Source organism: Bidens hawaiensis, unplaced genomic scaffold (genome assembly GCF_021521415.1).
Source record: "Bidens hawaiensis isolate Kalapana, Puna unplaced genomic scaffold, B.hawaiensis_p1.1 tig00007800_1, whole genome shotgun sequence".
In the NCBI taxonomy this organism is placed as follows: Eukaryota; Viridiplantae; Streptophyta; class Magnoliopsida; order Asterales; family Asteraceae; genus Bidens; species Bidens hawaiensis.
In genome coordinates this window covers 84,861-156,949 of record NW_027491541.1, presented here as the reverse complement: position 1 = coordinate 156,949, position 72,089 = coordinate 84,861, and the positions used below count along the sequence as shown (strand labels likewise).

General features: G+C 37.0%; 1 protein-coding gene across 1 annotated transcript; it reads right to left on the bottom strand.

Moving 5' to 3' along the window:
* Nucleotides 1–54,682: 54,682 nt before the first annotated feature.
* On the bottom strand, nucleotides 54,683–59,825 carry LOC143636120 (solute carrier family 40 member 3, chloroplastic-like). Its single transcript, XM_077103794.1, has 13 exons — nucleotides 59,667–59,825; nucleotides 59,349–59,541; nucleotides 59,208–59,271; nucleotides 59,014–59,138; nucleotides 58,819–58,908; nucleotides 57,871–58,047; nucleotides 57,685–57,759; nucleotides 56,955–57,056; nucleotides 56,769–56,874; nucleotides 56,545–56,691; nucleotides 55,987–56,093; nucleotides 55,769–55,882; nucleotides 54,683–55,287 (listed from the first exon to the last, which is right to left on the bottom strand). Exons 1-13 carry the CDS (start codon nucleotides 59,822–59,824, stop codon nucleotides 55,006–55,008), a joined length of 1,740 nt encoding a protein of 579 aa, XP_076959909.1. The 5' UTR covers nucleotide 59,825; the 3' UTR covers nucleotides 54,683–55,005.
* Nucleotides 59,826–72,089: the final 12,264 nt, after the last annotated feature.

Here is a 72,089-nt window from a genome sequence, read left to right as displayed (position 1 = left end):
TCTTAGTTTATTGTGTCGGCCCAGTTAACGATTAAGTGGGTTTAAGAATCGTTACCCTCGGTGTAACTCATATCGGGTCATATTCGGGTCGGTCCACGTTGACTTGACCCGAACCGACCATATATTCCAACAATTTTAAGGTTTGATCACTTCATCTCTAATGGGGTGATCAACAAAGTGTGTGATGCTAAAATAACCAACTTTGATTTCCTCTTTTCAAGGGATGTATCCGTAGCCTTTGAATCCCCAGCTTTTTACATTACAATTGCATATTATCCATTAATCTCGACCCTTTTCGTAGTCCCAAACCCGTCGGCCGTTACACAATGGTTCAGTTTGTCTATCTCCGATTAATATTCGAAAAAAAAACCCTACAGAAATGTTATTTAGTAAATATAACAACCATTTTCGAAACGAAAAATGCAAACAACACCCAACCCACAACATAAGGACCCTCAATTTGTGTAAATTCGGGTTGGTTAACGGGTCAAAACATGTCTTTTTTTAAATATTAATTAATTTCGGGTCACAAAAATGTAGACAGACTTACCGTAGTATATTTGGAAAATTCTTTGCGGGCTTGGATAGCAACAGACGCTGGAACATGTGCTACAACTCATTCTAGAGCCAACTCGTCATCGGTGATCAATTAGTCCTTAATTCATTGCCAAAACATTTTTTTCGTTGATCAAGGCTCAAAAGGGAGTGTTGGACAAACTAGAGTGATTAAGGAGGGTACTTTTTGGGGTAGTTTGTAGGAGGCAAAAGTTAACTGGGTTGCTTGGATAGCGTCTAGGCTCCTGTTAGACGCGGGGGTCTCGGTTTTGGTTAATTGCTGGATTTGAATTTACCTTTATGTCTGATATGTGATGAAGTTTAGGTTTCAGTGGATGTCACACCCTGTCAAGGCAGAAACGCGAGCACACGACTTTCATGGATAATTACAAATACTGATTAACGTGGTGGTCCTACATGTGATGTGATACCTGTAAAAGCCCAAAAAAAAAATTCTTTGTTTTAATACCATGATAAACATACTTAAAAAGTTAAGATAATGTTAGTGAGTTTATATGTTTTTAATGACATGATAAACCAGTTCTGTTGAAAATGTTGAGACTCCAATATTTAATTGTATAAGTCATGAAGTGATTTCTCAAATAAATGTTTTCATAAATAAAACGTTTACCAAAACTTGTTGATGTTTTCATGATCAAAACGTAATTTAAAACTTGTTTATGTTTTCATAAGTAAAATGTACTTTAAAACTTGTTTAAGTTTTCACAAACAAGACGAACTTAAAACTTATTTATGTTTCATGATTAGAACGCACCATACTATATTATTTTGTAAATTCGGAAAACTTTGTATATCATGTTGTCACCCCACGCCAAGGCGGAAACACAGGATGCGACGTTTGTGGTTTAAGAGCGCTTGGACTAGAAATCTAACTCGATCACAACAAGAACTTCGATTTCTATGATCCTGTCCAAATCAGTTGACTTATTACAACCATGTTGCTAACATATAGTACCTAAAAAACATACTTTAAAAGTCAACATAATGTTGGTGAGTTAATTAGTTTTGTAGTCACAATGTAAATCCTATTTCCCATGAAAACATTGAAAGTACACACGTGTTCATATTTTGAAATCACTTTGTTTGAAAACATAATGTAAACGTGGCCATGATGTATGTAATCGTGTATATCAAATATAATGTAAATTTGGCCATAATGTATGAAAACGTATCCTTGAAACATAATTCAAAAGTGGACATAACATACGAAAACGTATCTTTGAAACATAGTAATGACCTTATCGTCCAAAGGAGAAAGTGTTTTCATGATGAAAATCTTTTTTAATGAGTTTATATTTGTGCTTAGCACTCTTTAATGAAAATGAAAATGAAAATGAAAATGAAAATGAAAATGATAACAATAAGCACGATAACCAAAACAAGTAGCGATGATCCTTGGTAGACTAGCAAAATTTACGAATTATTATGCTGTAAAATGAGCCTATAACCAAGCCTAAACCTGTCCAATGATATGCCCAACACCGTGTCATCACATTAAAACGTTAGATCACATTGCACTCAGACGACCATGTGGATCGTTCTGTTCGCGCGACTAACCCAAAGTGGGGAGGTCAGTCCCGGTAGTACTATTCACATAATCTTTGGCTAAGCCCATAGTTAATGGTTATAGTTTGTGTGTGGTCCAAGACCACCTGAGAGTTGTGTCCACTCATGCTCATATAAAGATCGAATGTCTTGTTATCTAGTTATCTTGTTAAATGAGTTTAGGCAATTTAACAAATATGTTCATATATATTTTCAAATAAGTTTAAGTATGTTTCCCTCCAAGTTTGTAAAACAGTAAAAAGAAAAGGGGTCGTGAAACTCACCTCTGTCCTTATACATGTATATTACATGTAGAAAAATTTGAGCTCGTTATTGTACATGCGTAGGCGTCAACAATATCCTAACAAGCAACTTAACATAAGTGGTATGTATGATTCGTGCCATAACTAAGTGTTACGAATATTTGAGTCGAATTATAATAAAGTTGCGGCAGTGAACCACGAGTTCCAACGGACGAGTCAAGCTTTATGGTGATGCTTCACGTGATTATTTTAAATTATTTAACTCGTATGATTTTAGTAAAAAGTTCATATTATTTTTCGACCTTGACTAAGTATTAAATATATGTAATATCGTTTTTTTATTTTATCGTGCTAATATATCACGTATGTTGACGAAGACTGTCCAGAACGATGTCACATTTGCACCAAGTATGCTTGTTTTGTTTTTGTTTTTTTAACTTAAATATTGTTAATTAAAAAATAATTATTACTCAACAAAATTGGCATGCTTAGCGGTTATCAATTAAGTTCGATTACTTGGTCTTTTTAATATCACGATATAATTAAGGACTTGAAGAGTAGGGGTTGTTACACATGTTAAGAATGTGTTTTCCTCGATGAAAACGTTATCCCAAAGGTTTACGCTTAAAAGCCCTTTTAGATATCTAAGTGATTATATGAAATGTTAAATTATATATACGATAATCTAAACAAGATTGATAATCCTCCATAGACTAGCCAATAATACGAGTTGATATATGACAATGAGCCAATAATCAACCCTAGATCCGTTGTTGCTTTGCCCAATCCCGTGCCATAACGGAAATAAAATGGATACGATTATATGCACCAATTAACATGTTGATTAGAGCGACTAACCATGAGCAGGGGATCAATCCCGATAGTACTGCCCACATGTTCCTCGGCTAAACCCATAATTAATTATTATATAAAGTATTTATCTAAAGATCTTAAGGACCTCGTGTAACTAATGCTCACATAAAGATTCTATATATTGCATAATTATCCTATTAACTAAGTTTATGCAATGCTATCAAATAAGTTTGTGCAAAGTTACAAACTTAGTTTATGCAAAGTTACCGAATAAGTTTATGCAAAGTTAGTAAATAAGTTTTTATAAAGTTACTAACTAAGTTCATGTAAAGTAATCGAATAAATTTTATATGTTTTCACCTAATTTGTAAAATAGTAAAGAGACAAGGGGTCGTGAAACTCACATTTGGTTCTTTTGATTCAAAATATTCCTCAACACTAAATAGGTTTGCATCTTACTCCGATCAACTACTAAGGTTGGAAAGGATTATTAGCCACAAACTTTGGTCGACACCTCCTAGCCTTCATATTGCTTCCTCTTGCTTGATCGTTCCCCAAATAAAGAGGCTAAGTTTATGCAGAAAGGTATGTGAAGTCAGTTTGGGGGTGTAAACGGGATCCAATGGCTAAGAATATTTGATTTGATAAACTTCATTGGAACCCAAAAGGATAGGAAAAAGAATCAAGCGATCGTTTGATGGTTCAAGGATATATATGAATAGAAGAAAGACGTGTAACTCCGACTTTGCGCAGTTCAACAATGAAGGTGATTTGTAGGTCGAATCCTTGTTCAAACCGAACGAGACCAGTTGGAGAATTCAAATAAGACATAGGAGTTTAATCTCCAAGTGGAAAACTGTTTGTTGTTGTATAGAGGGATATACAATCATTTTTTATGGACTAATTTTCTAAACAGAAGCTGGAATAGTTTTAGTGTGGTTTGGTGCAAGAATGATGTGGTATGTGAATGTGTCAAGGGTGGGTTGGTCTTTATAGAGGACTTTAATCCTTGTAGTAGCATCCTATTGGTGGATCTAGTGGTGATCCAAGGGCTCTAATTCACTGCTAGAAATTGGTGTTTGTTGGCCCTCACAAACCATATGCTTCGAGTGTGTTTTGTGTTTGTTTTGCTCCTTAGATGAAGATAGGGACTTGTCAAGGACGTAAGTGGTATTATGCAGGTTTTTAGGTGTCAAACTGGAGTACATAAGGGTCCATTTCCAGCTTAAACTCCTGTGTACACCTGCTCATGTCACACATTTCGGTTTCTTCTGCCTTCTCTCTCTCTTTTAATAGTGACGGATGAGAAGTAGCTAGACCCAAACAAGAAGTGTTGCAGCCATATTTCGGTCTTGGGTGGGTGTGTAGCTTCATTATATAGCTAGTACTTTTATGATATTATAAGATTTGTGGTGTTCCACTTAATTCATGCATGCTAAAACCAAATTATCATGCATAAGATGCCTTGAATGTGTAGTAAACTAGTAAAGATCGATATCCTTGTTCTTGCCTAAGATATACTTACATAGATCTTTCAATTATAACTGCTTTTTAGGGGTTGGATATCCATGACGAAGTGTTCCAAGTGTTTCTTGATTAATATTAAACGTTAGCCTTGTTTAATTATATAGGAACTGAATTTGTAAAATTTATAGTAATCCTTCATATTTACGGTTCCTCTATGTTGAATAATAGTTTCACTGGCATTCATGTATGTCGGGTCATTATGCGTGTGATGTACGTGAACACAATTTGTTAGACTTTTGATGATTCAATGTGAATGCATCTAAATGTTGTTTAAGAATTGTACGGATATTGTGGGTTGTCACAGTGGAACCTGTGTTCGTTTCGTGTGGTCTTGCTCAAACGATGTGGAGTTTAATTTCATAATGGTGTAAGGTACCCACCTTTTTCATTTTTTGTCTTCGGAATTTGGTGGGTTTGCATAACTTTACCTCGTTCCCAAAAGAAAAGGCCAAAGTTTTCCAAGCCAGTTGTCTTCTTGCGGTTTAGTGTTTACTGAAGAAAAGGAATGTGTTGGTGCATAGAGGGGTCCGAATTCAAGTCACGAGTTTGGTAGAGGAGATAGAAGTGTTGGGATTTCAATGGGTTAAGAATAGGCCTTGGAGGTGCGGGTTGTCTTGGGGGGATTGGCGAGATTTCCGGGTGTAACGGTGACGGTTGAGTGGTGATCAGAGCAGCTTATATATTTTCATCCTTGTTTTCTTTTCTTAGTTCGGTAATCGGTTTTCTACTATGTTATTTGTGGAGGTTGTTGGGAACACCAACTTTCCCGGTGACACCTTCGCGCTTAAGGCAATTACAACATTTTTCTAGGCTTTAATATCCAAACCTACACCTTCGAGCTCCCAACATGTGCTATGTTTTTCTACCGTATACTTCGATTTTATAATAAAACAGCTAGTGACGGCGGATCTAGAAAAGAATTTTAGGGGTAACCTAATTTTTTTTACCGTGCATTCACTTGATGCACGAACACAAATAAAGTTGAACAAATACCTAATAAATTTTCCTTTTCGGCTTTGTAAAGTTTGAAGTCAAGTCATCGTCATCTATTACTTTATCAAATGTTTTTCTTTCAACTACACTAACTAGACCATTGTTCGTTTAATCATCACTCATTTAATTGCATAAATCTGTCTATTCACTTTTAAAAAAACAACTCCAACATCGTAACATATCAAACCTTTTTTTGTCTTAATTCATTCAATCTCGTTTTGTTATGTTTAATAACTTAGTCGTTTCTAATAATTCTTGACTTTTTTAAGATGTTTTGAGAGAACATTTGTCTGATCTAAAATATCTTCTGTCAAGTGTATATAAAAAAACAGATTCAAGTTATTAAACTAGAAAGAATAGCTCACATAAACCATAATTTCATAACATTAAAGAATTAATTAGAGCTCTATATTGTATTTTTAAACATCTAAAAGTTAAATTACTTAATTACTTATTTATATTTTCTAACATATTAATAAACATTCATACATAATTAGATTCACATATTTCAATACTAAAAAGTAATACTTAACAATAAAAAATCAATATCAAAACAAGTAAAAAAAATTGATAATCTTTGAAGAATATCAAAAGGATTTTTGTCTTTTTTTTTTGAATTGTATAGTGAATTCGAGATTTAATGATTTATGATATATAATAAAATAATGAAAAAATAGGTTTGCTTTTCGTAGTTAAGTTATAGGTGGGCCAACCTTTATGTTTTAAAAGCCCACTTTAACCCATTTTTATACTATAGTGTATGCGTCTTCTTCAATGTTTCAATAACAGTTCACCGGGCACCGCTTTATGGCCGAAAAATTTTTAAACAACTCTTTTTCTCTTTTAACTTCAAGGCTAAGGCTTTTGAGGGATATTCTAATGTTTGTTTAGGGGTAACATATCCTTAAATTGGAGGGAAAAAATAAAAAGTCTAACACATCATCAAGAAAGTTGAGTTGAGGGGTAATTCGGATTACCCCTGCTTCCATATAAATCCGCCCCTGGCTAGTGTTATATAATAATCTCTAAAATGAGATGTGGTTTTCAATTGTTAAAGGTAACTGGTTCTCTATCCATTCATATGTTTCAAATTTAGTGAGATGCGTATGGACATCGCTTTACAACTATATATATATATATATATATATATATATATATATATATATATATTAAGATTCTGAATTTATTTTTGTCACTTACGTATTAGTAGTAAGACCTTAGAAGTAACAAGATTAGCTAAAAATGGGTCATGGGGTCATTTATAGTCCAACACAAGAACATGTATGGATGGGCAAACGTTACCAGGTACCATTACCAAGTTTTTAGGAATATCAGGATCGGGAATTTCAGGATTTGTACGGTTTTACCAAATGTTTGCTTGTGGTATCGCTACACTTAGGTAGAGCATGGATAATAGGACTTAAGTGTATGCTAATTTGTTGAGATTATCCGTAGTGAAGCTTGGACATGAACGTCGGGGGGCCCGTGCTCAAACTGTATAAAAAATTTCATAAACGAGGGGGCCGAGCTTAAATTTTTGGTCGAAAACGGGTAAACTTACGCAACGTATAAAATATTTCAGACGAAAAACGGCTAAACTTACACTAGCGCGCGAAAAACAGGGGGCTGGGGCCACCCCTGGCCCTCAATGTCCTTCGCCTCTGGAGATTATGTCTATCTAATGTGATTTATGGAATTAGGTTTTCACGTACGTATATGATACCTTCGTGTGATTACACCCCAATTCCGAGAAATTGGGTCTCGGATCATGAACGGTTATTGTTGGATCATATAAAGTTGCAGGATCTGAAGTTTTTTTGTGAGCTGCAAAGATCAGTGAAAGAAGGGGTTGTGTTTGCCTCAAGATATGTTAGGCGAGATTGTGTGGGTGTATAAAACTATTACATTGTGTTTCTGAGTCTCATTTAAAGAGGGGTGGGGAAGGAAGGGGAATTAGAACAGAAAAGAAAGCTAGGGGAAGGAAAATGTGTGATTTTATTTCATGTTCCCGAGTTTAATGAAAAGAAAAGGAAAAGAAAGAAAAATAAGCATTTTGTGTTTTAGAGCATTCACAATCCGTCTATCAAATTTAGTGATTGGGGTTTTTATAATGTAGGGAGTGGTTTAAGGTGTTATGAGTGGAGGAATAAAAAATGCAGTGATTTTTTTGTATATTTGAAAAGTTTCTGTAACACCTTATAAATATTTTAATATATTTTGAAAGTGGCTGTGAGTGAATGAGAAAAAATGTAATGATAAAAACATAAAAAATTATTATTTAATTAAAAATGAAAGTAAAAATATAGTGTGTTTAAGTGTAATTTTAGATTTGTAGATAGAGGAAGAGATTAGAACGCTCTTGGAGGTTACTCTAAGATTTCCCATTATCATTTCTCTTTTAGTTCTTAAAGTTTAAGAAAAAATCATGTCTCAAACATGAACATAACATCAAATGATAATATATACTCAATTTTAAAAACTCTTAACACATGTCTACTATATACAAACTTAACACCACGACTCGAAAGGAACTTGTTTTCCTTTTTGACACTCCCGGGTCTCATTTAATAAAGGGAGAGGAAATAAAAGAGAGGAAAAGAGAAAAAAAAACATGTTCCTCAGTTTTTTAATAAGAGGAGGGGAGGGGAAATGAGGGAAAATGAGAGCATATATTCATCCTCTCAAATTGGAGAGATTAGGAGGCAATATATTTGTATAATTTTAACTTCTATCAATAACTAAATTACCCTCATATATAACTTTCTATTATAGTTTACTTAAGGGTATAATTGAAAATTTGTATTTTACTTTGGTAGGCATGACGGTTTTGTCTTGGTGGTGGTACAAGTGTAAACCCAACATTGACTTGTGTTTTGGTTCCGAGGAAAAAAAACAGTCGCGATTGAGTTCGAGTTTAAATCTTTAGTGGATCTATCGTCTCTATATATTGAGAATGTGAAGTTAGTATCTCAATCCCATCCCTATTCTAGAGAATGGGTTGTAGTGAAGAAATAGATGAAAATTATCCATTTTTTCTCAAATTTAAGAGATTGGATTAATACGGAGATTCCATCTATGTAATGATCCTTGTGACTTGCTACTTGTACAAATTTTGACTTTGGTGAAAAATTTAGACGTCAAATCCCCTCATATCTTCTCCATCTATTTTATCCTTTTCTTTTGTATAAATTCACTCATGTGTGAATATAAAATTCCCTCGATTTGGATCATAGGGTGATTATGAACAAAATCCACTTGATTATGAAAACATACATTCGTGTTGAGCAAAATCAAAGGTAAATTTTACATGAGCAAGTTGCTCCTATCAACGAAAATGAAAGTTAAAAATTGTTTATATCAATAGTATTGTTATAATTTAACAAGAATTAACACAAGATTAGTGCTAAGACTTAAGAACTTTAGAGAATTTAGCAAAGAGAGAAAGTAGTGAAATGTATCAATTATGAATGTGTATGTAAGAGGTGCATTTTCTCCTTTACATTGAGCTAGGATTTATACTATAAAAGATTAACTTTTTCTCTAGACAATATTTACTATTTGATGGTCATAGAGTATGGTACATTATCAATAAGTTTGACAAATAGCTCATCCACTTGCTTGGTAGATATAGATGGTAAATCTTGATCTTGTAAAATAGATATTCATAACACTCCTACTTGGATGACACTTTGCAAACTTTGGGGTCTTCAAGTACTGTCTTGTTAAAAACCTTACTAAAGAAAAACCCAATGGGAAAAAAAAACTTTAGTGAAGGGAAAAAGAGTGCAATTTGTAGTTCCCCCTCAAGTTGAAATATATAAGGTGTTACATTCTCTGTACATTGCGCATGCCAATGTCATGAACGTGTTTCCTGAATGTTGTTGTAGTAAGTGCTTTTGTGAAAAGATCAGCTGAGTTGTTGCTGGATTGGACATATCGCATCTCGACCTTATTGTCTTTAATAAGGTTCCGAGTATACTCAAAGTATATTGGTGGTATGTGCTTTGTTATGTCACTTTTGATATACCATTCCTTCATCTGAGAGACACAAGCTGCATTATCTTCATAGAGAAGAGTTGGATTTTGATCTTTCTCTAGTCCACAAGAAGTCAATATGTGTCGTGACATAGATCTTAGCCATACGCATTTTCTTGAAGCTTCATGTAGTGCAATGACTTTGGCGTGATTTGAAGATGTTGCAACGAGTGTTTGTTTCTAAGAATGCCATGAAATCGCAGTTCCTTCATTTTTAAATACGTATCCAGTTTTATATATTGCTTTATGGGGATCAGATAAATAACCTGCATCTGCATAACCAACCAACCCTTCTTTTGAATCGTTAGGATAAAACAAGCCTAGATCAATAGTACCTCAAAGGTATCGAAAAATGTGTTTAATCCTGTTCAAATGCCTTTTAGTAGGGGTTGAACTAAATCTTGCTAACAAATTAACTGCAAAAGAAATGCCTGGCCTTGTACAGTTAGTAAGATACATAAGAGCTCGAATTGCACTAAGGTATGGTATCTCAGGACCAATAATCTCTTTATTATCTTTGCAAGGGCGAAATGGCTCATTGTCAACATTGAGTGATCTAACAACCATTAGGGTGCTTAAAGGATTCGCTTTATCCATATTGACACTTTTTTAGAGTTTCTCGGTATAAGTTGACTGATGCTCAAGTATTCCTTTATGCATATGCTCAATCTGCAAACCAAGACAATATTTGGTTTTTCCAATGTTATTCATTTAAAATTCTTTCTTTAAAAGAGCAATAGCGTCACTAATTTCTTTTTGCGTCCCAGTTATATTTAAATCATCAACATACACGGCTATGATCACATAGCCAGATGTTGTATTCTTGATGAAGACGCATGGACAAATATGATTATTTGTGTATCTTTTGCTTATCAAATAATAACTCAAACGATTGTATCACATCCTTCCATATTGTTTCAGTCCATACAAGGATCTTTGTAACTTGATGGAATACATTACCTTAGGCCTTGAGCTAAATGTTTCGGGGAGTTTAAATCCTTAAGGAACTTTCATATAGATGTCACTGTCTAGTGATCCATACAAGTAAGCCATGACAATGTCCATAAGACGCATCTCTAAATTTTTAGAGACTGCTAAACTGATTAAATATCTAAAGGTTATTGCATCCAAAACAGGGGAATACGTTTCCTCATAGTCAATCTCCGGCCTTTGTGAAATGTGACATTCGTCATTTTCAAACCTCGAAGACCCGACTTGTTTTAAACTTTGTTATACTTTGGGTCCTTTAAAAGAATGTTCTTTATGTTTAAATCATGTCCCATACTTGTTATATTGTTTTAACATTTTTAAGGTTGTTTAATTCGTTTATTTTATGCTTGAAACCAACACAAACCAAAGTACAAGGACCATTTTTGCCAAAAACCAAACTTTTCCCCAACATCTAAATTAGATTAATTTAACTAATTACTTTATTTAATTTATTTTAAAGACCAACCAACCACATTGAATGCAAAAGTGGTTGTAAGATGGTTTAATGTCTTAGAGCATTCTCATTCGGATCTTCATCCCCATCTTTATAATTACACTACAAAACACTAAATTTCTCTTTCCTGTTCAATTAAATAATATTACTTTATATCTTTATCATTACAGTTTTCTCTCTCCTCTACACACCACCAATCCAACAAATATTAAAAAATAAATAGGGACAAACAAAGTTTCCCCAAATTTACAAAAAATCACTACATTTTATCTCTCCACCCTATAATTTACATTCGCAACAACTGAAAACCTCATCCTATAATTTACAAATTCTCCTCACAATAATATAGGGAATGGGTTGGGAATGCTCTTACCCGCACTTCTTGACATTTTTCCAATTGCTCATCTCTATATTTCTCTCTACTTTTTTGGATTTGTGGAAGCAAATTAAAGTGTTCTTGCCTAAGTTGACTTTAAAAGTCAAACAGAACCACTGCTTGTTTTTCAATCCAATTTGAGTAATGTTTTGGGATGTTTTTAGTTTGTATTAGTCTTATATATATGTTTCATTGTTTCCCTTCTTTAAACTTGGTTGATTAAGGTGTTTATGTTATCCTAAAGCAAGCCTTTGCTTATTAAAGGCTAGTTTGGCCCAACTTGGGATTTTTACTCATTTAAAGTTTCTGTTTTTTTTAATTTGTTTGTTGGTTATTTGACTATGAGGATTTGTGTAATAAGATGGTAAACATGTACTAACATCATACAATGGGTGGCATAATTGTTTTTCATCAAAAACCATATCAAAACATCAAGAACATAGGTTCTAATGGTGTTTCAATTCTAGATAGAATTTGATCGTCAAATATTGGGCCATATCTTAGTCATAAAGAAATGGAATTGTGCAAGACCAAATCCTATGATGAAATTCATTGGATTGTGGTTCAATAATTATATAACTACATTTTAGTTCATTCGTATGGCTTTACAATTATTATTTTAGTTTTAGTGCGCAGATCTGTACTAATTAAGAAAACCGGTTGTTTCAGCCTATCTCGAGTCATAATTTGGGAAACGTTTCTAAATGAAAGATGTTCATAGCACCCTAATTAAGTAGACTGGAGATTTTTATAATTTTAGGAAATTTATTTATATTTTTAAGTATTATTAATATCAAGGACAGATTCTGTCCAAAACTAATCAAAATCTTTTGGTTGTTTTCACACCTTAGATGTGATATATTTTTGCTTGATCATTCTTGGCTAATGTTTTGTAGTTATTATTCATGTTAAAGGGAGATTGGTACTGGACTTGGTCTCAAACCAAGCCCCGGATTAAATAAACCAAACAACCTGCCTTAATCCGAATCACTCGTTTAAAAACACAAGTTGTGTTCCAAGCGACCGATTCTTGTGTTTTCTTTCAAGTTTCTGTTTAATTTTAGTTTGTTGTTAGTTCTCATGTTTTGGATATGTGGAAATCAACCTCAGTTTCATAACTTTAGTTTATTTTACTTTTATTTAATATTTACTTTTGGGCACATCCCCAATCCTAAACTCACTCATTTCTCGGACTCACTTGTTAAAAACCAAACCTTCTGGTCCGCCCGCTTAAAGACCGACTCACCTATTTCATCACTTGCTAAAATTCCAAGTGAGTAATCACACTCCCCCTTTTTACGCTTTTATACTTTTGGAGGTGACATGATTACGATATTCAAACTTACATCTTTTGTGACCACACTACTAAATCCATAATTCAACATTATGTGTCCATATGAATATTTGCTCGATCTTTATTTATGTCTCAAACTGATACATGCACGAGTGTTTATTTTTATATTGTTGTTGAGCCTCAATAAGTATGATCATACGCACCCCTAACTATTCTAGCTTTGTGCTAATAGAATAGGGCCTCATTATTTCTCCGAGTATTTTGGTTGTTACCAAATAGAAAGGAGTCACAGTTATTTACTTTACATCTACAATGGTTGTTGCGATGTTCTATTTACACATATGAATTGTGATTTTGCTTCATTATATATATATATATATATATATATATATATATATATATATATATATATATATATATACAAAAACAAGTGTATTGCTCACCAATATTCGTGTTGATCAAATATATTTTTATGCATGCTACAGGTTTACTTTTAAGTTGCTTATGAATATTGGAGAATCATCACTTAGAATATACATTTAGGATATTTTAATGAATTATGTATTTTTGTAATCGTTTGTATTTAATCTTTGAACAAGTTGTATTTGAGTTATTAGATGAAATAAATGAGTTGACTAAATATTGTCACTTTAATAGTATCATTCAAAAATAAGTCCAAAAATCTTTGGACATGTATACCCTATTGGCTTTACAACCTTTGGTGTAATAACAATAAGTCCAAAAACCTTTCGTTTGTTAAGTGAATCTTATTCAGCTTGAATAGCGTCTTTCCATTTATCACAGTCATGTCTATTGTGACAATAATTAATAGATTTAGGTTCAGGATCATCATCTCCATTCATGATGTCACTTGCTACAGAATAAGAAAGTATTTCATCAATATTTACCGTTTCATCTTGATTCCATAATATATGTGTGTGACCATAGTTGATTGACAATTCTTTGTTATTATCATCAACATCCTCTTCATGAGAGGTTTTAGTATTTAATGTTTCATTTAGATCATTATCTTTGTGATTAACTTCCTTTTCAAGAATTTTTCTTTTCCGAGGATTTTTATCCTAGATTGGTCTTCCATGTTTCAGACGTTTCTGAGATTCATGAGCCATTTTGTTATCTACTTGATTGTTTGGAATCTCAATTCGAGCTGGCATTAGCAGTTGGTATGTGAGATTTAGTAACTCTGTTTGTATCAGTAAATGCATCAGGCAATTGATTTGCAATTTCTTGTAAGTGTATTATTTTTAGAACCTCTGTCTCATATTGTTTAGTCATTGGATCAAGATGTAACAATGAAGGTACACACCATGAGACATCATTTTCTTGTTTTTTTTATTTTCTTCCCCTAATGACGGGAAAAACGCCTCGTTAAAGCGGCAATCAGCAAAAGGTGTTGTAAACACATCACCCGTTAAAGGTTCAAGATATCTTATGACGGAAGCGGATTCGTATGCAACATATATTCCCAATCTTCTTTGAGGACCCATTTTTGTGTGTTGCGGTGGTGCAATAGGAACATACACTGCACATCCAAAAATTCTAATATGGGATGTATCTAGTTGTTGGCCAGAGACAAGTTGTAGGGGAGAGAATTTTTTATTTGCACTTGGTATCCCACGAATTAATGATCCAGCATGCATAATTTCATGACCCCAAATAGAAACAGGGAGTTTTGTCCTCATTATTAATGGTCTAGCTATTAGTTGTAGGCATTTGATCAACGACTCGTCTAAATCATTTTGTATGTGTACATGATCAACGGGGTGTTCAACAACAATCCCCACAGACATGCAATAATAATCAAAAGCATGCGTTGTAAATTCCCCCGCATTATTAAGCCTTACTATTTTAATGGTATAATCGATAAAATGTGCACGTAATTTGATAATTTGAGCAAATAATTTTGCAAAAGAGACATTACGAGTCGATAATAAGGAGACTTAAGACCATCTACATGATACGTCTATTAAGACCATGAAGTATCCAAATGGTCCACATGGTGAATAAATTGGTCCACTATGTCACCTTGAATTCTTTCAAGAAACATTAGTGAGTCGTTATCAACTTTTAATGGCGAAGGCCTTGTAATTAATGTGCCAAGAGAACAAGATGTATATTGAGGCATTTTATCTATTAGGTTGATATTCTGATCTTTCAATGGATGCCCATATGTATTTACAATGATTCTTTCATCATTTTGGATCTTGGATGACCTAATCTGCCATACCATAAGTTTACGATACCAGAATCGCAACAATTTTCTTTGACTGCCATATGTGCTTGAGACACATTTATATATGTATAATGTAAACCAGAATGGAGTATTGGCAGTTTTTCCATTATCTCATTTTTGCTTATGATATGCAAATATTTTTCATTACTAACAGTCCTTGACTAAGTATCGTATCCATTATGATATATGTTTTTGAAACTCAACAAATTTCTTGTTGATTTTGGGGAAAATAAAGCATTTTCTACTTTGAGCTTTATACCATTTGGTAATGCTAAATTAGCTTTTCCCATTCCTTCTATCAAGTTTGTAGGACCTGAAATGGTATTAATGATCCCTTTTGTTGGTTTCAGTTCATAAAAATATCTTTTAGATCTAAGTATAGTATGCGTGGCTCCACTATCCGCTATACATATATCTTCTTCATTTGCTTGATCTTGTGCTCTGGTGATTTTCATTTTCAATCTTAAAAATATTTAAGAAAAATAATAAATGTATAACGAAGACATTACGATATATTTTAATAAGAACTTTCTTTAATTGAAAAACAAACAGTACATGAAGGAAAACACATAATTAAAGATAATAAGAAACACACTTAATTGTTGCATATAATAATTGCCGTCAAGCGACATTTGTTTCAGAGTTCCACATGAAAGTCTGCAATGTTCAGCTCAACATTGAGATCATCAAAGTTATCCACATGGTTCAATTTTTTCTATTTTGGAGAGAGGCTTGATGTCACACCCCGGCCAAAGGCGGCGGAACATGCCGGGGTGTAACCGATTGCCCAAATACACAAGACACTATTAAAGTGATAATATTTAATCAACTCATTTAATTTCACAAAATCATAAGAAGTCACATAACATGTTCATACAATAACCGAATTCGAGACGTAGCAAATAATATATTGTTAATTTTTCTAATAACCTAATAGTCTTGATTTTGTTTTTCTTCAAGCCTCGATTCAACCTAAAGTCAAACCTGTAACATTGCATAAAATAGAATTTGTCAACACAAAGGTTGGTGAGCAATTTCATAGTTTTGAAACAGTATGTATATAATAGAAAATTCCACAACTTGCATACAAAACAATAAATAATAGCAACAATTTAGATAATGAAATCGTTATTAAGAATACATTAACGACACCTTGCTATAAGGGGATGCCAAATAGTCTAGGATTTATATGAAATCGTTAATAAGAATACATTAACGACACCTTTCTATAAGGGGATGCCAAATATACTCGGATTTATGAATCAACCAACCAAAAGAGGTAAACACATTTGAATATAAGCATGTAAGCATATAACACCAAGTCGAGCATTTATTTAAGTAAAGTATACAATAAAGTTTGTGGTTTAAGATTCAAGTATAAAACATTTAGTTTGAATAAGTATAAAATGTCACCCCCAAAATGAAAGATGGAAAACGGGGAATGAAAGTACTCACGTTCAAGTAATAAACTTGATTGGTAAAATGACGAGTAACCGGAAGGATGGGGTTTAACGAGAAAAGCCTAGATGAAAGGATATCTTGTATTAGAAAGGTTGTCTAGAAAATCTTTAAATTAAATAAATGATAAGAAATGTAAACAATTTAAAGTCTAAGGTTTAAAATGTAAATATTTAAGAAATTATAATAATAGTCCTTTAAAAATATAAGTTTGCTCGAAACCGAGTTAAAGTATCTAGCCCTTAATTTTACTCAACCTATGTTAAGTAATAAAGTGGGTAAAAATACAAGAATGCAAGTCCCTTTGTAATATAGATACTAAAATGGGTTTTAACGAGTGTTTAGGTTGTTGGTTTGGTTCTTGATAATTGGTCAAACCCAAAGTCAACTTTCCAAAATAATGAATGTTATGAGATAACTCAATAAAATTTAAGAGGACTTAACCAAGTATGCAGTTCTATTGTTTTAGAACTAACAACGTCCGTTAAGCGAGTGTTTGGTTTCGTCGGTCCAAACCTTGTTATAAGATCAAGTTAGAAACACACTTGTGTGTCTCAAGCAAGGGGCACCGGTTTAGTTCGGTTTGGTTCGATTTTTATCGTGGAATAAAACCAAGATTGGTGACCACTTGCCTAAACATCAAGGAACTTGTATAATAATTTATAAATGATTTTACTTAAGTTTTACAACTAAAAATTAACAACAAAATCTTTAAACGAAAGTTTGGTTTTTGGTTCAGATATTGTTTCGGGTCAAGACCGAGGTTAGATTATACAAACCCATAACCATGGAACTTATAAAAATGATTTAAGAAATTTAAATCTAACATAAAGCATGTTTATACAATTATCTAACAAAACTAGTAAACAAAGTTCGGTTTACGGTTTGGAACTATTTACGGTTAAACCGAGGCTGGTCTCCACAAACCTTTAACCATAGAACCTAATAAATATGATATACAAACTAAAATGAGCAGAATTTAAGCATGGTTAATAAGTATAAACAAGTTATATAATTATATATATATATATATATATATCAAGGACTACTTAAGTCCTCCATGAAGCCTTGCCTTACAAGGCCCGACACTCCACCGACCGAGACCGGGGAAGTGTCCACCAAAGGTAAAAAGGGGTGTATATTATATATATGTTGTATAACCATCTTCAAGTATTAATAAGAATTAATAAGTTGATTAAAATGAAAGACTATGATCAGTTTGACTTTTGAAAGTCAAACTTCCAAGAACAATGAAAAACAACCTTGTAGAACTTAAATTTTGAGAGAGGAAATGAAATATAAGAAGGGATTAATGGAGAAGAGGGTCTTGTATATGTAGGATAATATTAAAGGGGTTATGCAAGAGGTTTAATGTGTAAAAATCGGCTTTGGATAATAGGGTGTAATGCATAAACAACAAACAAACATGTAGCATACCTGCCTAGGCGCTGCGTGACCGCAAAGAGGAGGTTGGTAGCGCGGCGCGGCGCCCGGGGGGGGGGGGTGATTTGGTTCCAGCTTTTGATAATTGACGACTTAGGCTCCTTAAGTTCGGTTTAAGTCATTTTAAAGGCATTTTAAGGACCAAAAAGGGTGTTTTTGAGGCCCACGAGTATAAAACGAATATGTAACATGAAATCCATCATTTTGATTGTATCGAAGAGTTCGGGTTACAAAACGGGTTGGGTTTACATAATAAAACAAATACAAAAGTGACCCGAAATTGACGAATGTCACAGTATCCCCTACTTTAGGAAATTTCGTCCCGAAATTAAGATGAAGATGATGATGCAAACAAGTGTGGATACTTCTCCTTCATTGTGTCTACTCGTTCCCAAGTGAACTCTACGCCGTGCCGTGATTCCCATCGAACTTTGACTAACCGAATACAACTATGCTTGGTTTTCTTCTCCTTGCAATCCATGATCTCAACGAGTCGTTCAACCATTATCATAGACTCATCAACATGTACTTCGTCGAGAGGTATATGGAGATTACCTTCGGCTAAGCACTTTTTAAGATTTGAAACATGAAAATTCGGATGAACACCGGTAAGATCCGCCGGTAGTTCGAGTCGATAAGCGTCACACCCCCATATAAGGCTTAGGAGTGTGACCAACAGTTGGTACCACATTTGTAAATAAATCAGAGTTACGGGTTAATGCGGAAGACTTTATAAAACATGTGGATTTAAAGTTATAAATATTTACAATACAAAAGATGAGACAAAAGTCTCATTCAAGTTTTACTTGTTTATACTTTACAAAACCACCATTCATTAATATTTAAGTTAACAAAATATTCGATCCATCGGAATCTTGAGCACTTCGTTCTTCAAACCCTATTCTTGATTACCTGCAAAATATTAAGAAAATACGTCTGCAACGAATGCTGGTGAATATGCTGACGCTAAAATATTTTCTTTTACTTAATCACCCCTCGAGACCACATAAGTTTCGGCCCATCTTGGCTTAGGAATAATTAAGTTAAAACAACATCATTATAAACTTGAGTCTCTACACCAGGTCACCCCAGCAAAACACCGCAGCGTTTCGACGTACTTAGGTACCATAAATATACACATGGTCAGTCTCACTCGAACATACTTAGGTCCGGCCCATCGTGGCTGGAGGTCATGACCAAGCGTGGTGCGATGTGCCCACCGCATTTTACCACATAGGTAAGGATCCAGACAAACGTATACTACAGCCTGAGGGCTAGGCTTTTACTCTTATTCAAAATGTTTTTAGAGACACTTAGTCTCATGTAAAGTTTTTCATATAACAAGTTGACTAGTTTGAAAACAAGTTTGTAAAAGTTGGGGTGTATTCACCTTTTGATTGGGATCGGCTTCCAACACCCTCCGTGAGTCTTTCCCTTGCTATCTCGCACCTATAATACGAGTATAACTTTTTGTTAGTCGGATATACAATCCGACTTAAGACCTTTAGTCTTAGTTTTATAATCTCCACATCGATTTACTTTAAAACCTTTAGTTTATAAAGTAATCTCTTTCTTTTCTTTTTAAACCTTTAGTTTAAAATATCTTTCTTTATAACAAAACATATAGATATATTATTTATAAAACCCTACGTTTCTTCTTCTCTAAGAAACGTATATCTTTTTTCTTTATTATTTAGGAATACTCATTATACTTAAATAATATTTATAACAAAGATTTATATATATCCACACATGTATTTGAATATACATTTATATTTATTTCTTTTCTTTTCTTTGTTATTTATTCTTTTATTTATCAAGGTATCGAGTATTTACTCGACCTTAGGTTTTAAGCCTTTTCAATATTTTATTATTATTTTATTCGGGCATTATGCCTACCTTTTCTTGGCTTATCAAACCCTACACAATTGAGCAGCACTTCGACGCCGCTTCATGTTCCTTATCACCTTGTTCAACTTCTATACCCTTTTCTTTTCACGCAAAACGAGACACCTATGCTTCTCTTTATCTTGACACGTACTTCGAAGCACCAACACCTCTTAAAAAGGAACGTTGGGACATCGAAATGGCACCACCTTCTTGTTTGGAATGTCGTTGGAATATGGCACAATTATCGAGGTATGACACGGAAATCGAGGTGATGGTACGGAAAACGAGGGATCAAGGACACGTTTATCGAGGCGAATCGAGGGTTGGTTTCTTGGAGTTTAGAGAGATGTTAGAGAGACGATTATGTGTGTGATTTTGGTGTGAGTTGTGAAGAACCCGTATCCTACTATTTATAGGCAAATTTTGGAGCCCGTCGCGGTACGCGACGGCTTCCTTTGCAAGCCCGTCGCGTATCGCGATGTAGGCTGCCTGAGTCACCACGTAGACCTGCCACGTGCATATACGTGGCAGGAGTTCTGCCGCATGGCGACACGTGTCACGATGTGTCAGACCACGTCATCGCGATACGCGATGACGTTGGTTCCACAGTGATCGGGTATCGCTGTTGACTTCTTCTAGAATCTTTAAACCAAGCCCGTCGCGATACTCGATGGGCTTGTCCTTTGTCCGTCGCGTATCACGATAGGACAAGAAAACAGAATTTCTTTTTAGACCTTGGAGTTTGGAATTTGGCAAGATTGGTCCCTTGACTTTGGAAACTTGACATTTTTAACTCGAAATTTACGTGATGTTACATCCTCCCCACTATGAAACAAATCTCGTCCTCGAGGTTGCTTCACGAGAATAAGTGGGGGTATTTCTTTTTCATTTCTGATTCGAGTTCCCATGTATATTCGGGCCCTCTTCGTGAGTCCCATTTAACTTTCACAATTTTCAACATTCGCCTTTTTAGTTTCTTTAGTTTCGAATCTTCTATTTGTATTGGTCTTTCAATGAATTTTAAGTTCTCGTTAATTTCTACATCTTTTAATGGCATCGAAAAAGATTCGCCGGCTAGACATTTTCGCAGATTTGAAACATGAAATACATCGTGTATCCCTTTTATTTCCTCGGGTAGTCGTAGATGATATGCGACGGTACCTATTCTTTAGAGTACCTCGAAGACTCCAAAGAATCGAGGACTTAGCTTTCCTTTCTTACCAAAGAGAACTACGCCTTTCCATGGCGAGACTTTTAAAAGAACTTTGTTACCAATATTGAACTCTAACGGCTTACGACGGACGTCAGCGTAACTCTTTTGGCGGTCACGTGCCGTCTTAAGTCGTTCTCGGATTTGAAGAACTTTGTCGGTGGTTTCTTGGACTATTTCGGGTCCAGATAATTAATTGTCTCCAGTTTCAGACCAACACACGGGCGTCCTACATTTTCGACCATATAACGCCTCGAACTGTGCGGCTTGAATACTTGCGTGGTAACTATTGTTATACGAGAATTCCATTAGGGGTAAGTGGTCGTCCCAACTTACACCTAAGTCTATCACACAAGCGCGGAACATATCTTCCAACGTTTGAATCGTCCTTTCGCTTTGCCCATCGGTTTGTGGATGATAGGCAGTTGGAAGCTATTCCAAAAATGAGACGTGAAACGGCTGTCTCGATCAGAGATTATAGATAGCGGTACCCCATGCAAAGCAACGATGTTGTTCACATAGATACGTGCTAGTTTGTCCATTGAGTATGACTCATTGATGGGTATGAAGTGAGCGGATTTTGTTAATCGATCCACAATAACCCAAATAGCAACGTGTTGTCGAGTCGTTCTTGGGAGTTTGGCTATGAAATCCATGGTGATTAACTCCCACTTCCATACGGGAAGTTCGGGTTGCTGGAGCAATCCCGAAGGCTTTTGGTGTTCAGCCTTGACTTTCAAGCAAGTTAAACATTTCGCCACATATGAAGCGATATCTCTTTTCATTCCATTCCACCAGTAGTTTGGTCTAAGATTTTGGTACATTTTGTCACTACCCGGGGTGCATCATGTACTTGGAATTATGAGCTTCATTCAAAATTTTCTAACGCAAGTCCCCAACGATTGGTACCCAAATCCTATTTCCGAGTCTAAGGATACCATCATCACCCTTAACTAGCGAGTCAATGGTGTCGTTACGTTTTCCGTCGGAGATTTGGTTTTCATTGATGGCTTGAGTTTGAGCGGATTTGATTTTTACGAAAAGGTCGACTTGAAGTTCTAGCCTTAACGCTCGGACTCTTTTTGGCTTTTGGTGCTGTTTACGTCTCAAAGCGTCAGCCACAACGTTGGCCTTACCTTTGTGATAGACAATTTCACAGTCATAGTCGCTTAGAGTTTCCATCCAGCGTCGTTGGTGCATGTTAAGCTCTTTTTGATCGAAAATATGCTTTAAGCTTTAATGATCGGTGTACATGATAAATCTTACTCCACAGAGATAGTGCCTCCGTATCTTAAATGCAAAGATTATGGGGCCAAACTCTAGATCATGAGTTGTATAGTTCTTTTCGTGCACCTTGAGTTGACGAGAGGCGTAAACGATCACTTTCTTTCGTTGCATTATCACACATCCCAAGCCAGAATAAGATGTGTCACTAAAGACTATGAAATCTTATGTACCATCTGGCAAGGCCAGTATAGGTGCTTGAGTAAGTTTTTGTTTGAGTATATCGAACGCCTCTTGTTTTTTTGTTCCCCATTCATATTTGATATTTTTACGAGTTAAAGAAGTTAGGGGAACGGCTATACGAGAGAAATTTTCAATGAACCTTCGATAATAGACGGCCAAACCTAAGAACTTCGGATCTCGGTTGGTAACTTTGGAATTTCCCACTTTTAGATGGCTTCAATTTTAGTGGAATCGACTAATATACCAATCACATTTATGACATGCCCAAGAAATTGTACTTCGTGCAACCAGAATTCGCATTTTGAGAACTTGGCGTACAACTTCTCGGTTCTAAGTATTTCAAGTAAGGTTCGAAGATGGACTTCATGATCAGCCTTAGACTTAGAATAAATAAGTATGTCGTCAATAAATACGATAACAAATTTATCCAAGTAAAACTTACAGATTCGATTCATCATGTCCATGAACGCGGCTGGCGCATTAGTAAGTCCGAATGGCATAACGGTGAACTCATAATGGCCATACCTTGTTCGAAAGGCAGTTCTCGGAATATCTTCGGATTGAACCTTGAGTTGGTGATAGCCGGAGCGAAGATCGATTTTGGAAAAGAAACTAGCACCTTGAAGTTGGTTAAAAAGATCATCAATTCGAGGGAGTGGATAACGATTTTTGATTGTGACTTTGTTTAACGCACGATAATCGATACACATATGCATAGATCCATCCTTCTTCTTGACGAATAGAATTGGCGCTCCCCATGGTGACGAACTTGGTCGGATGAAGCCTTTCTCAAGAAGTTCGTCGAGTTGTTTCTTTAGTTCCTTCATCTCGGTTGGTGCTAAATGATATGGTGCTTTGGAGATTGGAGAGGTACTGGGAATGAGATCATATCTAAATTCTACTTCACAATCGGGAGGGATTCCAGGAAGTTTGTCGGGAAAGATATCAGCAAATATGGAAACAACAGGAACATCTTTGATTTCTTTGGGTTTAGATTCTTTGGTGACATATGCCATGAATGCTAAGAATCCTTGATTCAAACATTTGTTAGCCCTTATCATAGAGATTAGGCTAACTTGGCCAGCGTCTTTATCCCCTTCAATTCGAATGGTTCGTTTATCAAGGGCTCGAAGTTCAACGGTCTTGCTATTGCAAAGGATACGAGCATGGTTATCGGATAACCAATCCATGCCCAATACAATATTAAAACCCACAAGAGTCATAGGTAGCAACTGGATAGGCAAAACGTACCCAGCTAATAAGATTTTTGTGTTTTCTAGGGCTTCGAAGATTTTAATAATTTCGCCACTAGCGGTCTCGACGCTTAGAGTTTTATTAAGTTTGATTAAAGGTTCGTTTAATAGACTACAAAAGTTATAATCTATAAAACTTAAATTGGCACCCGAATCAAACAAGACTCTAGCATAAGTGTTGTTAACTAGGAACGTACCGGTAATGGTTTCCGGCATATCGGCCGCTTTCTTGGTATCAAGGACGAAGACTCTTGCATTGACCTTCTTGGGCTCATTCTTTTGACCACTTCCACCTGCACCACCAGTCACGGGTTTGTTCTTAGGGCATTCAAAGCTAAGATGTCCCATTTCTTTGCAGTTATAACATGTCATCTTTTTCTTCCAACATTCGGCCGTTGCGTGGCCGGGTCTATGACATGATTCACAAACTTGTGGAGTAAAATGGCATCTACCCCTATGATATTTCTTATAGATTTTGCATTGTGGAATGCTGGGGTTGAAGCCGGACCTTCGTTGGTCAACTCCTTTACCCTTGAAATGGGTATTTCCTTCTTTCTTCGGGTCATGCGTTGTTACAACCTTCCTATCTTCTTCTTTGTTGCGGATCATTCCGCCCATCAAATAACCAGCCAATTCCATCGCGGAGTCGGCAGTCTGTGGCAAGTGAGACCTCACCATGTCACGAATCTCTTGTCACACCCCAACCTACAACGGAAATGCCGGGGCGAACTGATTGCTCACAGCTTTTCAAATGTTACTATCATGCAATATTAAATGTGACAATATCTATTAAGTTAATTAAATAATCAAAAACATCAAATACAAAATCCATATATCAAATAAATAAAACAATACAAATATATCAAAGTCTATAATCTTGTTTATTCTCTCTAGCATGCAATCCTAAGTTTTTCTTCCAAACCAGCTTGAATATCAACGATAACCTGCATATGCGTTAAAAATAGAATGGTTTTGTCAACATAAGGTTGAGTGAGCAACACACCAGTTTAAATGTTCATATAGAAAATAAGTATTTGCAACAAGTCATATGAGTATAACAAATTAACCAAATAAGCAAGTATAACTGAAATGTCGAGAAGCACAAAGCTATAACGACGGGCGTATGATCATACTAGACTGAGATTATGTTGGACCTCTCCGAATGCGGAAGCATACAAAGCAAACAAGCACAAAAACAAGTATAAGTTGTTAACACATAAGACAAAGTTACAGTTTTGAGTATAAGTATATATGAGAAATATAATTTACGCATATGTCCCCAAAACGTGGAAAAAAAGTAAAATAGGGGAATGTGGTACTCACCTTAGACGGAAGGCAAGTGATTAATAAATTCGACAACGAACTAATGATTTAAGCGAGTCATCCAATACGCGTCCAACGAGATTAATGATCAGAATCTGAAACTTTTGATATGAAAATATAAGTAAAAACGAACTTAATGCCGCTGGAATCAATCCAAAAAGATGGGTAGAACTCTAGTTATGTTGATTTTAATGTTTAAACGAGTCGAGTCTGACCAGAATCCGAACTTCGATTCGGGAGTCAGGTTTTGGTCAGAACCCTTATAATTTAATTATGAGAAGAAAAGTCTTCTGTACTGAATGTTGAATCCGACCGGAAGCATGAGAAAACGAAAAGTCAAACTTGATGACTGTTTTACCCTTGATCGGGTTTTTAAAGCAATTGACCCGTCATTACCCTTCAATCTCAGAAATTGATTGAAGGCTATTGTCTAAGGAGTGAGTATGAACAATTCTACAGTTTTCAACTTACCCAGAAAGTGAAAAGATTGACGAGAAACGGAAGTCAAAGATCCTAAAGCAAGCAAAGTCAACGACAAGTCTTGAATCTTTAACGAAGATGCAAAAACCGAAGGGGTGGAGGATGAACAGAGGTAGGTGACGGATATGAGATGTTATTTAGGGTTAGATTAAAGTTTATAGCAGATGAATGGGGCTTGTTTATATAAGAATACATAACACAAACTAATTATGGGTTTTTTGGCCCGTTTAAGTAAGTAAAACACGTTTTAAGGAAATAATCAACGATTTATACATAAAGATCTGGTTTAGGCAGTAAGAAACGAATTATAACTTGTAGTTTAGTTACAGGATGTTTACTCGGACCTTAATTCACTCAAACATGCCTAAATAAACGATTTTATGCCTTAAACGAGTTAGGAAACGAAATAAAGTTAGACGATCTGACCAGTGGTGTGGAGGCGGCGTGCAACAGGGGTAGAGAGTCTCCCCGCGCGGCGCTCCGGCTAGACAAGGAAGGAACTTTGTTTTTTTTTGGCAATAATGGTCCCTAAACTTTCTGAAATGTTCAATTATTGACTATTTCAAAGTTTAAACCAAGAATAAATAACTTTAAGAACTTTAAGGGTATAAAATGAATATTAGAAACTTATTTACTTATAAATATTTGATTTTGATTAATATTAAGGAACTAAAATATTTTCGAGTCGGGTTAAATGTTAACGAATATGGGTTTGAAAAATCCGAGATGTTACATCTCTCGTGGTAGTCCCCAAATATAACGTGTCACTTTGCTGGATTCAGGGTAACCAGCTGGGGAACCAATTGACAGTATTCGTGAAATTTTGTGTTGTACTCACGAAGGTTTGTTCCAATGACCTTGTGATTCAGGAATTTGGTTTGGATTTTGTCGGTCTCGTGCATTGGGCAAAACTTTGCCATCAACATTTCCTTAAACTCATTCCAAGATAGATTATACATCACCTCCCTTCCTTTACTCATGATCATTGTATTCCACCACTCAAGCGCTTCCCCTTTGAACATAAGGGCAGAATATTGAATTTTCTCTTCATTGGAACACCTGATTGTTATAACAATCGTCTCCATTACTTTAAGCCACCTCACGGTTGTGATGGCTCGCTTGTCACCATGGAACTCCTTTGGTCCATAATACTTGAAATCCTTAAACGAACACCTACAGATCTTGAGTTTCTTAAAATCTTGTCAAACTCCTCCATAAACATTCGGTTCGTGAACACTTTATTCTATATGAGATGGTTTCGGACGAGATTTTATGGACTTTCGGGAAAGATTAACGGAATGAGAATGTTTTGAGTGTTTCGATTGGGACCTAGCCATAAATTCTTCTCTAACCGCATCTTTTATCATTCTTTGGATTTGACTCATATATTTATCAGGAATTGGTTCTTCTTTTTCGTTTTCGGGGACTGTCCACTTTTCTTTTCGTTTATCGGCTTCCTTTTGAGAAGCCTCACGGTTATCACTTTGTCGAGACATTTTATCTTTATCTTTTTATCTGAAATTTAACAAATTTCTTTTCTTAAATATACATTTTTATTTATTATATATATATATATATATATCATAAAAGATATATATATATATATTATTTTTACAACACACTTATATATATCGTTTATTCGATATATATATATTCACATATCCTTATTTTTTTTGTTACAACATATGTTACACATAAAATACAAACTATCATAACACATAAACTTCATTTCTTGAAAACACACCATCATCACAATCATCACTTCAATCCTTCATAAATTTCTTCACAACCTTCGTTAACTTGTTTCACTTGCGAAGAAGCATCTCTCCTATCTTCTTCTTTTTCTTCCCATCAATGGATATCTTCTTTCGAAGGTCGTCTGTCTCATGTAAGGCTCGATAGATATGCTCCTCCTGTAACTGATGTATGTCATTGGGATAACCGTAGCAGGGTGGTGGATCACGGTACCCCATCATAACAACATCGAAATGGTTCTTCGGATCCGAGTATGGTGTTGCAGTCACATCAGATTGGTAGTTGAAAAAAGCCTCAGCAGCCTCGTTCTGCTCCCGAATCTCATTCGCTTGGTCTTCAATTGATGGTATTTCTCCTTGGTACGGTGGGAAGCTTGATGATGCTTTGCCTTTAAGTTCTTGGAGAAATTGCATGTAGGGATCAACTGAACCATAGCTTGGGTGAGAGAATGGCTCTTCCACCGGCGTTGTGACTTCATTCGGATTGTCAGGGTATTACTCCTCTGGATCCTCTTCCGTTTCCTCTTCTTCCGGGTCCTCTTCCTCGAGGTCCTCTTCTTCCATTTGAATTGTCTCCTTTGACATTGCGGGTATGCGAAAGTTCTCGTATGGCATTATCACCCTCATTTTGGGTTTGCGAGTGGTTCCTTCCTTGTTGAGCTGGGAATCGACAACATCCATGGTAAAAGTTCCGGTATGCCACCTTCGCTGATTTGAGTGGCATTGCATCCAGTCGGATGAAGGAGATCTTGGTTCCTCTTTGATTGTTAGGTTGGAGAGGAAGGCGTATGAAGGGTGAGGATTCGGTGGTAAGTGTGTTGAACCTCCAAATGGGTAATACGGCGGGACCTCAGTTGGTTGGTAGGTGGGAACTTCAGAAGAATAATACATCGGTACTTCGGATGGTTGATACATGGGTAAGCTTAAGGGATAGTAACTTGGGTGCCTTGGTGCTTGATATGTTTGATTTGGATTATTATCGAGATGGTAAATAGGACTTTGCTCAGTATTGGGGTTTTGAAATGGCTTAGTAATATCATGCTCCACGTCGGAATTGAAGAATGCTTCGTAGTAATCCTTACTCATAATGTCTTTTGGGAATTCGTAGTACTTTCCTGCCCTTTTTGCTTCATGATCATAGTACTCCATTAATTACTCGAAAGACATCTAAATTAGGTGGTTTAGATTGAGGAGAGGGAAAGAAAGGGTTACCAGCCAATCTTATCCCTATTCAAATAAACAAGTAATATATTTTCCTATGCTTGGATCGAAGCTTGGGTATTATCTTGAAATACCCAATTCGCTAAGAACCTGACTCTGATACCAACCTGTCACACCCCCATCTAAGGCCTAGGAGTGTGACCAACATTTGGTACCACATTTGTAAATAAATCAGAGTTATGGGTTAATGCGGAAGACTTTATAAAACATGTGGATTTAAAGTTATAAATATTTACAATACAAAATATGAGACAAAAGTCTCATTCAAGTTTTACTTGTTTATACTTTACAAAACCACCATTCATTAATATTTACGTTAACAAAATATTCGAGCCATCGGAATCATGAGCATTTCGTTCTTCAAGCCCTATTCTTGATTACATGCAAAATGTTAAGAAAATACATCAGCAACGAATGCTGGTGAATATGCCGACGCTAAAATATTTTCTTTTACTTAATCACCCCTTGAGACCACGTAATTTTCGGCCCATCTTGGCTTAGGAATAATTAAGTTAAAACAACATCATTATAAACTTGAGTCTCTACACCAGGCCACCCCAGCAAAACACCGCAGGGTTTCGACGTACTTAGGTACCATAAATATACACATGGTCAGTCTCACTCGAACATACTTAGGTCCGGCCCATCGTGGCTGGAGGTCGTGACCAAGCGTGGTGCGATGTGCCCACCGCATTATACCACATAGGTAAGGATCCAGACAAACGTATACTACAGCCTGAGGGCTAGGCTTTTACTCTTATTCATAATGTTTTTAGAGACACTTAGTCTCATGTAAAGTTTTTCATATAACAAGTTGACTAGTTTGAAAACAAGTTTGTAAAACTTGGGGTGTATTCACCTTTTGATTGGGATCGGCTTCCAACACCGTCCGTGGGTCTTTCCCTTTCTATCTCGCACCTGTAGTACGAGTATAACTTTTTGTTAGTCAGATATACAATCCGGCTAAAGACCTTTAGTCTAAGTTTTATAATCTCCACCTCGATTTACTTTAAAACCTTTAGTTTATAAAGTAATCTCTTTCTTTTCTTTTTAAACCTTTAGTTTAAAATATCTTTCTTTATAAGATAACCTATAGATATCTTATTCATAAAACCCTACGTTTCTTCTTCTCTAAGAAACGTATATCTTTCTTCTTTATTATTTAGGAATACTCATTATACTTAAATAATATTTATAACAAAGATTTATATATATCCACACATGTATTTGAATATACATTTATATTTATTTCTTTTCTTTTCTTTGTTATTTATTCTTTTATTTATCGAGGTATTGAGTATTTACTCGACCTTAGGTTTTAAACCTTTTCAATATTTTATTATTATTTTATTCGAGCATTATGCCTACCTTTTCTTGGCTTATCAAACCCTACACAATTGAGCAGCACTTCGACGCCGCTTTAAGTTCCTTATCACCTTGTTCAACTTCTATACCCTTTTCTTTGCACGCAAAACGAGACACCAACGCTTCTCTTTATCTTGACACGTACTTCGAAGCACCAACACTTCTTAATAAGGAACGTCGGGACGTCGAAATGCCACCACATTCATTTTTGGAATATCGTCGGAATATGGCACAATTATCGAGGTATGACACGAAAATCAAGGTGATGGTACGGAAAACGAGGGATCGAGGACACGTTTATCGAGGCGAATCGAGGGTTGGTTTCTTGGAGTTTAGAGAGATGTTAGAGAGATGATTATGTGTGTGATTTTGATGTGAGTTGTGAAGAACCCGTAGCCTACTATTTATAGGCAAGTTTTGGAGCCTGTCGCGGTACGTGACGGCCTCCTTGGCAAGCCCGTAGCGTATCACGACGTATGTTGCCTGAGTCACCACGTAGACCTGCCACGTGCCGATACGTGGCAGGCGTTGTGTCGCGTGGCGACACGTGGCAGACACGTTGCCACGTGGTGACACGTGGCGACATATTGTGCCACCGTTTTCCACGTGGCACATGTGTCACGATGTGTCAGACCACTTTATCGCGATACGCGATGACGTTGTTTCAACAGCGATCGGGTATCGTTGTTGACTCCTTCTAGAATCTTTTGACCAAGCCCGAGGCAATACGCGAAGGGCTTGTCCTCTGTCCTGTCGCGTATCACGATAGGACAAGAAAACAGAATTTTCTTTTTAGACCGCGGAGTTTAGAATTTGGCATGATTGGTCCCTTGACTTTGGAAACTTGACATTTTTAACTCGAAATTTACGTGATGTTACAATAAGCTACCTTCCCAACCCTTTCGAGGATCTTGAAAGTAATAAGAAACAAGGATCTAGTTTTCCTTTCTTTCCAAAATGGATTACCCCTTTCCAAGGAGATACTTTTAGAAGGACAAGATCGTCAACATTAAATTCGATCGGTTTTTGCCATTTGTCGGCGTAACTCTTTTGACGACTTCTAGCGGCTAGGAGGTTTTACGGATTTGGTCGATGACATCGTTGGCTTCTTGGACCATTTCAGGTGCCATGATTTGAGCTTCACCGATTTCGTTCCAACTAATCGGAGAACGACATTTACGACCGTAAAGAGTTTCGAAAGGAGCCCTACCGATGCTAAAATGGAAACTGTTATTATAAGAAAACTCGATGAAAGGAATTTGAGAATCCCAATTCCCACCAAAATCAAGAACACACGCTCGTGGCAAATCCTCGAGAGTTTGAATTGTACGTTTGGATTGTCCGTCCGTTTGAGAATGATAAGCGGTGCTAAGACCGAGACGTGTTCCCAAGGCTTCTTGAAGTGTTCGCCAAAAGTGAGAAGTAAAACGAGCATCGCGATCGGAGACGATAGACAATGGTAAACCGTGTCGGCACACAATTTCCTGAACATATATTTGAGGAAGCTGCTCGACGGAATACTTCTCGCGGATCGGAATGAAATGAGCAGACTTGGTTAAACAATCGATGATCACCCAAATACTATCGTTTCCTTTTTGGGTGTTAGGTAGTTTAGTGATAAAGTCCATAGCAATGTCTTCCCATTTTCAAACGTGAATCGGTGGTTGCTCGAGTAGACCAAAAGGTCTTTGATGTTCGGCTTTGACTTTTGAGCAAGTAAGACATTTAGATACATACAACGCTGCGTCCTTTTTCATACCCGGCCACCAAATGGTAGTACGAAGATCAAATTACATTTTATCCGCACCGGGATGAACGGTATACCGCGACTTGTGAGCTTCATCGAGTATACAAGTACGAAGGTCATTGCGACCGGGAATCCACAAAAGATTGAGTAAATACAAAAGACCATCAGGTTTAGTTTCGAGTTAAAGTTCGGCTCCACATGACATTTCGTCGTACATGTTACCTTCTTCAACGGCGGTACGCTGATCTTGAAAAATAAGGATTTGAAGATCGGTTTGAACAACAACGCTTTAAAGCATAACTGATTTAACATTCACCTTTAGACTTAGGGCGTCAGTGACAACATTCGCTTTACCGGTATGGTAGCGAATCTCGCAGTCGTAATCACTAAGTAATTCGGCCCATCGTCGTTGTCTCATGTTGAGATCTTTTTGGTCAAAAATATGTTGAAGGCTTTTATGGTCGGTAAACACAACACATTTCGTACCATAAAGGTAATGTCTCCAGATTTTGAGAGCAAAAACGACGGCACCAAATTCGAGATCATGAGTCGTATAATTCTTCTCGTTGACCTTAAGTTGCCTTGATGCGTAACCGATGACTTGACCTCGTTGCATGAGAACACAACAAAGACCTTGATGAGATGCATCGCAAAATACAACAAAATCGTCGTTTCCGTTCGGAAGGGTTAGAACGGGAGCATTGCAAGGCATGTTCTTGAGAGTTTGAAAGGCTTATTCTTGTTTTGATCCCCAATCGAATGGTTTTCCCTTATGAGTGAGGGAGGTGAGGGTTAAAGAGATTTTGAAAAAGTTTCGAATGAATAGCCGATAACATCCGGCCAAACCGAGGAAGGATCGAATTTCTGTGGGATTCGTTGGAGTTTTTCAATCCTTAACGGCCTCAATTTTAGCGGGATCAACATGAATACTTTTGTCGTTTACAATATGTCCCAAAAATTGAACTTCTTCTAGCCAAAATTCACACTTGGAGAATTTGGCATAGAGTCGTTCGTTTCTAAGGACTTCGAGAATGGAACGCAAGTGATGCTCATGTTCGGCTTTGGTCTTAGAAAAGATAAGGATGTCATCAATAAAGACGATAACGAATTTATTAAGGAATTGTTTGCAAACGCCGTTCATGAGATCCATAAACACCAATGTCCATATAGAGTACGGCAAGTGGTTTTTGGAATGTCTTCTTCACGAACACGCAACTGATGATAACCCGATCGAAGATCAATTTTTGAGAAAAAAGTTGCGCCTTGAAGTTAGTCGAAGAGATCGTCGATTCGTGGCAAAGGATAACGATTTTTAGTAGTGAGTTTGTTAAGTTCTCGATAATTGATGCACATGCGAAACGAACCATCTTTCTTTTTCATAAAGAGGACGGGAGCGCCCCAAGGAGAAGAGCTTGGACGAATGAAGCCTTTTTCGGAAAGTTCTTCGAGTTGGTTTGATAATTCTTGCATTTCTGATGGGGCTAAATGATAAGGAGCCTTGGCCACGGGAATTGCGTAGGGCACAAGATCGATTCGAAATTCAACCGGACGAACCGGTGGAAGACCGGTGACATCATCGGGAAAGACGTCGAGGAAATCACAAACAATGGAGATATCTTGGATTTTTCTTTCCTTTTTATCTTTTACCACTGCATGGGCTAGGAACGGAACATACTTTTGGTGTAAGTATTTTTACGATTGGAAGCACGGCATGAGATTTCGCCTTCTCGAAGTTGTGTTGCCGAAGACTTTGAGAACTTACCGTTGATGAGCGGAATTCAAATGAATTTATCGAAGCAAACGACTTCGGCACGGTGCAAAGATAACCAATCCATGCCTACTATGACATCAAAACTTCCCATTTGCATCGGGATGAGATCGATGTAGAATTTATGATTAGAGAGAATGAGAGTACAATCACGGACGATGGAGTTTATGGTGATGGAATTTCCATTGGCGACTTCGACGGAAAAAGGTCGAGAAATCTTGGTTCGAGACACGACAAGTTAGACTCAAATTTCAAATAAATAAAACTTCTATCAGCACCCGTATCAAATAAAATAGAAGCTAAATGTTGGTTTACTGAATACATACCGTTCACAACATCGTGTGCCACTTGAGCTTGATTAACATTCATCATGAAGACTAGTCCTTGATTACAGGGGTTTCCTTGAGGTACATGAGGGGGGAGGAGGAAGTGGTGCTTGGATGGCTTGCATGGGTTGGATGATTGGTGCATTTAGTTGGGGAAGTTGAGGTTGGTTGGTTTGAAATTGGTAGGCTTAGGTTTGATAGTAGGGTGCGGCTAAGGTTTGGGCTTGGTAAGCATAAGCAAGGTGAGGACAATTGTTGCGTAAATGATTGGGATCGCCATAGTTAAAGCAAGCTCGGGGTTGTTGAGGAGGGTTTTGTGGGTATGGTGCAAAACGGTTTTGGGAATTTTGGGGAGTGGTTCTTGGTTGATTGGGTTGAGTACGTTGTGCGGATCGACATTTGGTGTTTAGATGACCAAAACGATTGCAAATAGTGCAATGGCGACAATGCAAGTGTGACAGGTGGTGAAGTTTGCAATTGCTGCATAGTTAGAAAGTACTGGTATAGGGTTTTCGATTTTGTGGGGGAGTTTGAGGTTGTTGAGGTTGCAGTTGTGTAAGGCCCCGTTCCCGGTGCCTCACTTTAACGTTGGATTTACTCTTAAACACAGTTCTAAATATCAAAGTTAATTAAAAACTTTCGCGAAAACGTTAAATTTAATCATTCGATACAAAACATTAATCTTTTCTTTAAATCCATAACATAAAACCTTATATTTAAAACATCATTTCTTTCATCTTCAGATGCCATCCGTTCAATCCATGCCACGTGCCATCCTCATGCTAACTCCTCAGCCTGATCACCTGCGTGCATACTAAAATTCAGCTACGCTGAGTGAGTTATAGTTAATCAGGCGTCATACAACACATACGTATATCATACATACATACATATCCGAAGATACGTACCCATACTTAATCAATTACCCTACTACCATACATACATACATATCCGAAGATACGTACCCATACTTAATCAATTACCCTACTACCATACATACATACATACATATCTACAATCACTAACCTCAGTTTACCGAGAGTACGTTCATAGTCCGCCGTCTATACCTGTACTCAAGGTCGTGAACACGTAAAAGGTCCGCAGTCCATACCTATGTTCACCAAATTATGGTAAGTGCAAGGTCCGCAGTCCTTCCCTATACCATCCTATATTAACAACAAGTACAAGGTCCTCAGTCCTTCCCTATGTTGCAACCTAAACCATAGCACGTACGAAGTCCGCAGTCCTCCCCTATGCTACCACAACTTAAATACAGCACGTATAAGGTCCACATTCCTTTCCTATGTTGGAGCCTATCTACAATACGTATAAGGTCCACAATCCTTATCTACGTTGACGTCTATTATCTATAATACGTATAAGGCCCGCCGTCCTTATCTACGTTCACATCTGTCATCAATATCACGTATAAGGCCCGCAGTCCTTAACTACGTTCCCATCTAACATCAATAACACGTATAAGGCCCGCAGTCCTTAACTACGCCACCACATGCCAAGTCTATGTCCAACGAAAGTTAGAGGGATTTGCCGTCCTAACTTACTCTGTCGGACGTAGAACGTACATACCATTCCTGTACCTGTATACATGTACAATAAGTACACTGTAGCATAAGAACACGCTAGGCGTTCTTCACATCATTCGTTTAACAGTCATACCCCTTTGTCGGTACGTGCAATATCCGAAGATCGTTCACTCCCCGACAAAGTGTTCATTTACAATGTTCATACATCATCCATATATTACATAAGACATTTATATCTTTATTTATAAACTGACAGCACGCGCAATATCCGAAGATCATTCACGTACAACAATCAATCATTCATATATCAAATTTATTTATATAGTCATATCTTTGACTATCACCTGGCAGTACATGCAATATCCGAAGATCGTTCATGTACTAACATCATACATAAATACATACATCATTCACAGATCATATATACACATCACTCATACCTTTCACTATCACTTGACGGTACATGCAATATCCGAAGATCGTTCATGCATCGTCAAACAATCATCATACATAAATCGTACAAGGCATACACTTACCACTTAAGGTAAATGTATTTACTATCACATCGAGTATGCACACAGCCCCGAAAACATAACAAGGAAGTGGCTTGAAACTCACCTGAATCCGGTTAACAGTTACTCCTTCTTTAGCTGTGCTCGACTAACTGTATAACAATTACACATATCTATTAACTGCCTTAACACATTTTCCATTAGGATTTTAAATTATTATTTTATTCACCATCACATTTTCTATAACGAATTAAGTCTAATTCGTTATCATATCACAGTCTAATTCGTTATCAGATCACGCTCTAATTCATTATCCGCTTTGTTGTCCTGATTCGCTAACTTAATTCGTTATCTTTCTGATTCGTTATTCTAGTTCTTCATATTTCATAACGAATTGGACCTTTATAACGAACTGGTCTTTAACGAACTGAACCCTTAATGACTGAGGTTCATTCTTCAGTTCTTCTTTAACGAACTACTTAACGAATTGGAGCTTCTTCGTTACTTACCCTTAACGAATGACTTAACGAACTGCTTCTAGTTCGTTACTTCCTCTTAACGAAATGGATTAACGAATTGCCATCTAGTTCGTTAATTCACCGCTAACAAACTAGGGTTAGGTCAGAATGTCAGAGAACATTCTATGACATCCTTACCTCGTACACCCAACTCCGGCGCCGCCTTCGCCGGACAACCGGGATATCGCCGGAAAAACGATATCTCAGCCGTTTTCACCGTTTTTTGTCCCGTTCGATCCAGATCTGAGCTAGGGTGACCCCTAAGCTCATCTTAGGTTCGGTTTATACCCGATTCCACCCGGATCTCGTGACTTCAACGGTTTAACGGTGTCGGCTCGTCGTTTCGTGACTAAATATAACGGGTTTGGATCTCTACATCATAATACTATCATTACCTCGGGTCAGAAATCAATTCTTCTTCTATTTCTTCTAGAGAGAGAAATTAGGATGAGAGAGAGCTAAGTGTGTGTTTTGGTGGTGTATGGAATATGTGTGGAATGAATGGAAAAATGGGAATTTAAGGTTTATATAATTATGGATCATGGGCTTAAGCCCATGGTCTCTTCCTTCTTTCCTTCATAACCCAAGTCCATAACTCATATCCATTACCCAACACTAGCCCGACCCATACTAAATCCTACTTTATTTGTTATTTCTCCGCTAACCCGAGTAAATTTCCCATCCATATTAACTAATATAATTAATATTACTTTAGAAATTTCGGGATGTTACAGGTTGGGTAACGACATAGTTTCGGTGATTGGCTTTGGGTTTCTTTGTTGTTGTGGCGGGAAGAGTTTGAGTAGTTGATGGCTTGAGGTGGTGAGTCAACTTTGGCTTGTTGTGCGGGTTCGGTTTTGCTTGTATCACTTTTCTTCTTGAGGGTTAGGGTACTCGCTTTGACATGGTTCTCGGATAGAGCACCAGCTAGAGTAATAGCGTCCTCAAGGTTCGCGGGTTTGCTGCTCATTACTGAGTCCTGGATTTGCATAGGTAAACCCCCGATGTATTTGTCAAGTTCTCGTTCCGCCGGGGTAACCAAATGAGGGACGAGGATGCTCAATTCATGAAAACGGAGCGAGTAAGCGGTGTTATCACCAGGGGCGGAAATACTAGTAAGTGGGGGTGTCCCCCGTCCCCTGTGAAAAAAAAATAGCGTTAATATACCGAAAAATTCCCGACTGACAATTTTGACCCCGATCACTGTGAAATTTTGAAGCCGAACCCTGTACAATTTCAAGACGATCCCCATGAGATTTTGAGACTAACCATAATAAAAAATACAATGAAAATTTTATGAATATAATTATATAAACGTTATATAAACAATTTTTCCCTATTAATATCAATAAGTCCATTAGTCTAATACCTCATCCAATTTTAAGCCCAAGACCCAACTCAAACCCAACTCAATTTTAGCCCAATACCCAATCCCATTCAATAATATTTTCTTTTACCACATGATCATGGATGTGCTTAACTATGTTGAAGAAACGGGTAAGACGAAAGCTATCATGAGCCAAGTGTAAGGACTTTAACTGGAAATGAAAAAATACGACTTTGTATTTTACTTGCACTTGATGTTGCATATTCTAGACGTCACAAACTCATTGTCTCAATGTCTTCAAAGGAAAGAACAAGATTTGGTGAACGCGAGTTCATTGGTTTCTTCAGCCAAGCGGCAACTTGAAGACTTTGGGTTGGATGGGTATAACAAATTTGTGGAGAAGGTTAGCTCTTTTTGTGAAAAACATGATATTCTAGAGGTAAATATGGATGATGACTACATTAACATACTAACGCCAAGAAAAAGACAAACACGAAAAATCGCCACTATTATGAGTATGATTGCTTCAATGCGGTTCTAGATTTGCAAATCCAAGAGTTTGGGGACCGTTTTAACGGGGTAACATCCGACTTACTTGTTTCTTTGAGTTGTTTAACTCCTTGTGATAATTTTCGGGCATTTTCTATTCCAAAAATATTACGATTAGTCGAGTTGTACCCATATGATTTTGATGAAAGTGATAAAAGAAGACTCCCGGTTGAACTCGCGACATACATCGATAATTTGAAAGGATTAAACGATTTAAAAATTTGAATTGTTTAGCAAGTCTTGTTCAATTGATGGTTCAAACAAAGAAACACCATTCCTTTGCATTGTTGTATCATTTATTAAAGTTAGCTCTCGTATTACCCGTCGCAACCACAATCGTTGAAAGATCCTTTTCGGCGATGAAGTATGTGAAGTACGATATGCGTAATCGAATGGGTGATGAAAATTTAAGCGACAGTTGTATTTGTTACATTGAGAAAGACTTGCTTATCAATGTTAAAGTAGATGATGTAATGGTTCGATTTCAAAAAATGAAAACTCGTAGAGAACAACTTTAATGTATTTTTTAACTAATATTTTGTTTGGTAATCCTTTTTTTATATATATGACCCGACTCGACCCGATTTGACCCGACCCGATTCGACCCGACAGTTGTATTAGTACCTACCATAAAAATTCCCGACCCCTGTAAGAAAATTTCCTGGATCCGCCACTGGTTATCACCACTTTCTTGTTTCAAGTTTCAGAATGCCTCTTCGAGCTTTTGGAGCTCGTGTTTGGGATAGTTGTTTTTCATCATGAGTTCTTTGAGTTCGGACCATGGAAGCGCCATAGCCGTTTCCGTCCCTTGGAGGTGCATAACACTACCTCACCATGTAAGAGCAGTTTTCTTAAACATGCTCGAAGCAAAATTTGTCTTTTTCTCATCGGGGCACTCGCTGTGTCGAAACACACACCTCCATCTTTTCAAACCATTGCAACAAGGTAGTCGCGCAGTTTGTACCAAGGAACTCGGTTGGGTTAGCACTTGTGAATTGTTTATAGCAATAGGATGCGGGTTTGGGTTCAACGGGTGCGACAACGGGTTGAGTAGCTTGTATTTGGGTAAAAATTTCGGGAATCACCATGACCATTTGTTTGACGACGAAAGTGGCCATGCTCGGGTGGAGTTCTTGCGCGGTTGGCGTCTTAGTGGAGGCATTCTATAAATTATAAAGAGATGTAATAACTTTGAAGTAAATAGGAATGAATATGAGGGTGTATAAAAATAAAATAAAATTTCAAATTTGATTTTGATTTCCTTGAGTTAGTAAGGAGGAGATGTTAGTGTTAAAAAAAATATAAAACTTTGTATATAAATTACAATTTGTAAACAAAACGTAAATGATTTTTTGAGATGTTGTAGCTTGAAAATTTTGAGATTTTGTAGAGTCGGGAAATCGTACATGAACCACCATGATTTGATATTCCGACACTAAAACTTTTTTTTGTTACAAAATACCATGTTGGAGTCTAAACATGTGCACGTACCACCGCGTCTTTTTCATGTTTTCGACTCATATAACGATAATGACAAAATAATAAATCGGGATACATCGTGATGTCAAAACACTAGTCCACGTACCACCGAAGCTTTCATGTTTCAACACCAAAATTTGGATGACGATCGGAACGCTCGCATTCGACAACTTCTTAAAGTATCGACATGTATAACACGGTTCGTTGGCCTAGAAAACGAACACTGCAATTCAACCATCCCATGTAAGTAAATCACCTTCGATTATTGGAATCCTTTTCTCAAATGATCGTTTCATAGTGTTTCGCTCTCTATGATGGCTACAAACCCGATATAAATGCAACCTTTAAGGGATTTTAAATAACGGAATCCAAGTTAAGCTTGTAATCCATAAAACACAATATAAAAATTAATATTTTTGCGTTTTAAGGTAAGGATACCTTGAAATACTATGAAAGTGTGTGTATGTGTAATTTATGATTTTGTTGATATAAATAAGTTTATAAATATATAAGTGTAATGAACAATCAAGTAGGGTAAACACGTATAGGTAACACGTATAAGGACCCTAAAGCAAAAACTATACTAGGTCGTTACGTCTAACCACCTATCATATAGTCTTGTGGCTTTGATACCAATCTGTCGCACCCTGACCAAAGGCGGCGGAACATGCCGAAGTGTAACCGATTGCCCAAATACACAAGACACTATTAAAGTGACAATATTTAATCAACTCATTTAATTTCACAAAATCATAAGAAGTCACATAACATGTTCATACAATAACCGAATTCGAAACGTAGCAAATAATATATTGTTCATTTTGCTAATAACCTAATAGTCTTGATTTCGTTTTTCTTCAAGCCTCGATTCAACCTGAAGTCAAACCTGTAACATTGCATAAAATAGAATTTGTCAACACAAAGGTTGGTGAGCAATTTCATAGTTTTGAAACAATATGTATATAATAGGAAATTCCACAACTTTCATACAAAACAATAAATAATAGCAACAATTTAGATAATGAAATCGTTAATAAGAATACATTAACGACACCTTGCTATAAGGGGATGCCAAATAGTCTAGGATTTATATGAAATCGTTAATAAGAATACATTAACGACACCTTTCTATAAGGGGATGCCAAATATACTCGGATTTATGAATCAATCAACCAAAAGAGGTAAACACATTTGCATATAAGCATGTAAGCATATAACATCAAATCGAGCATTTATTTAAGTAAAGTATACAATAAAGTTTGTGGTTTGAGACTCAAGTATAAAAAAATTAGTTTGAATAAGTATGCAATGTCACCCCCAAAACGAAAGATGAAAAACGGGGAATGAAAGTACTCACGTTCGAGTAATAAACTTGATTGGTAAAATGACGAGTAACCGGAATGATGAGTTTTAACGAGAAAAGCCTAGATGAAAAGAAATCGTGTATTAGAAAGGTTGCTAGGAAATCTTTAAATTAAATAAATGATAAGAAAGGTAAACAATTTAAAGTTTAAGGTTTAAAATGTAAATATTTAAGAAGTTATAATAATAGTCCTTTAAAATATAAGTTTGCTCGAAACAGGGTTAAAGTACCTAGCCTTTAATTTTACTCAATCTATGTTAAGTAATAAGATGGGTAAAAATGCAAGAATGCAAGTCCCTTTGTAATATAGATACTAAAACGGGTTTTAACGAGTGTTTAGGTTGTTGGTTTGGGTCTTGATAATTGGTCAAACCGAGGTTAGATTCTACAAACCCATAACCATGAAACTTATAAAAATGATTTTAGAAATTTAAATCTAATATAAAGCATGTTTATACAATTATTTAACAAAACTAGTAAACAAAGTTTGGTTTACGGTTTAAAGCTATTTACGATTAAACCGAGGCTAGTCTCTACAAACCCATAACCATAGAACTTAATCAATATGATATACAAACTAAAATGAGCAGAAGTTAAGCATGGTTAATAAGTATAAACAAGTTATATAATTATATATATATATATATATATATATATATATATATATATATATATATCAAGGACTACTTAAGTCCTCCATGAAGCCTTGCCTTACGAGGCCCGACACTCCACCGACCAAGACCGGGGAAGTGACCACAAAAGGTAACAAGGGGTGTATATTATATATATTTTGTATAACCATCTTCAAGTATTAATAAGAGCTAACAAGTTGATTAAAATGAAAGACTATGATCAGTTTGACTTTTGAAAGTCAAACTTCCAAGAACAATGAAAAACAACCTTGTAGAACTTGAATTTTGAGAGAGGAAATGAAATATGAGCAGGGATTAATGGAGAAGAGGGTCTTGTATATATAGGATAAGATTTAAGGGGTTATACAAGAGGTTTAATATGTAAAAATCGGATTTGGATAATAGGGTGTAAAGCATAAACAACAAACAAACATGCAGCAGACCTGCCTAGGCGTTGCGCGACTGCAAGAAGATGGCTGGTCGCGCCGCGCCCCTGGGGGAAATTTGGTTCCAGCTATTGATAATTGACGATTTAGGCCCCCAAAGTTCGTTTTAAGTCGTTTTAAAGGCATTTTAAGGACCGAAAAAGGGTGCTTTTGAGACCCGACAGGTATAAAACAAATATGTAACATAAATTCCATCATTTTGATTATATCGAAGAGTTCGGGTTAAAAAACGGGTCGGGTTTGCATAATAAAACAAATACAAAAGTGACCAGAAATTGACGAATGTCACACTTGATATATAGTTCACATAGATGTGGAGCTGTGCGACAAGCCTTTGACCAGTGGTTTGCACTTCCACACCTAAAACATGAAGTGTCATTGTTTTCAGACCTACCAGCTTCATTCCATTTATTGAGTTGGTTGGAATTGTTATTTTGTGGAGAGTGGTAATTGGTGGTTCTTTGATTTCGACCACGACCACGTCCATGACCATGAAAATTACCTCAGTAATTATTATTACCTTTGAATGGACGATTTCGAACACTAGAATAACTTTTATCAAAATGGCCACGACCACAGCCTCGTACCCACTTTTTTTCTTTAGTGTCATTATTAGTATAGTATTTGCTTATGGGATTGCTAGTGATCCGGTAGAAGGAGATTGATGATTTTTCACTAAAAGCTCGTTATTCTCTTCTGCTACGAGGATAAATGAATTTAGATCATAATATCTTTTAAATTTTAGCAACCTATATTGGTGTTGCAAATTCATATTTGATGCATGAAATGTGGAGAAAGTTTTCTCTAACATATCTTCCTCAATAACGGTTTGCCCACAAAATCGGAGCATTGAGCATACTCTGAACAAAGCAGAGGTTTACTCATTTAGTTTTTTGAAATCTTGAAACCCGAGATTGTTCCATTCATCTCTAGAAGTGGGAAGTAGAACTTCCCTTTGATGATCAAATCTGCTTTTTAAATCTTCCCGCAAAACGTATGGATCGTCATAATTTGAATACTCAAATTGTAACATCTCGTCAATGTGTTTGTGGAGGAAGATATAGACTTTTGCCTTGCCTTGTTCCTCGCAATTATTTCCCTATGTTATCATATTCAAAACACCCATTGATTTGATATGTCGTTTAACATGTGTCGTCCACGACATATAATCATCCCCGGTGATATTAAGAGCCAACAATTCAAGTTTTACGATGTTTGCCATTATATTACTAAACACAAATAGGATAAATATTAGGATTACATACTTATTAAAATTGAAAGAAAATACAAAGGTAGAGCCATAACCAAATATAGGAAAATGAAAAAATCAAACTCCTTAAGAGGGAGATTACAAATTAAGAACAATAAGATTATTAGCATTATAATGGTTAACAACAAAACCGATTGGATCATTTCTTGAAAATTATTTTGAGTAACCTTGAGGTGAAGAGTGTTTTTGAATAAAGAAATGAGATTGAAAGTCGGTAATTTATAGGATAAATTTATACTCGTTTAATCACGGTTATATTATCGTTATAGCCGTTACATAACAGTTATATATTGTAACATTCCAAAATTTTTAAGAATAATATTTAATATATTATTTAATTATGGTGGAAAAGTTTGCTTAAGTTAGTAGAAAAATAATAAAATAATAAATATGGAAGGATAAATAGGCTACTTAGATGTAATTAATTATGGACCAAAAAGGAAAGATGGGCCTAAGGTCCATGGGCTTAAGGGAGTATAAATACCCCTTAAAACCTTAATCCTTTCCATTTCATACATCTCTACACCATAGCCTACACCATCAAAAACACACACTTCTCTAATTCCCGTTTTTGAGAAAACTACCCACAAAGACACAAATATTACCGGAGATCTAACCGTCGTATCGGTCTCAAATTTTAACTGAGTATTCATGGTATATAAATGAAGATTTCCACCAATTAGATCTTCGATCAGAGGTCGGGAAGTTCGGGTTTTATCAGAAAAACCATAGCAGCTCAAAAGTGAAGATTCCGATGAGTGTTCAGCTGTTCCGGCGACTGTAGCGGCGGTTTCCGATAAAGGAGAGCTGATGGGTTTGTAGATCGAGGTGAGACGGTTCCGTGGCCGCTTGAATCACTCAAATTGGAGTTCGTTTGATATGGTTTTGGGCTTCTCGAGTAATTTCAGACAAAAATCTTAAAGGTACATTTTTGTTAAAAAACTTACTTTTCGTGCACTCGTTTGCATGAAACTTGGTAGGATGATAGATTGGGTCATGATTATTGATAAAGTAATGAACTTGATAGTGAACGGGTTATTTGGTTCGATTCGGGTAAAACGAGTAGCGTTCGGTTTGAGAAAAGAACGGGTAAACGAAGTCGGTTTTGCATGAAACTTAGTAGGATAGTAAATCGGACCTTATTATATAATAACAATGCAAACTTGATGTTTAAAATGGATTCAGTGGACTCATGTATGTATACGGCTCATAAGATACCCTAGATCTAACTTTGTGGTCGTGCGTGATGGTAGTAATATTTATAAGAGAATGGAAGATTTAGCTTTGCACATGATTGTGTTTTAAATTTATAAAAGTGATTTCTACTAAAACTAAACACACACAAAATAGGCAAGTGTACCTATCGTATATATAGAATAGTATTGGTAAGAACCCAAGTATCAATCCGTGGACACAAATGTTTCTAATAATAAATCTTCATTTTACTTAAATTGGAGAGGATAATCATTTGGGGTTAATTTTTGAACTTTTTATAAAATATAAATATATATATAATATATATAGGTGATAAGAAGAGAAGTTCTAAACGAATATTTCAATTATATGAAGGTAACCATCTAAGATCAAGAATCCACCCCATTGTTCCTTGATGATTATTAAATAAACACGTGATAAACTTGTCGTAATAATATATGATAGAGTAGCCCCTCATTTCTAAATGAGCATATCCTATGACATAAAAGAAAGTAGCATACGCATTTTAAAGTCAACCCTTTCCTAATGTCATGCTACCACGAGAATGTCAATTTAAGTTGGCAAGTAGTTTAGTAAAGTAGAAAGATTAGAACTGACTTCGATTTCTCAAATACCAATTCTAACAACTTTGGGTGGTTATAGTTTAGTCACACAACAACCACTTGGTTCATTTAAGTAGGTTATAATTACACATTCCGTTAACATATGATTTCTTTAACTAGCATGATAACCTAAGCAATCGTGTTAACGATGTTATTTCAGAATTACCAAAACTAGAGAAATAGATCATAACGTATATCTCATCATTTCTAAGTACAATATAAGTATCCACGTTTCGATAAATTATCAAAGTATTCTATCTTTCAAGAACATGTATCGATCATGAATGATTGTCTATATGATTTTCAATCACCAACTTTGAATTGTTGAATTAAGATAGTAAAACATTTATCATCAAAAGATAATTGCAAAATAACCATGTACTTTACTAAACTAAATCACATGTTTTATATAATCATCAAGTAAAACAAAGCTTCTTCATAGATTTTAGATGGTAAATGGAGTTTAGCTCATAATGAGTATTGTTATGAACATAAAAAGAGATGATAATAACAAACACATGATTAAACTAGAACAATCTAACCAAATGTGGATGAATCTCCGTTCCTAATGATGATGATGGATTATGATGATGTTGATGATGATGGATGATGATGGTAACCTCCAAGCTTTCAAAATCCTCACAAGATCTTCAATATGAGTGTAATGTGGGTGTTTTTATAAGAGAAACCCGGTTTAGAGATCTTCTTCAAGCACACTTCTCAAATGACACAAGAGCCTCTATTTATAGGCTGTCTGGAGGAAAGAGCACGGCCCCGTGTCTACGTGTCCGAGTTGCATGTTGTCAAATCGTACATGATGACTCACCACGGGGGTGTGCTTTCAGAGGCACGCCCCAGTGCTTTTATTGACATGTGCTTAAATTCTTTTTGTCTTTATCTGGAGGTGACCACGGCCCCGTGGCCAAGGGGGTACGGCCCCGTTCTTTTATCAACATGTGCTTAAATTCTTGTAGAATTTTGTCTTTTCTTATTTCCAGAAGCATGGGAGCGTGTTTCTTGAGGCATAGGGGCGTGTTTCTTGTTTTTATTGTGTTTTCTTTCATTTTTCTTCATCTTTTCGTTTGTTTCTTCGTTTGAGGCTTGGGTTTACCTGAAATTACATTTTATTAAGATAAGTAGCCTTCTGTGTTATGTTATTTGATAGAAGTTGCAGTTTTTAGAGATTATTTGATGCTTAAAAGATGTATAATTTTATATACATCATAATAAAAATGCAAACTTGATGTTTAAAATGGATTCAATTGACTCATGTATGTATACGGCTCATAAGAAACCCTAGATCTAGCCTTGAACGTTTTGGACCATAAAGGTCCAAGATTTATGGTCACACGGGTCAAGTTTTGGCCGAAAACGGTTAAGGAAATGTTTATGGGTTAATACTGAACCATAATGGGGTGTTAAGGTCATGAAACGTAATGAAAATGGTGATAAAACGGACCAAACCGTTCAGCCCGTTCGAATACAATTGATGTATTCGATTACATGTTAAGTTCAAATACATTGAGGCCAGTTGAATACATAGTAAAACTCGCATATAAACAGTGTGTTCGATTACATTGTAAATTTCAAATACATTAGACTCGCATACAAGGTATAGGGTCGATAACATGCATGGTTTGATTACATTGTGACAATGCGATTACATGGTTAAAGTCTCTTACAATCCTACGTTCGATTACAAGTCCTCGTTCGATTACAATGGACCAATCGGTTACAAGGAACATTTCGAATACATGGGGTAAAATCGATTACAATGTAAGGATCGAATACATGTGTCTAATTCGATTACTAAGAGCACATTCGCATACAATGAGCTTATTCGAATAGAATGGATGATTAGAATACAAGCAAGCATTCGATTAAAATCGGGACTCGAATACAATGTCTATATTCGGTTACATCCGTGACCGTATACTCGAATACATCCTACACTGATGATGTTAGATTACATTGGAATGTTCAAATACATGCATGCTTATATACATATGAATACTTTAAACAAATCGAATACAATACATAATAACCCGCATACAACATGCATACGATCGGATACAATGGGTATACTCACTTACATATGATATATTCGAATACCAGGACATTCGATTACATGGTAGAATTCGATTACATATGTATACCCTCACATACAAGGTATAACCCGATTACATTAAGGGACCTGAATGCATATCACAAGTTCGAATACATAATGAACTAGCATGCCTATGATACATTCAAATACAAATTGAATTCTAAGTAAAATGTAATCTAATACAAGACCATTAGAATAGACCAGACTTAGCCATTTTGGGCTGAAATATGAACAATGTGAATAGGACATATATTGATACGTATAATTAATGTACAGTCAGTCGAGCTCAGTTAAGGAATGGAATAACAATAAACGGAGAGCGTAACAGGATCCAGGTGAGTTTCTAGCCCCATTCATTGTTATGTTTTCGTGGTTCTGTGCATACTCGATGTGATAGTTAATACACTTACCTTAAATGGTAAGTGTATGCCATGTATGATTTATATGTTAATTAATGTATGTCTTGAATGTGAATGAAAGTTTGTTGGTATGTGAACGATCTTCGGATATTGCACATACTAATAAGGAAGGTATGTATATGAAATATGAACGTGTATGAAATATATATATATATATATGTATGATAAATGAGTATGTGTGAATGTTAAAGAAAGTATATGTGTGTTATGGGTATGTAAAGACAGTATGTATGAGCGAAGAGGAAGTAAGGGATCAAACCCTAATAATATCTGAGATAGAGAAGAAAGGGATCAGGCCCTAATAATATCTGAGATAGAGAAGAAAGGGATCAGACCCTAATAATATCTGAGATAGAAAAGAAAAGGATCAGACCCTAAGAATATCAAAGATAGAAAAAGGAGAGGGATCAGTGTAACACCTGGCAAAATTTCACTAATGTAATCATGATTATCCATCCTAACATCGTTTTATTAATAAAATTTCCCTTTAATATAGTTCAATATCTTGCAAAGTCAACAAAAAGTCCAAATTTCGGCATAAAACGAGAAAAACGTATAAATACCTCGGGCAGCAAGCCAAAAAGTAAATAAATCATTAGATTGATTAGACAATCTCAAAAATTCAAAATATATATATGAAAACATGTGAGACAACATAAAAATATAATTTAGGAAGACTCAAATCACAAAATTTGGAAATAAGTAAACTCGAGCCAGTACAAGACCCGAAAAGGGCCCCACATAAATTATTTTCAAAAAAATAATTTTTATGGTCCATACTATCAGGAATTTGATTTCGTTCAAAGTCTGACAAAAATTATTAAAAACAGAGTTCGTTTGAATACTTAAAACACGAAATATGTTAAACGAATAACCGAAATCACCTAGTTATTGATTAAAACCCCTCATATACCCCACCTCCACCCCTAGGCCGCCCCCACCCCCACCTTAGACACCTCAACCCACACTTTTCCCAATGAAACTCTCCCAAATACCCCCCTAATGATTATTTTCTAGAAACTTGTGAGTTGTTAACCATCCAAGCACTCCACCTATCCACCCTAGCCCACCAAATCACCACTCTAACTTACCAACTCACCACCCTACATCTCTCCCTCTTCCTCCCTTAAAAACTCACCGCCCAAGACATCCCAAACCATCCAACTCAATTTCAAATATCAACACACACATCACATAATCAATAACATGGAGGTTTAGATCAAGATCAAGGGAAGGGTTAGGCTATTAAAGAGTTATTAGGAAGGATTGAAGCTAGCAATCACACTTAACATCTCTAATCTCATCTTTCAAAATCTCAAGAACCAAGTATCATGTTAAGATTTATTGAGTGTTGATTATGAATATACAAGATTGGATATACTTGAGTTTGATTGAAAGATTGATAATGTGTGTAGTGTGGGTATATGTGTGTGTGTCGTAGGTATATGTATATGTATGTATGAGATGATCAAAACTCCATACACATGCATACATATATCTTGAAAGATCTTATATTGTTTATTAGATTGAATATGGAATATTAATAATTTCTTGAATATTTGATAAACTTGATTCTAGGGTTTATATTAGATTAAATATTAGAATGAATTATTGATTTTTAACTTGTTAGTATGGGTCTAGATTGTTAAAGCTTGTTGCTAGAAATGTGTAAAACATGAATACGTTCATAATGGTGAAAATTGGGGATTTTTAATATAAAGTTAATTAGGAGGTTTTGTATGGATTTTTGAATTAAAAGATGTTGTGGGATGAATTAAATGTAAGTAAGATAGGTTGCATGTTAGATCTAGTAGTTGAAACTTGAAAAGTGTTGGAACTACTAAATAAGGAAACTTCAATTTTAATAAAAGATGAAAATGAGATTTTGATGAAAATACTTGTAATAGGTGGAAACAACAAGTGATTAATAACAACTTAAACAAGATAGGATATATAGTTTGAAACTTGGATTAGTTAAAAACATTGTTGAAATAAACAATGACTTACTTATAATAGAAACTTTGTTGAATGGAGAATTTAAAAGAATAAATGGAATAGATTATCTAGGATGTATGAAACCCTAACAACTTAAATGAATAAAATTAAACATAGAATTGTATTAATCAAAGAGGAATAATTAGATTAATTAGAATTACAAACATTAAATGTTATTAAAATAATAAACTTTGTTAAAACAACACTTAGAGAAATTATAATCCATGATCCTTTGATTTGAAAGATTGATTAAGGCTTGATAAGGTAAGAATATCCTAAAAGTAAGTAGTTATAAAGTTGTGTGGAAACATCTAAAGGAATCATACTTGATTTTGTTGAAAAAGACAATGTTCAAAAGATATGAAGATTAGATTCTTTTGAAAAGAGAATAAGAACCTTCAATTTAAAAGTGAAACTTTGGATTATTAGAAACTTATAAAATAAATTAAAATCTGGATTTTTAATATATTTAAACATAAATGTACATAAATAAATAACAAGTTAAACTAGTAACATTGCTAAGGTCAATTAAAAGACGAACTAGGAACCGAAAAACTCGATTAACGTGTCTTATGAACATACATGGTCAAAACTGCTATTTATGGTGAATTATATGTTATTATATGTGTGTTTGGTTCATAGGATAATTAGTATAGACTTGTGTAATTAATTTGACTCGTCGGTAACTTAAACGGTCGAACAATCGGCTTTTTAAACAAAACAGACACAACTATTAGGGACTGTTTTAGAACAGCCCCTAAAGTGATAAAATACCCATGTATAACATAAGTTAATACATGAGAAAAGGACAAGATGATAAAACTTAGTCCTAAACGGTTCGTGTCGCGAAAACCGACACAAAAACGTTAAAAAGTTGCTATTTTAAGAAAATATTAACAAAAATGAAAATAATATATTTTCACAAGTAAACTTGTAAAACTTGACTAATATCTATGCAACAAGTATTTTCCATAATCTATAAGTTACATTTTAAACGAGAAACCGAAATAACGCATTTTAAGCATAAAACCGACAAAACCAACGAAACCGTCAAGTTTTGTGAAAAATAAAAGACTAATATTTTATTAAAAAATTCCAGCAACTAAAACTTAAAAGTATTTTATTATATTATTTAATTAATTAATTAATTAATTTAATTAATTAAATAATAACTAACGGAAAACCGAACTATGTGTAATCGCTTATGTGCTATGTGCTTATGTGTACATTAGAATAGGATTAATAAATTTAAAAGGATTTTTGTATAAAAACTAAAATCAAGTTTTTATTAACAAAACTTTTATTAACAAAACGTGTTCTAATATAGGACACGGGAATTTTGGAAAAGCTACAAGACAGTGAGTTTCTCTATCGAACCCCCCCCCCCCCCGATTTTTAACTGGAAATGTTTTAAAAACGATATTTAATTGTCTTTTGGGGGGAAAGCATATTCTTTATTATATAATATTTTCGTTAATGTTTTTATAAAGGCATTTTATTTTACAAATTTGTGTACAATGCGGGATGAGTCTAGTTGAGATAAGTAACAATTAACCCTAGAAAGGGGCACAAAAATATTGGTAGATCTATTGGGCTGACGCCCCCACTTTCATTCGCATTGGGTTAAAAGTGGGAATATTTTGAGTATTGTATGTATCGGGTTATCAACTATGATAGTCATACGCAATATTGTATTCTTTGCTTGTCTACAACAACTCAATTTGTTTAAGAAGTAAAATGCCTATTATTTTGGTGATGTAATGACGGTAGATCATTACACACGGATTGTGATATAATGGCAGTAGACCATTATACACGGAATATTTTGATATAATTCGGGGTGTAGTGACGATTACACACGAATTGATATCAGATTTGATTGATTAATGGATTGTGTTTTCGACTCATATATATATATATATAGATATGTATATATATATATGTATATATATATATATATATATGTGGACTATTTTTAATATAAAGGGAAACTCACCAACACATTGTATTGACCGTTATTTTAATATGCTTTTCAGGTAAGTGAAGATTTCGAGGTGGCATGGAAACGAGAGTGTGTGGTGTTTGAACAAAAGATGAAGTATTGTAAACCGTGCATTAGCACGTGTAATAAACTCTGATTTTGTAATATATTTTCCAATAATAAAATATGATGCTTTTATTATTAATTGTCTATTGTTGTTGGCTATCGGCATCTGTCATAACCCGAACGGCTTAAGTTAAGACTTCCGTTGTGTTAAGTTAAGATTTTCTGGTGTGACAATCAGACCCTAATAATATCTGAGATAGAAAGGAAAGGTATCAGACCCTAATAATATCTGAGATAGAAATAGGAGAGGGATCAGACCCTAATAATATCTGAGATAGGAAATGAAGGGATCAGACCTTAATAATATCTGAGATGGAAAGGATAGTAAGTATATAGTATAGAAGTAATAAAGTATGAACGTATGTATGAATGTATGAAATGAAAGTAGTAAGTAAAGTATTTAAAGTGTATCTTCGGATGCATATATAAAGGTAAGTGTATGTATTGTATGATGTATGATTAACTAGAACTCACTCAGCGTAGCTGACCTTTAGTATGCACGTTGGTGAGTAGAATGAGGCATATCGCTTGAGGTGGACTCATGGCATGGAATTGAAGATACCGGCATCTCAATGAAATGTTATGATGGTTTAAAGACTATGTTTTATATTTAAATGACTTTGAATGTTTGTTTAAACGAGATTTGAAAGTTATGTAATATATTATGGTTGAAGTTTTATATTCCCCGAAAGTTTTTAATTAACTCTGATATTTAAAGTTGTGTTTATGAGTAAATCCAGCGTTCAAAGTTGGACACCGTTAATGGGGCCTTACATATATGTATAGATAATGTTTATTATTTTAAAGTATGATAATAAATAAGGTAGTAAATAAAGTTTATTTTATAAAATATATAATTAGCATGCATAATAATAAAAATAAAACTTTTAGTATAAATATATTTAACTTCTAAATGAAATATTAGTGTGCATGTATAAATAAAAGTTAGTTGCGATGAAAGTAAAAATTAGATGCATAATGAAAAGTTAAATAGTTCTCAAATGTTAATAACTTTGTTATACACATTATTGTTATTACTTAATATATGTATATGTATTTTTCTAATGTATATAATTAAAGAAGTGTTTATGATGCTCATGTGGATACATTTGTGCCTATTACCTTTCTTGATTAGGATATAAGCGGATCGTGTTGATAACGTGTTATAATTTAACAAGAATTAACACAAGATTAGTGCTAAGACTTGAGAACTTTAGAGAATTTGGTAAAGAGAGAAAGTAGTTAAATGTATCAAATACCCTTTATTAAAAAATAGATTATATATGTGGTGATCGGTTCCTACTGTTTTTACATAAAATGTGTTTTCTATATTATCCATACTCAATAGAATTGATTCATAAGTCTTTTACAAAACTAATATCCTATGTCTTAAAGAATCTAACACTCCACCCCGGAATGGGAATTATGGGATGCGAGTCATCTTAGTATAATAATTCCTACACTCGTTAATCATAAATAATCTTATGCTACATCGATCACCAAAATATTACAATCTATCAAAGTAAGTTTTATAAAACTAATAAATAATGGGAAAGTGAATACGGTAATGTTATGTGTGTGACCTTACACAAAAAAAAACAATCAAAACTACGTAGTTTTGATTAAAAAAACCTCCATTTATTAATCTTTTTCATTTTACTATTATTCCATGTCTTGCATAAGTCGTAATAGCTACTTGAATTAAAACATTAGCTATGCTATGCTCTAAAATTTGCGAAAATGTCAACGCTTTGATCTAAATGTTTGTTTATGGATTTCATCCTTAAATTCAATGCCTTAAGTTTTTATTGAGAAAATGTTTGCATGTTCTTTTAAAATAGAATTTTGCTTGTATTCGATAACGTTGTCATTTAATTATTATTTAAATATTCATGAAATCCAAGCCACTTATGTATAACTTTAATTAAAGAGTTTAATACCGAACTTAGAATTTAAAAGAAAGAAATTAAATTATATATCTAAGAAATGGCTAGTCACTGTGTACGAGCAAGATCCGAAGGGATGAAAATTTAAGTTTTCTTTGGTGAAATTTGGAGATATGATGCAAGCTTAATAAATTCAAATGTTTTCCATATTCAGGATTATTAAATAAAGGTTTTTTTTTTTCTTACAAAATGGAAAGGATTTAAAGTAAATTAGGGGTTTTAAATCAAAACTACATAGTTTTGATTGGTTTTTCTTGCAAGGTTACACTTCTAACAGTACCGTATTCACTTTTCTTATATATAATATGCTATAATTGGATAACATTCTTGATGATCCAACTTTAAAACTGATTGTTCATAGAATGTTCACTTTACGTTGTTCCAAGTTCCAAATAAAAGGTGTCTCAATATTTGTTTTAAAAAAGTTTTTCGAAGAACTAAAATTTTCTAGTAAAGATCATTATTATCTATATTTACACGAAGTATACATATTAAAAAGAGAACCAACACACTCTTTTCATGTAACCTAAACATTCAGATAAAATAGTGATAACAACTCCCACACATATAACTTGATAGGAACAGTTTAATCCTAAGGCTTTAGATCATTTGTTGTTGTAGATCAAAAGAGTAAAAGACCACGTTATTGTCACATAGGTGAAAAACGTCCCACATAAGAGTGTAATAATAATAATAATAATAATAATAATAATAATAATAATAAAGATACTATTAAAATACATATAAATGAAAGTAGTGGGATGAGGTGTTTGTTTTAATTGGTTGATATAATAAAAGAAAAAAAGTAGAGAGATAATTGCGTAAGAAAATAATGGGGTTACCATTGAATCAATTGGCCTTTGTTGTAAGTGTTAAGATTATAAACGGAGAAACATTCAAAGCCAAGTTTTCCCATACTTGTATACTTTGATGACTGCCTATTTGACAATGGGATATCAGAACTATGATTATTCATTTCTTAGATCATCTTTTGACCCAACCCACGCAATTTACAATTACAACCTTGGCATTGTTCTTTTGAGACCAAAAAGTAGTTCTCAAGTAATAATCTAACATGTTAAAATTGTCCTTTTCTAAATTAAATATCCAATGAATAATACTTACAATTGAGCAATATTGAATTTGAGGTCATAAAGAAAAAAGACTTGTTTGTACATCTGTAGGCTTGGCTAACCACTGACAGAACAACCATGCCGCGGTCACAACCGATAAAAGTGAAAGCATTGACAAAAATCCAAAATGTGATACGTCGTTTGCGATTATAACAACACCCAATAGTATTGACTCTGCTAAACTGGCGACTGACATCTCTGTGGCCCCAATAAGATTCGCTTTGGAAGCCGGGATCCCGGTTTGTAGAATCTGTGCTCCAACCACCGAGTATGACATGTGTCCCAATCTTGATAACACCTGCATATAGATATATGCCCACTTTTATATATAACCAATTTGAAGAGTTGACCAATAGTCAAACTCATGTATCAAAATATGTGTTTAGTTAAACGTTGAAATGTAACAGGTCAAACGAGTCAACTATTAATAAAAGTATAACAAAGTGTTTGCAGCCTCCAAAATTGTCAAACTCATGTATTAAATTATTTGTTTAGTTAAACGTTGAAATGTAACAGGTCAAACGGCTCAACTGTTAATAAAAGTATAACAAAGTGTTTACAGCCTCCTAAATTGTTTTGCTTATAAAATCTGAAAAAAGAACTTATAAAACTATGAAACTGGCTCATAAATCATATTGAATGTTGAATTATCAATGATATTAAAGAAAATAGACAAAAAAACAGTGTTTGCAGGTCAACAAGTGTGTTTTGACCCCTTACCCAATCCAGAGTTGTTCTTTTAACCACCTATAATTTTCATATATCAATAAACGACTTACAATAAAACCGAGGAAGAATAAAAGTGCAGTCTGCTTTGAGAGGGCCCCACTCCAATACACACCAACTGCCATTGTAAGAAACGAAGCTTGCAATATGAGTCCAGCTGCTCCAGCCTGCAACGACAAATCAATTACAACTTTGATGTTTTAACTAAATCGTTTAATTAATGAAGTTAATTGCTGTTGTTACAAACATAGTTTTTGTAATTAAAGCTTACCTTTAAAATGCCAAGTTGCTTGACCATTTTGGCAGACATGAATGTTGCTCCAACACCCATAAAAGCACATAAGCAGCTAAACCCTCCAATAAGAGATGGGCTTAAACCTGAAAAAAGATTAAAAAACATATCCTAAACATAGAACCGACAAATAATGACCCAACACGACCCGCTTAACAAACCTATCCAAACGTGACAAGTGGGTTGGTGGGTAATCATCAACTTTTAAACTTGTTAATCAGGTTGGTGGGCTGTAGAAACTGGGTTAAACTGGTCATATACAGGTAGTGGCTCGACCCGTAACTCAGTTATTTAAACGTGTTAAATGGGTAATCATCAAGTTGTAAACATGTTAATCGGGTTGGTGGCTTGTAAGGGTTAAACGGGCCATAAGCATGCTAGTGAGTCGACCCACTGAAGTAAACAGATTGGCAGGTTGACCTGTTTAACTAAACGGGTTAAACAGGCGAAACACGGCCCGCTTAATTAAGCAAATCGATCTGAAACCAGATTTTTCGTGACATGTTCAGTCGTGTTTCATGTCAGAAATAACCATACCGTGCTGTGTGAGGAACGCAGTCATTAAACCGCCAGGGGCAAGAACGACATTAAAGCATAAAAGTACATAAGCTATGCTAGCAGGAAGAACCGGCTGCTGCAGATATTCATCCCACCCTTGTTTAATAGCAGCCACACTAATCTCCACTGATCACCAAAAACTACACATTAGTAACAAAAACAAAAGCAAAAAACAACATCAAACATATTAGCAACTCGCTAACCTAATTTATCAACTTGTGGCACAGGTTCTTTGGATCCTGTTTGTGGACATTTAGCGCGGTCAAGAACACCACACGAAAGCTTGTTGGTCAACCACGTGAGACCAATCTGGTTAATAATAATACACGTTATTCCAAAATAAGTACACACTATGTCACATTTATAAACCTAAAATTCAACTTCATTACCACAACAGGCAATGCCCACATCATTAAAGCAGCAGCAAGCTTCAAGCATGTTACGGTTTCATATTTAGATAGAAGAATTCCAAACAGTGATGCTCCAGCAATCTGAAATTAGGGTTGATAAGCGTTTATTAGTCAACTATTTTTTAAAAATGCATCAATTAGTAATACATATAATATACAAGTTGTTCAAACTATTAAGTGAAATGTACAACAATTATGCATATGGGTAGGCCTGTAAACAAACCGAATGTTCAGTGAACAGTTCATAAACCGTGCAGCGTGTAGGTCGTTTACTTAATAAACGTACGGACATGAACAAAAAGTTTATTCAATCAGTGAAGCGAACGAACATGAACACATGTCTCGTTCGTTCATTTATGTTCGTGAGCGTTTGTTTATTTAAATTCGTTTATGTTCGTTAGTTTATTTTACTTGTTCATGTTCATTAATAATATTCTTGCCCATTACAACTTAATTTAGTTTTAATCACTTTTTAGGCCCATTACATTGTTCTTCACATTGCATTTAATCGTACGTTTATACTTTTAACGAAACGAACACGAACACGAACATGTTCATTTTTCTAACGCACGTACACGAAAAAGAAAACTCCATGTCTCCATCTGAGCTGTTCTTGTTCAATCATTTGTTCAGTTAAAGTTAAACGAACGAACACGGACATTCTTGGTTCATGTTCGGTTACAAGCCCACATATGGGAAGTAGAATCACCTCACATAGGAGATCAATACGACTCAGAATAGCGTTCGCTTGAGCAAGAGCAATTGGTCGGTTAGTTCCTGCTAACTGAACACAAAATTTAACATTATTTTGGAGACGAATAATAAGTTTCATTAACAGTTGCTCAGGACTGACTATTTAAAGGTAAACAATAGCAATAGCAATAATAATACTAACCAGAACAACCCAATCACGTTCGACTGCAACACCAAGGGCAAGTCCAGATAGTCCTTCTACAGCCCCGGCTAATACTAATATTATAAACCAGGGACGCGCAAGTACTGAGGTTTCAAGTGAGGCATGTGCCATGTGTGCTTGAATTATCATCCCAGCTGATAATAGTTGTGCCGATGCCTGATGCACTCAAACAGGTATTACAACTTTGTAAGTAAATTCAGGCAAGACATAACCAGATGTTAGAGGTGGTAGTTTTGACCCGTGTGCTTATAATTTGGTCGATTTGGGTTTATGCTATCTTTGCAATGGGTAAAACAGGTAAATGAAAAAGATTGCTAGTATGGAAATGTAGTTTCAAAACAGAAAACCTCTTAGAATCATATAATTCGTAAATTCAGATTAATGCTGAAAAAACCAACTCGTGATAGAAAAAACCCAAATATCGAATCGAAATAACATATTTCAAACAACCGAATTTTGGTTTTATGTTTCCATGAAAACCGAATTTTCAGTTTCGTTTTGGTTTAGATTTTGCATGCAACTGAAACCAACTTTATGGATTTTCATTTTTCATACTGCTTGTTAAGTATATATAAGAATTTAACAAATAGTGTAACCCCAAAATTTTGGCCCAAATGTATAACAATCAATTAACAATCGGTCCATCACTTAGAAAAAGGATTTAGGCCCAAATTCAGTATTTTGGAACGAATTTTTTTCGGCCAAAAAAATTCAAGCCCAAACTAAAACAAAAAAAAAACAATACGGTTTTCAAAATCTGAAAAACTGATTTTTTGGTTTTTGGTTTCACTAATTATTTATAAGCAAGTAAACAAAAAAAAAACATAAAAGTGTCAAATGCGTCCGGTACAAATATCACCCCTTTTGACTTGAACCCCTTACCCAACCTGTTCACTTTGCCACCCTTATCTTCAGTTAAGAACTAACCTGAACAGTAGTTAAAAAATTGTAAGCAGGTACACGGGGAAAAAGGTCCATAAGTTTGCCAACTAACGGGCCTCCAGCTATAACTGCAAGCTGTTGCAAAAGAGAGATAAGTTAGGGGCCGTGGATAAACATAACGAAACCTGAATACTAATAATCTAATATATATTCAACACAACTCATATGGATAAATAAAACCTTGGTGCAGAAACCCATAACCGCAACTGGAAGAAGGCTTGGATGAAGCAATGCAATAGCAGCAGGCCAAGCAAAGTTCCATAAGTGTTCCACCATGTTTCCAGCTAGACAACTAGCATATAATGCTGATAATAATATAAAAACCTTACATTAGTAACAAGAACATATGAACATATTATTAGTTTATTACTTGCCATATAGGCCTGCTGGATGTGCAGGCATTGCAGCAATCACGTCTTGTTCCTCCTCTGAAAGAATCTGAAGACGAAAATGAACAAATTTAATATTTGAAATGAAAATAGACAAAAACTTGGAAGGTAATAAATAGACTGTACCGGTAATGTTGTTATAATCATGTCCACAGTCCCTTCCACCAGTAAGTTTGTTGATTCGGTGTCATGAATGTCAGGATTAATATGAGTGATAGGAACTAAACAACTTGGTGCGTTCGGTGAAGAATCATGATCAACTTCTTCAGTTACAACTGTATCTAAGACTTGAGTGTTTGTCATATACAAATTGTTCAGCCTGCAGAAAGTTATACAAATTGTACTTATCTATACTATATTCTAAGAATCCAATGCTTCATTGTTCAGCAGCGTAATTACAAATAAATAATCAATACATAACACTAATAGATTTATTCATATAACCTTAAATTAGGGCACCGTGGGATGAATTGCGGAGAAGAAGAACGTAATGCGGTTGACGAGCCACCACTGTAAGAATGGAAGTGACGGCGAGACAGAGACGTAAACATCTTAACCCAAGACAATCTGGTCGTTGGAGAAACAAAAACCGCCGCCGCCATGACTGAATGAAACACACTGCTTTCGCGTTGAATGACTTGACTACTCATGCAGTTGAACTGAACTGATACGATTCATGAAAATGGCGAATTTGAGCGTTGAAAGTGTCATTGGAACAATGTAATTCCAGTCCACAGGGAAGAAATGATAATCTTATCTAATCACTACTACTACTACTACTTGTGGATTTTAACCAAAATCCTCAATGGATGACGTGTTATCTTATTCGCCAGTATTCTAGATGGCCTTTCCACCACGTCACCCAAACAATATTATATTCCCACTTGAATTTAAAATTTTCTTTTTTTTTTTTCCAGAACGGCACTTGAATAAGATATTGTGGGCTTGTGGCTTGGGCTAGTTCAATCATAGTAACCTTATTCATTAGTTGAGTGTCATTTTAGTATCTGTGTGAAGAAACACGGATTCGATCCTTTGGTATGGGTCCTGGATCCAATTAGTCCACAGGGTAAAATACGATAACTACTAACACGGCATGAGTACAACTTCCCAAAGTCCAATGACCGGAACCTACAAAACAGACACCGTGAGTCTCGTTACAGGAAGGACAAGAGGGGGGTCTTCTTGTAACCACCCTTCGGTGTGAGAATCAGTAACGTTCGTAAAGGAGAAAGTACTGAAAACTAAGTAGACTAAGTATAGTCATAATGATTGTGAGTGAATGAGTATGAATAACTCATGCAGGTTGACAAGGTATTTATAGCCAAAGGATGTAGGAAGATGATTGGGCCAGCTGTCCTCTTCTAGAAGATCTTTGATAACTTCCTGGACACGTGTCCTGTTATGATAGGTTGAGCTATACGTCCCATGTGCATGGGTATAACAACCTGGACACACGTTGCCCAATGATAGGACAAATTGCACCCTGGCCATGTGCACGGTTATAACAACCTGGCCAGGTGTCCTTTGCTCATTGGCTGGTAGGTCACGTATTCTTCAAGTAACAATCGTGGTCATTCTTCTAGACGATAGTTAATTGGTGACAATTGTCCCATTAGCATTGCCTTCCAGTTGTTTTAGCGGACAAATGTCCTGTCCTGCGAATGACTTCTGAGGGTGCCGGGATGCTTCCGGGCGTGGTACGAGGACGTTATTCCTCTACCGTGATATGCGGGTGATCCATATGTCCCGCGGGTGACATATGAGGAGCTCCTCTGTGACACGCGGGTGGTACTTAAGGGTATTTGGGTCTTTTTGGTACCCTACCTCTATAAGTCCCTCCAGTCCAGTGTTTCTTCCGTTTGAAGTCTTTTGTGCGGGTGAAATTCTGGACTTAATGTATGTTGGGGGTTTTTGAATTTTTGAAGTTAGGTAGAAAATATCTTCTGTTGGTATAGATAATCATGAAAAAAGGACAAGTTGGCTACTCGCAGGCGCGTGAACAGATGATGGAACGTTTATGACGGCTGTCACTATACCCGACTGTGCAACTTTTTCTCTTTTTCGAATTTCCCGCGTGACGTGGCGGTTGCTGATTAGACGATGAGTTTCTCTCTCCACTGTTCATATCCCATCGCATTATTGGGTATAAATAGGAAGAGATATCTTCTAGTCGAAGTTTTATCGTCTATAATTCTTGATTATCTTCTTACTTTCTCTCTGATATAATACTGATATTTTCGTATATCTTCACCAAAGCTTATTATAATGTCGAACGTTCAGACCGAAGTTGATGAGATAGAAGTTTCATGGGATCATACGTAGTACAAGAAGCTGCTTGTGACGTACGGCATTCCACCAGAGTGGGAGCCAGAGTTTCCTTCTTCTGCCTCTATAGCCAGTTTGTCACCACCTAGTAAAATGGCTGTCTATGCTGATTACTTCGTCTGTGGGAACTTCCGTTTTCCATAACGAAATTCTTTATGAAGATATTGACTGCCTACGGGATTCATTTATCCCAGTTGCATCCACGTACTGTAATGCGAATTCGCCATTAAGAATTCGTATGTATAGCACGCGATATGGTGCCACACCTTGACCGATTCCCTATTTTCTACCGACTTACCAACCGTGACGGTTGGTATACATGTCAAGGATTCTCCGACCGAAGCATTGGGTATGAGGTTGAGAAGGTGTCCGTCGACTGGCGTAATAAATTCTTTTGGATTTCTGAGGACGTGGTGTCTGTTACCATGGTCCGTCGTCCGGTTAGTTCTCCTCTTCCGGACGTTGTTACAGCTGCTCATGAGGGGCGCGATTGGTTCCGCACTCTAATGGCAGAACCAACACCAATGTGGGCACTACCTGAGGAGGCCCTTGTGTGGGCAGGCATGAGCCGCTTGTGGCCATCGGAATTTATAAGCCTATTTTTGTTGATCTGAATGAACGTAAGTTGTCTTTATTGCCTTTTCTCTTCCTTGAATCTCTTCATGACTGATTTTCTATCTTTTCAGGTCGGAGTTCTATGCTTAACGCCCTCTTTGAGGATAGAGGTTGCGTCCTTAAAAGCATCCGTGATGTAGGGGACCAACCTATTCTTGAGAAAACCAAGTCCCGATTCCTTTTTCCAAAGAAGGTGCGAGCTGAACCCATTGTTTCGGACGCAACCTTTGAAACAGGTGCGTATGTTCTAAACCCTTCTCCGCTTAATGCCATTACTTCTGACGGGATGATCGCCATCCTATCGTCGAGCGATGATGGTGGCGATGTTTCTGAGTGTTCTGTTTCTCAAGAAGAGAGGGACACTGATGACGATGCCCCTGAATTTTCCTCTGTCTAATCTTTATTGGCAGAGTTAGAGAAAAAGGACGCAAAGACTGCGGACACTGAGGCGGGACCTTCAAAGAAAAAATGAAAAACTCATCGTCCCAAGAAGCCACAGTACAGTCTTGCCGAACGCATTGATATAGTAGAAGGTATGTATTTCCTTTTAAGTACTTTACTATTTTTGGGTTGTTAGCTAAGTGTAGCTTTTTGTGCAGATCCGTTGATCTTTTCGGACGATGTGTCTGAAAGGTTGCCTACTTCGACTTCTCAATCTGAGGAACAAACGTCTCCTCCTCCAGAGAGGAAGGCGGAGGACAAGCCTCCCACTCCACCAACTGGGATTATCACGGAAGATCGGGCAACGTCCCCTCTGATTGAGACGACTACAAGAGAAAGGCCGCCGACTCCCCCGGTTGGTACTGCAATAGAGGAGCCCATCGTTCAGTCTGAAACTGATAATCGTTATGCCTATCTTTTTCAGACTGGGAATGTCACTGGTGATCAGGAGGACAACCCTGCCGTGAATGCGGAGGGTTACAGGATTAACGAGTCTCATCCTCGTCCTCCTCCACAGCAATCACCCTCAATCCCAGTTCGCCTTGAACCTTCAGGTTCCCGTTACTATGGGGACGCGAACTTGGGAGATAGGTTTGACTTGTTTATCCCTCCATGGGATATTACTAATAGGTCCCGGTTTCTGATCCCGGGACCTGTATGAGATTTGTCAAACATTATGTGCCACTGGCTGAAATGGCGTACCAACATGACCGCTCCCGCCATTACCTTCATAATGATCTTTCATTTTCCTTGGCTAACTCTTTGGCCTGTAGCCAAGAAATCTTATATGAATGGCGTACTCTAGGCAGGAAGCTGGGAGAAGCTCATCGGGCCACTGAGGCTGCGAAGAAAGAAGCTTAGGCACACCGTATAGCGGCTAATACTGCTAAATGGAAGCAGTCGGATGCAGAGATTGCTCTCAGGGGTGAGCAGGAACGGAATGCTACCGCTGCTCGCCAGTGGAAGGAGGCCTGCGAAAAGCAGAACTCCCTTCTTGAGGCTGCCCGGGCTAAGGCTCAGAAAGAAAAGTATGATTTGGCCCGGGCTCAAGAAGCCAACTCAGCTTTTGAAAATCAGGTAACCCTTCAGGGCACACGAATCCAAGAGCTTGAGGTGGAGTTGAAGTTGCAGAGGGAGCAAGTTGAGCTTAGAGACAAAAGTGCTGCTGAGGTGCAAGCTGCTTATGACTCCCTCCTACACGCTCGAGAGGAAACAACTGCGGAATCCCAAGCGTTCCGGATGCGAGCTGAGCGCGCAGAACAAGACCGTCGGTGGTTCCTCACTCGGGGAGTTGATGCTGTAAGTTTTCCCATTTTGATGATCATTTCTTATCTCGCATTTTGATATTAAATACTTATGTTTTTATTCTGACAGGTCATCTGCCACGTCAAGGGAAGTGCGGAGCTTACTGATAGCTTTGCCAATTTAATGGCTGCTTCTTCCTCGCTTGGACGTGTGAGAGGTTTCCATAAAGGGATGACCTATGCTCAAAGTAACCGCACATTTAAGGATCATCCGCTTCATGGCCTTGACATCAAGCAAGAGCGTGCCATACGGATTAAAGAGCATGACGACTTGAGTTTCCCACTTCAAAGTATGCTTCCGGAGTTTGCTTCCGCCGCTGATGGCGTACAACAATTGAAGAGCTATCTGGGGGATGAGTCTGAGGATGACTCTTCTGAGGACACTTCGCCCAATGCTCCGGAAGATACATCAGCCTAAATCCATAGACTAGGGTAGGCTAGATTTAAATTCTTGTAACTATCCCTTTACGTATTTTGTAACCATCTTTTGATCATTAAATGGAAATGAACTTTTGTATCCTTTGTGAATATTCAACTGTCTAAAGAAAATATCCTTAGAAGATTTTTTTGAATTTTGAAACTTTTGAAAGTTAGATAATCATGATGACGTGGCGGGAAGAGAAACTTCTTGGGGACAACTGACAAGACGTATATGACGCCTTTGACAGCCTGTTTGTAATTTCTTGAATCTCCCGCCTGACGTGTCAATCATCTGGCGGTCCGCGGTTTCTCTCTCCTCTGGCACTCCATCAGTCGCATTAATTGCGATTAGTATAAATAGATCACTTGTGATTACATTCAACTCTTATCACTTTCAAATTCTTTTTCTTTCAAATACTCAAGTCTCAAACCCTCTGAGATTTCTTTGTTCCTTTTTCATAAATGGATGGAGAGAAAAAGGGTACTCCCACCATTCAGGATGTCGTTGTAAATCTTAAACAGAAGGATTTTGATGACGTCGTTAACGTGTATGGTCTAGCCCCTGAATGGGAGACAGAATGTCCAGCGAAGGATTCTGTTGCCACCAATCCACCATCAAAGAAGATGGCTGTATACATGGACCACTTTACAACGGGGAACTTCCGGATCCCAGTGACGAAATTTGTCGAATAGATCTTGACAACGTATGAGATTCATATATCTCAGGTCCATCCTTTTGGGATGTTGCGGATTCGACACTTCGAATTCTGTTGTCAAGTTCGAAATTTCGAACCGTCTGTCGGCATGTTTTCCGTATTCTACAAAATGACCCTTCACGATGGATGGTATAGTTTTTCTTCCACCGGGAAGAACATTATAGGTACGGAATGGATCCGTAGCCAAAATGGCTGGCAGCCAAAGTTTTTCTGGATCAGGGAGGAGGTTATCCCGTTCCCGATGATCCGTCGGAAGGCGGAAGAAGCCATGCCGGTGGTTCCGGCTGCTGCGTATGAGGGGCTTTCCTGGTTTACAGCCCTGACTGCCACTCCGACTCCCATGCGCCCAATCCATGAGGGGGCGATGGTGAATGCGAAGATGAGCCAACTATGGCCGTTCCCAGAGTTGGAGCCCTACTACGAGAGGACTGACAAAAGTAAGTCTGATAACACTCTTGCTTTTCTTTTAATCAAATTTCTGGTCTCTGACTTTTATCGTTATTTGTGCAGGTGAGAGTTCCGCCTTCGATACTCTGTTAGATCAGGAAGGAGGAATGATGGTGCGCCGCCTAATCGATCCTAGGGATGTGCCCTTTTTGGAGCACACCAGCACCAACTTCCTGTTTCCCACCGCGTTTCGTTCGGAACCAATAGTTTCGGAGGCGATGTAAGCCCAAGGTGAGGAATATGTTAAGGAATGTATCCAGAAAGGTGAGGACATTCTACAACCTCGACCTGTGACTGCTATTACCTCCAGCGGAGTGATTGTACTCTTTTCGTCCAGCGAAGAGTCATCACTTTGCGAAGGGGATTTTCCAGTTGATGCTAATATGGCTGTGGACTCAACTGCAGGTCTCACCCGTCAGAGAGCCACCACCAGCCAGGCAGCGGGTCAAGACAATGTTGACACTGCTGCGGGAGGGAATCGTCCCACACTAGATGATATCACCACTGAGGGTGAGCATCCGGCTGCTGACGCGGACGTTTTAAAGGTAGCTTGCAAGCATAAGGCTAACCCTACCAAGGCCGCTCCGAAGAAGAAGTCCAAGAAAGCACAGCCTGCTGCCTTAGAGGCGCGTTTGAATCAGCTTGACGCGGAAGACGCTTCCTTAGGTAAGTTAAATATTTTTCCCATTTGTTAACTGTTATGGGTTAGAATGTTTCTAACCAACTGTTAACGTTATTCAGTTAACCTGAATGACCTTTCTGAAGGTGTTTCAGGTTTGAAGAATTCAACTCCTCTTCTGCCGCCACCATCTTCACCTCATAATACTGCCAAAGATCCAATCTTTTTGGCGGATGATTCTCCACTGAAGAACAAGGAGGTTGACGATACTGAACACGTTAGTATGTCACCTTCTTATAATGTTCATCATTTTAGAGATCAAGGAGGTGTGAGCATGTTTCCCCATGCTCCTCAGACCTCTCCGGTTCCTCAGGAGGAAGATCCTACCCCATACCGTCAGCGTTGGTCTCTACGTCGAGACTCAACGTTCCGCGACGTGGACCTATGTTTCGAGTATTTGCGGGAGATTCTTCCTCCCGCCGAGAATGAGCGTCATCGCCGTCGTATTCGCAAAGAGTTATTAAACTCTAACTCCTATCATATGGCGAATACGATTTCCACCAGTCAAAAAATAACCGAGACTGGTTGGCGATGAATGAAGAATGGGATGAGTTGGCGGCTGCAGCTTCTGATGCGAAGGTAGAAGTTCTCAAGGCCATTAATGAAGCCAAGGAGAGCAGTCAATCGCTAGAAGCGGAGCAAGTTGCTCGCACCAATGCTGAGGAAGCCAAAGCTATTCTCCAAAAGCAACTGGATGAACAAGCTGAGTTGATAAAAAATCTACAGGCTGAATCAGCAGCTAAGGAAGATCGCTTGACTAATCATGCTGCTAAAAACCGAGAGCAAGCCTTGGAGTACGCCGGCCACAAGATGGAGCTTGTCCGGGCCAAGGCGGACCAGAAATGGCTGCTAGCGGAGGGAATTCCCAATGTATGTACCTTGTTTTGTTATAAATAATCTAAGTACTTGAAGTTATTCATATATAATTATTCCAACATGTCATCGCTGATGTCCGAGCGAGTGATGAACTTGGGAACTATGTTGCTGTCCTCTTGAAAGCTTCCAAGCAAGCTGGCCGCCAGCTAGGCTTTCATGAAGGCTATAAGTTTGGTTCCACTTCCAAGCTTCCTGAAAAGTATATCTTGGCTGGCCAATATACTGCTACCGTTCTCATCCAGAAGACAAAGGATTTTGACTCTCTGAAATTTTCTTTGGCGGAGCAGATATCTGAGCTTGCAGATAAGGAAGACAGCAACGAGCAATTAAAAGTCCTTCTTGACCTCGGTGAGGAAAATGAAGAAGATGCTGATGATGCGGAGGACGAATGCGCGGACCATGAAAATGCCGCACTATAGATAGATTTTTTCCTTTCCTTGTAATTAAACTCTCCATGTTTGTAATCCCTTTTGTATGAATAAAGAAGGCTTGTTTTTGCATCCGATACACTTTGTTTATTTTTCATAATATAAGTGTTTGTAGGATCTTCTTTGTATGCCAATAAAGGATTATATAACAATACAAGTCGTAAATGACTGAAATGAAAATTTCTATAAATGAGGCGTAAGCCGAATTACAAAAGATGAAATTACATAATTTGTGACTATCTAATTAGGAACGCAGGCCAAAAAAGAAAAACATACTACATGTAACACTTCTTTAATTGGGACCCATTCCAAGTTCTAGGGATCTCAGTCCCATCCAACTTTTCTAACTTGTAGACACCCTTAGATAAAACTTTCTGAATTTTATAAGGTCCTTCCCAAGTTGGGGCAAACTTGCCCAGAGGCTCTTGCCCGGAGGCTTCATTGTTGCGGAAGACAAAGTCTCCCGCATCGAACTCACATCTTTGGACCCGCGAGTTATAATACTTTTGCAACTGGCGTTTGTAATTGTGCTCGCGGATCGATGCTAGTTCTCTCCTTTCCTCGAGGAGGTCAAGGTTCATCCGGAGTTCACGATCATTATCATCGATCAAAAGAACTCTAGCGGATGGAATCCCAATCTCGGCCAGAATCATGGCTTCTGTGCCGTAGGTTAGACTAAAGGGGGTCTCAGAATTGCTGGAATTCTTTTGGGTGCGGAAGGCCCATAGTACATGGGCAATTCGTCCACCCAACCCGTCCGTTTAGTTCCTAACGTTGCTTTGATTCCTTCCTTGATGGTCCGATTGGTTCTCTCAACCTAACCATTTGCTTGCGGGTGGGCTACAGAGGTGAAGATTTGAGAAATGTGTAATTATTTTAACCATTCTTGTAACCCACTGTCCCCGAACTGAGTTCCGTTATCGCTAACGAGTTCTAGAGGAAGGCCAAACCGGCAGATTATGAATTCCCACAGGAATTTCTTAACACTTGTTGTTGTTATGGAAGCAACCGGATTAGCTTCCACCCACTTCGTGAAGTAGTCGATAGCTACTATAAAAAATTTAACGCGTCTAGGGGCTTCAGGGAAAGGTCCCATTATGTCGATAGCCCATTTCTAGAACGGCCAAGCCGAAGTGACTGAACGAGCTCGTTCTTTGGTCGTAGCGTGTTAGGAGCATGACGCTGGCATGAATCACACTTTCTGATTTCGTGCACAGCATCCAGATGCATTCCTGGCCAATAATATCGGTCGTTCATTAACTTTGCTACAACCATGCGCGGGCCAGCGTGGAGACCACATATGCCTTCATGAACTTCTCTAATTAGATAGTTCGCGTCCTCGGCATCCACACATCGAAGTAGTGGTCCGAGGAAGGAACGTCGATATAAAACACCATCGTGTATCTGATAGTTCAAGGCTTTATGCTTTATCTTCCGGGCCGCGACTTTTTGTTCTGGAAGGGCTCCAGATGACAAGTATGTTGTAATGGGTGTCATCCACGATTCCACTCCCGTTTGGATCACTAAAACTTGGTGTTGCGGAACAGACAGGCAGTCCAATATTTCGATGCGGATGTCTTTGGCAAAATGTTCGAAGTTTGTTGAAGCCAATTTACTAAGAGCATCTGCTGATTTGTTCTTGCTTCTTTTTATGTGGATGACCTTGCATGAGGAGAACTGAAGCATCAAATCTTTCGCCTGTGACACATATGAAGCCATTATGTCATTCTTTGCTTCATATGTGCCATTGATCTGCCCCGCAATCAACATGGAATCCACGCGGGCTTCCATATGTTTAACCCCAAGCTTTTTGGCTATCCGTAAGCCCGCCAAGAAAGCTTCATACTCTGCCTCGTTGTTAGTACTCTTGAAGTCTAACTTTATGGTGTATGTAAACTCATGGCTTTCGGGATTGACTAGCCTGAGGCCTGCGCCAGATCCCTCACTGCTTGAAGCCTCGTCCGTGAACAAAGACCAAATATGTCCTAATTCCGGAGGTGCTTGGGGTTGTTGCTCAATCAAACATTCCTCCTCTATATGTTGCGGGACTTCGGTGACAGCGTCCGCTAACACCTGTCCCTTAATTTCTGGCCTGGGTTTATATTCTACAGCATGTTCACCTAGCTCGATAGCCCATTTGGCCAACCGCCCAGACAATTCCGGCTTGCTGAGGACGTTCTTAAGCTTGTATCCGATCAAAACGTTGATGGGATACCCTTGGAAGTATCTGCGGAGGCGTCGGGCAGCATAGACCAATGCTAGGACAAGTTTTTCTAGCATCGAATATCTTGTCTCCGGGTCTGACAGTGTTCTGCTGACGTAGTAGATCGGTGTTTGAACATTTTTTCTATCCTTCAGGAGGACAACCCCGATAGCAATGTCTGATGCTGACAAGTACATTGTTAAAGATTCCCCCGCATATGGTGCTGTCAATGTGGGCAATTCCATCAAGCATTTCTTAACCTCCAAGAAAGCCTGTTCCGCTTCCGCGGTCCATTTGAATTGTGTTTTCTAGAGGCAATTCCTTAGTGTTGAAACAAAAGGGTAGGACTTGGCTGCATGATTTGCCAAAAAGCGATTCAAAGAAACCAAACGACCATTGAGTGTTTGAACTTCTTTAAGGGAGGAGGGAGAAGGCTTGCGGGCTACAGCTTGGACTTTATCCGGATTAGCTTTGAAGCCCGCACCCGTGACTATTACTCCGAGGAATTTTCCTTCATCCATCCCGAACGAACATTTAGCCGGGTTCAACTTCATGTTGATGCTCTTCAAGGTTTCGAATGTCTCTTCGATATCCCTCAACATTTGGTCTTCCTCAACACTTTTGATCACAAGATCGTCCATATAAACTTCCAAATTTCGACCAATTTTTCCTTTAAACGCTATGTCCATTAATCGTTGATATGTGGCTCCCAAATTCTTCAGTCCAAAAGGCATCATTTTGTAGAAAACGGTGCCTTGATCAGTACGAAATGCTGTTTTGTCTTCATCGCCCGCAGCCATGCGGATCTGATGGTAACCTTTGTAGGCGTCCAAAAAGCATTTGAATTTTAATGGAGCCACAGCATCAACTTTGAGGTGTATTTCAGGCAATGGATAGCAGTCTTTGGGACAAGCCTTATTTAGATCCTTAAAGTCTATACACATCCGCCACATCCCGTTGCTTTTGGGAACGATGTCCGGATTGGCGACCCAGGTCTGATATTGAATGGGTCGGATGATTCCAGCTAGTAAGAGGTCCTGGACTTGCTCATACATTGCTTTTGTTTGTTCCGGACCCATCTTAAGTTGTTTTTGAACAATCGGTGTAAACATAGGGTTTACCCTCAATTTGTGCTCCGCAATGCTTCGCGGAACACCAGTCATGTCCGCAGGTTGCCATGAGAAGAAATTAATGTTCTTTGATTGCAACTGTTTCAAAAAAGTCCTTACTATCTCAGAGATAGCAGGTCCAGTTGTTACAGTTTGCTCAGGAAACTTTTTGTTCAAAACCCATTTTTCCGGTTCAGCTCGCTGAGATTGTTTTGGAATCTTGCTGGGCTTTGAACTTTCAGTTGCAAAATAGTGTTGACTGACATGAATTATTGCTACGCCGGTGCTAGTTGGAACTCCTACCGCACCGTGAGCTGTGGACGGATGAGCGTTAAAGTCACCAATGGCTTCTCGGCCGAGGATGATGTCATGTTTTGACGTTGCAGGTAAAACTAAAAATTCGACATCCTCGGTCCTTGAGTGAACTCCATCGCTAAGGGTGACTGGGAAGGAAATCACCCCACGCACCTTATGTCTGCCCTGGATCATATGGACGTTCAAGTCCTTGACTTGCTTCTTGGATGGGCCCTGGTTGTCCCGTATGGGAGCTTTACCAGTCCCGGGCTTTCCATCTTTAACCAGGTGTCCAAGTTTCCCGGACTTCACAGCCAACTCGATTTCGCTCTTTAAAGCATTATATTCGTTCATGTTATAACCGATGTCATTATGAAACGAACAATGTTTCTTGATATCAAGGAACGACCTCCTTGTGAGTGGCTGTGGTTTCCGGAAGTTCACGTTCTCTGTGGTGAGAATTTCAGCAGGAGTTTTTTAAAGAGGAGTCCACCTGTGAGGACCTCGATTTGAAGGTCTTGTTTTGTTCGTAAACCCGGAGCTGTCACACGTGCAAAAAAACTTGAGGCAAAGCCTGCAGGTATTTCAGTGTTAGTCACACGTGAAGCAAGTGCAGGAGTTCCCGTCGGCCCCTCACGAAGTTTACTCATACTTTAAACGAACCGAGAAACCAAGGAAAATTTGTGTTGTTCTAACACCAAAACGGATGGCGCCAATGAAGAAACACGGATCCAATCCCCTGGTATGGGTCCTGGATCCAATGAGTCCACTGGGTAAAATACGATAACTACTAACACGGTATGAGTACAACTTCCCAAAGTCCAATGACCGGAACCTGCAAAACAGACACCGTGAGTCTCGTGACAGGAAGGACAAGAGGGGGGTCTTCCTGTAACCACCCTTCGGCGTGAGAATCAGTAACGTTCGTAAAGGAGAAAGTACTGAAAACTAAGTAGATTAAGTATAGTCAGAATGATTGTGAGTGAATGAGTATGAATACCTCATGC

Excerpts from the sequence above, each read along its gene's own strand:
- LOC143636120 (XM_077103794.1), bottom strand. The coding sequence starts at position 59,824 with ATGGCGGCGGCGGTTTTTGTTTCTCCAACGACCAGATTGTCTTGGGTT. Across the intron at positions 59,139-59,207 it reads ACATCCAGCAGGCCTATATG|CATTATATGCTAGTTGTCTA; the intron begins GCAAGTAATAAA and ends TATTATTATCAG. Across the intron at positions 56,094-56,544 it reads TGCGTTCCTCACACAGCACG|GTTTAAGCCCATCTCTTATT; the intron begins GTATGGTTATTT and ends ATCTTTTTTCAG.